The sequence below is a fragment of the Protopterus annectens genome, chromosome 2.part0, assembly GCF_019279795.1.
Source record: "Protopterus annectens isolate FY-2018-M chromosome 2.part0, PAN1.0, whole genome shotgun sequence".
Classification (NCBI taxonomy): Eukaryota; Metazoa; Chordata; order Ceratodontiformes; family Protopteridae; genus Protopterus; species Protopterus annectens.
This window is the reverse complement of record NC_056728.1, coordinates 1901617000-1901689088: the sequence shown is the minus strand read 5'-3', so window position 1 is coordinate 1901689088 and position 72089 is coordinate 1901617000.

Sequence of the window (72089 nt, the reverse complement as noted above, 5' to 3'; positions counted from 1 at the left end):
GATACAGTTTGCTGTGTCCCCTTGGTTAACTTGGGATGTCTGTAGTTTCAGTTGTTGAACAACTTTTTATTTACTGTATATTTGTTTTATTTTTTTGTCTCTCTCTCTCTCTCTCTCTCTCTCTGTCTCCACTACATGGATTGAGCTGCTTTGAATAGATTGCAGCATGGATTTTGTAGGTGATGCACATGATCAAGTGATAGCCTCTGCACCAATCAGTATCCACCACTTGCTACCTGCATGGAGCCTCCTGAGTAGTACTTCCAATAACCACTGTCATGGCAACCCACTACTATATATTACTAAATAATGTGGGTGTGGTCCATTTACCTTTCCTGTATGGAGGACACCCTTCCTGTGTGTGGGCAGCAGTGTTACAGACAGCAGGTAGCAATACCTCTTACAAGAGGACTTGCAGACACAGTCCAACTACATATTTGTATAAGGTTCCAGACCTACAGACACTGTGAGTAGTGTTGTTATATGCATTGTATACTGCTAGAGTACATGGTTTGTGTGTACATACTAGTTTAGCATGGAATGCAGTCTGTCTGCACAGCTCTCAACTGTTGCCTATCCACATGATGGCCAGATGATTGGCTATGTTTTGTCTGTCCACCACACAAGTCTTGTCTCAGATATATCACTGGCATTCTGTCTGTTGAGTGCTATCAGTACATGGCTACATCCATTTGTGTTTCTGACTTCATATTCCTGAATAAGGGTATGTTGCAACCAATCCTGTAATACCAGCAACATTTCTCAGTGTATAACAACAATATTACAAATATGGCCCTGTGTTCCAGCCTCTGTCCTCCACCTATATACCAGGCTTTGTCCATATGTCATGTAGTAAGAGGTTGTTAAGTAGTGGCCTATGATTATGTCATGCTGCCATTCCTGTCATCCTTCCAGTGATGTTGTGGTCCTCACACATATTGTGGGCTATGGTCCATTTATATGTGGGCTACAGCTGGACAAAACATATGTGTCCTTGTACAGTCCAGAGGTCAGTGTATGTAACACTGTTATATGCCCCTGTAAGTCATTCTATGAGGCATGGGTATGCACCATATATAACCTTGGCTGTTACAACATGTGAGAGATATCAGTAGTAAGACACCTTAAGGTATATGGCTGTAAATTTTCATACATTTCATCTTAGGAACATTGGTGGGCTAGTGTTTACTGTCTTACAGCCTGTTCTGTTTGTCAGTATGATAGTGATGTTTTAAGTTAAGCATTGTTATGTAACAGATACATCTTCATTGTGACAACTTAATTCTTTCCCCCTAGGAGTTGGGTACAGAGTGTAATTGGAGGCGGCCGAACTACATCTGCATTACTTACTGTTGATTGATTCTTATCTTCTGGGCCAGTGTGTCTTTACTGTTGTACTACTTGAAGGCTTTGACCTGGACAGCAACATATGTTATGCTTTCGGATTACTGTATAAAATGTTTTGCTTGAGAGTTGCATTACTCAGTTAGTATGTATTTCAAACATCTAACAGCTATATGACATGGCATATGCAACTGAAATAGTACACAAACATTTCTTATGTATGCAAACCCATGTGTGGTGTCGTATCCTTTGACTTCACTGTGGGTATATGTTTCATGCAATAATTGTCTGTTGTATGAGAGAATCAAACAGTGTCCATTTTAAAAGGTGGCAACTGTAGGAATACTGGCTGCTCAATATGCTGTGCACCCTCTAAATATGTATCTTACTATACATATCTATAAGTAGTAATATTTGTATATGTTTGTGTATGTGTATATACATAAATATATATATATATATATATATATATATATATATATATATATATATATATATATATGTATATATATATATATATATATATATATATATATATATATATATATATATATATACACACATGTATCTGCATATATGTGTGTGTGTATATGTATCATTGAAATGTTTACTGCTTCCACATTGTAGATTCCCTATGGTAGACAGACTGCTCTGCATATTATCTTATTGATAGCATTGTGACATTGTACAGGTGGGATGGATTACTGTTAACTTCTTGTGGCTATATTGTGTAGGGACCTGGGTGTGAGACTTGCAAGTGTTGGTATTGTGTTGCAAGGCAGATCTGTTTGGCTGTGGAGGAGGAGATGATATTAGTAATTACAAGAGGTACTTAAATTGTGCCCCCTCAAAATTGCTTATTCTGTGTGTGCATTGCTTAACCCCATGCAAACAGGATTAATCCTGCTTACTGCTGCTTAAAAGTGCTTACTCCCACTTAATCCCACGCTGATTTCTTTAAAAGAAAAGAAAAAGTGGTGATAGAAAAGTAGTGAAAACCAGGCGCAAAGAGGGATAGACAGTAGGGAAAATAGGTAGGGATGTGCAGGACGGGTATAGAGATGGTCCGTAGCTACCCATTTCTTCTACAGCAATAGCTGTGCATGCACACTGATTTGGAGGTAGATTTGGACATTCAAACTCCTGAGAGAGGGGTGAGGACACAATAATATGCTGTGAAGCCAATCAGACCCGATTACATGTGTCCAGTGGACACATGTGGAAAATGGACAGCTATGTATGGGGGGAGACTTTTTTTGGGGAACAGGTTGCCTTTTTTTTAAGGTGAGAGGGATATTGGGGAAGGATATTAGGTATATTGGGGAAGTAGGTTGGGTAGGATGATAGACAAGACAGACAAGACAGCATACAGGGGTGGTATATGACACATGTGGGAGTAAACACCTTGGACGGGTAGGGGCATTTGGAAGTAGGAAGCCCATGATCCCCCAAATGGAAACAGTGGGACTGAGGTCCCCATCCATGGGCAGTCAACACTGCACCTTCATGTCCGCAAAGGTGGCTGTGCTGGGGGCTGGGTAGCAGGGGCAGGTTGACCCTCTAAATGCACCATGCAGCCATCAAGCTGGCGTAGCTGATCTCTGAACTCCCTGTGGAACTCTCTATGCACCAGACCCCGCACCTGATGACACGTGACAGTTTTCTCTTTGCTCCCGCTCCTGGGGGGGAGCCCCATCCCCTGATGAGGTTCCACCCAAAGATGGTGCAGGACCAGTGGACGAGGAGGTCCTGGGGTGAGCCCCAGATGTGCTGGTGCCCAGTGCCATGGCCAGATGAGGTGGGAGAGGTGGGTTCACTGGGACTGGACTTCCCAAATGTGCTATGGTGTTTCAATTGTAAAACATATGTGGGTTACTAATAGTCAACACATTCCAGGATTAGGTACAACAGCATACATAGATATTCCAATTAACCTAAAACTCCAGATATGGAATAGCTGCATAGCAAACAGAACACATGCATATATGGAACCACAGTGGCTATTACAACAGCATGCAGTTTACATTGATGGCAGCATGCCACCAATGTGGGAGTATTTCAACATGGCACATGCATACAAACAAATTTCAATATTTATCAAACAATAAGAAATATGTCCCAACAGTAGATTTAATTGTACACATACACACTGAGTTGTGTATTAAGATTTTTGTTGCAGATATGGTGGGAGGGAGATGTCAATTAACAAGTTGTATATCCCTGTAGTCACTGCTGTAATCTGTACTTTACAGGTATTAAAACACTACCCTATGGCCTTAGTTTGGACAGTGGTTTGTTTGTAGACAATTATATACGTGAACTGTGTTTTACCTGCCGTATACACCTCTTACCTGGTATTCCTGTGGAGGTATTGTTTGTTAACACTACTTGACTGTTTCTACACATATTCCCAGATTCATAGGTTGTTACTAGGCTATCAGCCCTAGGGCCTATACAAGCCTAGCCATAACAATTCCCTGGATATTTCTTCCCACAATATTTACTTCCCTGAACCCCTGTCTAGCAGGGCAACTGACATTGGTTCTAGCAGGGTGACAATCCAGGTTGATGTTATGCACATACCTCTCAATATCTTATTCCACACACTCTGGTCAAGGCTTGACAACATGCAATTGAAACTGAGACATATTTTGACAAATGCCCTCATAAACCTTTGGTGAGTTGCTACAATGACAGGTTTGTTTTTATGAATATTTACAGGTCAGCAGTCAGTTATATGCATTAAATGCTGCCTAAATGTCAGAGATCATCACACTGATTTACCAAGGGGACAAGGTAACAGGCAGTAGATATGGGCCAATTATCTGGACATTCTGAACAAATCTGTACAGTTGAGGAATATGATTCTGCATACAAATTACTACCACTCCCAGGATTCAAACCATGGCTGTGTCTGCTAAAAATAAAACAGTGTACATCACAGTTGAGTGTGCTATTCAGATATTGCTGTGTATCTCTTCACTGATTTCTGTCTATAAGTCTCCTGTTATTTTACAATCTGACCTTGTAATTACAACACTCTTATACAGGGATTCCTAGACAGTTGTATTATGTAGCACAGTGTGGGTGACGGTGATGAGAAATACATTATTGTTCAGAGAAACTGCAACACTAACAATGCCATACAATACCAGAATAAACAGTACCAGTCCAGGATTTCAATCTTTTATTTCCAGGCACAGTTTTCTTATCTGACAGGCCTGTGGAGGGAATATTTGTTAACACTACCTGAATGTTGCCACACATATTACCAGATTTCACGTTATTATTATACACATATGTCTCACTCTGTTACTGCACACAATCTGATCATAGCTTCACAACATGGGGGTAGAGATGGACATACTTTGCATAAATTTTGTTGAGTTGCTAGTGTGACATGTTTGCTATTATAGATATATTTCTGACAGTTATGCAGGGGCGGCCCGTGCTATCGGACTGCTGGACTGCAGCCCCCTCAAAATAAAAAATAGAAAAGAATTTTTTTTTAAATTTCATGAACACGCAGTAGTCCCCAGAGGGGAACACAAGGAGACGTCTGTGCACTACTCACTGGGATTATGTGTCGGGTCCAGACTGCAACAGGACAGTCTCGTCAGGAAGGAGCTTTGCTTGGGATCTCGCAGGTCTTTGGAGTATTGCACAGGCAGGATGTACATTAGCTGGATATATTATGGAGAACAGACAGGTAAGTGTATGGTGCTTTTTATGGTACTTGCTGCACTTTTACAATGTTTATACTGCTGGATTGAATTTGGTGTGTGTGTGTGTGTGTGTGTGTGTAAATGCCCCAGGTGCTCATGGTGGTGTGGTAGGGAATACCTCAGGCTTGAACCCTGTACCCTGTATGCAGGTGTTAAAGACTTGAGTTCCCTACCCACCACCATTTGTAAAAAAACTGCAGATTTTTGCCTCATATTCGATCTGATCTGTTCCTCATAATATCTGTGGTTTGTAAATGTTGCAATGCTTGATATTTGATGGTGTAGTAGTAGCATTGTTGCCTCACAGCTGCAGGTTCTCAGGTTTGATTCTTGGCTGGGGTTCCTTCTTTGTGGGGTCTGTTATCTTCTCCCTGTGTTTGTGTGGGTTTGCTTTTATTTGATGTTGCACTGGTAGCATTGTTGCCTCACAGCGGCAGGTTCTCAGGTTTGATTCTTGGCTGGGGTTCCTTCTTTGTGGGGTCTGTTATATTCTCCCTGTGTTTGTGTGGGTTTGTTTTATTTGATGGTGCACTGGTAGCATTGTTGCCTCACAGCTGCAGGTTCTCGGGTTTGATTCTTGGCTGGGGTTCCTTCTTTGTGGGGTCTGTATCTTCTCCCTGTGTTTGTGTGGGTTTGCTTTTGTGTCCTCCCATGTTACAAAGACATGTCTGCATTATTTCTTCCTGGGCCTCTGCTGAAAATTGTTTTTTTGTTCCAAGTCAGACTGTCCTGATTAAAAAATGTTAAATAAAATTGACAGGCATTTGAATTTCAGACTTAAGGGTTTCTGAATGTTTAACTCCTTGCATATTTGATGGTGCAGTGGTAGTATTGTTGCCTCACAGCTATAGGTTTTCTGGTTTGATTCTTGGTTGGGGTGGCTTCTGTGTGGAGTCAGTGTTTGTGTGGATTTGCTCTGGTGCTCTGCCATTTTACAAAGACGTGTCTGCAGTATTAATCCCTGCATCTCTGCTGAAAATTGTTTTTGTTCTGTCAGCAGTAAAATTGACAGGCATTTGAATTTCAGACTTCAGATTTCTGAATGTTTAATTCCTTGCATATTTGATGGTGCAGTGGTAGCGTTGTTGCCTCACAGCTATAGGTTTTCTGGTTTGATTCTTGGTTGGGGTGCCTTCTGTGTGGAGTCTGCATCTCCTCCCTGTGTTTGTGTGGATTTGCTCTGGTGCCCTGTCATTTTACAAAGACGTGTCTGCAGTATTAATCCCTGGGTCTCTGCTGAAAATTGTTCTTGTTCTGTCAGCAGTAAAACTGACCGGCATTTGAATTTCAAACTTCATGTTCTTCAGAATACATAGTAGCACAAACTTTTTTTCTAGCAATTTTCTAAGTTTATAAGATGAATATTTTAAATTTGTCCCTATTTTGGGACTGTATTCCCCCATTATTGGCTTCGTCCAGGTTTTTGTGCTAAGGTTGACAGCTATGGCAAGAACTGAATTCACTGAATATGTTTGAGGGCTGTATTCCCTCATTACTGGTTTGTCCAGGTGTTTTGTACTAAGAGGTTGACAGCTATGGTGAGAACTGAATTCACTAAATGATAGCCATTTAAGTTTCAGTCTTCCTCTCTTTTACAAAGCAGCTGATGTGGCGAAGTGGTATGTTACTCTGACTGTTTTTTGCTCAGGGACCTTGGCAGTAAAATGTATGGTGGCAACACAACATTTTATTCTAGCAACTTTCCAAGATTATACAAGCAATGTTTAATGTGTCCCTGGTTTTTGGGCTTTTGACCCCCCCCCCCCAAATACATTTTGGCTTTTTCCAGTTTTCTTGAGCTGCGAAGTTGAGATGCAGTTGAGTATTGAGTAGATTTTACAAGGAGCTGAGAGCTGCAGGGGAATAGAAGTTTAGTGCGTTGCCTAGTTAATACTATAGCACAACAGGTTGTGTACTTGCTGTTGATGCAGAAGGCTGTGGGTTCTACTCCCACAAGGAGTGGATGCTGCCATACTGCGAATGTTCTCCTTGGTGAAGATACTAGCTATGAGTCTGTTATCAGTTTGCCATCCATTTCCTCTTGCAATATTATTACTAGCTTATCATTTTTAATGTAATATAGGCAATTTATTCCTGAGGGGCAACAGACACTTTATTTTTCGATGAAACCATGAAATATAAAGGTGATTGCTAGCAGCAACCACTTCATTAGTTACAGATTTCTTTAATGTGGAATTATTTAGATGACTTACTTCAGGGATTGTGCATATTTACTGATAATGGTCTGTAGAATCATGCATATTTACTGATAAAGGTGGACTGTAGAATTGTGCATATTTACTGATAATGGTGGACTGTAGAATTGTGCATATTTACTAATAATGGTGGACTGTGGAATTGTGCATATTTACTAATAATGGTGGACTGTAGAATTGTGTATATTTACTAATAATGGTGGACTGTGGAAGTCTGAGTAGACTTTTTTATGATAAATGTTCTCAACTGGGCAGTTTTGCCATTATGGGTGCATATGGTTTGTTTCATTGCTTACTGAAAAAATGTTCAAAACAAATTTAAAACACCCTCTAACAAGTGTACTGTATTGTACAAGGAATATCATTTTAGTACAGTGAGGAAGGTGTATCAAAGAGCACATGTATGTTTCATATGCAAGGGGCCTATGATTTGAAAACAGCCCAAAATTAATCTTTATCTGCCACTGGCAAAATGTATTTTCTTTGAATGTGGGTTTCAATGCTGTTTCAATGAATGTGAGTTTTAAGGGCAGAGAAGTTTTAATGCTAAGTTTTCATTGTGAGACTGCATTGCTTTGTTTAAAAGATGACTTAGTGTTTGTGCTGTAAAATACAAAATAAAACTTTCAAATGAAGTCCAACTCATCATAGAAGTAAAGCAGTATGCACATTAGTGTTTATAGTAAATGGAGTGAAATAGCCAAGTAATGGTTCATTGGAATGGCTGCAGAGGCTCCATTCAACCATTATTTTGTCAGGGGGGAAGGGCAGCAAACTCAGACAGGCCCAGCTGAACTATACCTCCCAACTGTCCAGATTTTCAAAGAATGAATAGATTTTTGCTTTTTATTTTTGGTTTGTTCTTCATAAAATTTGTAGTTTTCTGGCAAATCATTTAGGAATTAAGTCACTAAATAATAAGTTTCAGACTTCATAACCTTCAGAAAAATGCATGTTAAAGTAAGAGCTGTTCTATCAACTGTCTCATTTTATACAAGAGCAATTGTTAGTACTGTTTATATGTGCCCCCAATATATTTGGCCTTGTTCAGATTTACTGCATTAACAGGTTGAGAGGTACATGCAAATACATTGCTTTATAGAATTAGGCATAGCCAACCTCTCAACTGTCCCCAATTTTTGGCTCAAAATGTTGCTCTTCCCCCTAATAATCCCTCCGCAAAATAGCAATTTTGGAAGAAAACATGGAGGGTTTACAATTAAGAAATAACTGTAATAATCAAAGTTATAGATTACTTGAAATGCATGTAGATTATTTTATTTTGTCAGCTGCTCAATGTAGCAGTACTAATATTAAAGTGTCCCTTCTTTGACAGGTAGCAGCTGTATTGTGTGTCTATTTTATATTTTTGCATCACATTTTTGTCCATTTTTCATAAAATTGTGTTTTTTGGCAAATTAGTGACAAATCACTAAAGACTGAAGTTAGAAAATGACAGACATTTGAGTTTCAGATTTTATACCCTTCAGAAAATTCATACTAATGCAAGACCTATTCTATTATCTTTCTAAGTTTATTAGAGCAATATTTAAAAATTGTCCTTATTTTTGGGCCTTTGTCCCACTTCTGTGTATGGCTTTGTCCAGATTTCTTGCTCTTGAGGTTGAGAGGTATGACAAATGTGTCAGGGCCATCACAGTCAGCCAGAGAGATTTCAAATTGTGACATGCTTGTTGCACCCACTCCCCATGTAGTGACTCTGGATGTGTCCAAGCAAGGCAAGGAGTAGTTGTATCTACCTTGGATGGGGAGGACACACTGCATAAGTACTACAGTGGCTGTTCATCTGTCCTTGATTTTGCAGAATGGTCTGGTTTCTGTCATATTTTTGTACTGTTGATTTATGCTTATTACTCAAAGTGCCTGTTGCTCTGTGTTTAAGTAGCAATGCTTTAATGACCATAAGGTAAGCTTGTCTGAGATCGTAAGATGCAAGTAAGCTTTAATAAGCATACTGTTAAAGAATTGCCAACATTGAAAGCCTTTCTGTTGTTGCCATGCAGAGAATACTTGACTAGATAATGTATAAGCCTTGGGTATTAAAGGACAGGATTCCATTATTTAAAAAGCTCATTACACTTGTTGGAGACTTCCAGTCATCTCTACAGACTTTACCCGTAAACTAAACAGAATGCCAATCATGTGTGGTCCATAACCTGTACAGTAATCCTTTAAGCAATGTATCTTGAGCTTGTTTCTTGTTTGCTTTTCATTTTTACTTTTATCATGTTTTCCCCATGAAACAAGTTGTCAGGCAGCAGGTCTTTTTGGATAAGAAACGTTTTACAAGTGGGGCATCACATAGATTTCTACTTTCAGCATGTTACTTGGTACTTTAATAAAGCCGAATATATTATAATTAGAACTGCAGTGCAAGGAGAAGTGGTTTGAGTTGAGTGCTTCTGGTTTTTCTTATACTTGATTTTGACTGGCATTCCAGTAATGTATTTAAAAAGTAATTTATTTTTTCATGCCTCACAACCTTTTGTTTCCATCTAGATATTAAGTAAGCTGTCATGCAGCCAATGCATTGAAATATTTTTATTCTTCTACACTTATTTTTGTCTTGATTGGACTTTCATAATGATGGTTTGCCATCCAGGGCAGCGTATTTAATTAAAGTTAGTTTTTTGTGGTTTTGTGCATAGCTCCTCCCCTTTCTGGTTGACCACACCCCTCCCCTTGATCCCACCCATTCAGCTGTCTCCTGCAGCCCCTCTGTGATTTGAAGTCACCAGCCGCCACTGCAGTTATGATGTCTGACAATCAGTTGTATGTCATTATTTGCTGCCTAAACTTCTGGGATTATCCCACTGATTTGCCAGGGGAAGCAAGGTGGCAGGCAGGAAATGTAAGCCAATTATCTGAACTTTCCGACAAAATCTGTACATTTGATGGGTATGATTCTGCATACAGCTTACTATCACTACCAGGATTTGGACCATGGCTGTGTGTGCTACAAATAACAACAGTGCATGTCTTAGTTGAGGGTGCTATTTGGATTTTGCTGTGTATCTGTTCATTGTTTTCTAAGTCTCCCTCAGTTGTGCAATATGACCTTGTGATTACTATAGTCATATACAGACATTCCTTCACATGTTATTTATGTAGCACAGTGTGGGTAATAGTGCTTAATATAACAGTACTATTAATAGAATGCAACACTTCATTACCATATGATACAAGAGTAAACACAAGCAATCCAGGAGTAAGACCTTTATTGCCAGGCTGTTACACTTTTATTTACATACAACCTATATGAGACTCTTCCTGCCATATTGTCTGGTTTATTCAGTACATCCCATACACAATACAGGTTTTATACTGGCAATTAACTTTCTACTACTTTTTGATTTATTTCTTATGACAGTACATGCAAGATTATAGCTAACCTGCCTCACGACACAGACTCTGCAGCCTACATACATGGGCTTTATGATTCACAGCCCACTCCGCTGCCACTGTCAAAGACATAAGAGGAATATTTAGCCATACCTATCCATAATATGCATGAGCTGGCAATTATTAAACAGGTAGTAGAATGAGTACTTACACACTGCTGGGACATCACCCTGCCTAGCTTCTTGGATACACTGATCCAAGAGGTCCCTCTTCCTCCGTTTCAGGTCAGCATAGTGATGCCTGACCTGCTCACCAGTTCAAGGGATGCCAGTGACACTGGTGAGGTCACAGGCAAGATGGTCCCAGGCTTCTGTTTTATATTGGGAACCCTGGTACTGGCCCTGCAGCAGTCTCTCTTGATGTTTTTTTACCAGGAGTCCTGCCATGACCTTGGGCTCCTTGATGCCCCAGCACTGCGTGATCCTTCCCTGACACCAGCCATTGTGCCTACAGGAGGAATCTGCAACCAGTTATGAGATGTATTCCCTCCTGTGGCATTTAAATAGGGCCAATTTCCCACACCTTGCCATGATTGGATGGTTTTGAAAATGTTAAGCTATGGGTGAACCTGCTTACCTAAAGTTGTCATTGCTTAAGGGGCATACCAATGGGCAAATCAGTTTTGCTGGGCTACGCATTGCTACACCTGGTAAGCAGAGGTGTGCAATACTTAGTGTTGCTTATTTTTAAATTTGCACACTATTTGCTATTTGGCATTGATTTATCATTCATTACATGTTATATATTTGTTTAGTATCCATGGTTCATGTGTACGTACATTGTATGGGGTACTGTGTTTATCGGGGGATTTCACCACTTTATTACAATGACACCTCACATCTGGACTTAATGCAGTACTCCATTTCAAATATATATGTTATTTAGTTGGTTATACAACATAAAACTGTTTATAGATTCCTTTCACATGCAAATTGTGATTTTGCTATAGTGAGGATCCGTTTGGGTATACCTCCATTTTATGTACAGCTGTGATGGCTTACTGGTTAACTGCTGTGACTATAGTGTACAGGGTCCTGGCTTCAAGACCTGCAAGAGATCTTTATTTTGTTGGTGGGAAAAACAGGGGCTGTTGGATACAGAGTGATTAAGGCACTGTTAAGCAGTTGTAAGTGGGTTTGTGTGACGGTAAGCAATGCTAACTTCTGGTTACATTTTCTTACACTCAGTTAGCTTCTAAATTGCTTCTCTTGTGTAGGCATTGCTTACCCCCATGCAAACAGGCTTAAACTCACTTACTACTGCATAAAGTGCTTACTCCCGCTTAACCCTGCACTAATTTAGAAAGAAAAGAAACATTGGTCTTGGGAAAGTGGTAAATTTGGACACTTTATACATTTTTTACACTATTTGCTGTATGGCATGAATTTATCATTCATTACAAATTATATCTTTGTTTAGTATCCCTGAACCATGTGTATGTATACTGTATGGGGCAGTTGTGTTTATCTGTGGATTTTACCACATTATTACAATGGCACCACACATCTCCACTTAATGTAGTACTCCATTTCACAAATATATGTTATTTAGTCAGTTATACTGCAAAAAAAATCTTCATGAATTACATTCACGTGGAAAATGGAATTTATTACAGTGAGGATCAATTCGGGAATGACTGTTCACAAAGCAAACGCTCTGACCACTACACTATTACAGTACTGCTTCTATTGCATGTATCTTGCTATTTATCTTCTTGTGCTATTTAAGCTAAAGTATGCATAGCTAAGCAATGGGCAAACCCTTGCAGCTACAGTTAAATTTAATCTGTTTGATAAAAAAAAATATCTAGTGTTAATTTCTCTAGAAAGGGGCAGGTTTCACTTATTGCTGTGGATTTCTGCATGCATCTGCACATTTGACAGACATCCTAGCATGTTTCAGTTGCTATGACCTTAGGGTTTTTCTGGGAAGTGGGGCTTTGACCTTTGTAATGGCTGGGGGTGTGCTTTTCTCCTGCAACATGTCATGTTTCTAAACTAACAGTCCCACTTTGGGCATTTGAAGAAGTGGCAACCCCCATACCTCTCAACCTCTTCATGCAAAATATCTGGACAAAGCTTGACAAAATGAGGTACAACTAGGGACATATTTTAAATATTGCTCTTATAAACTTAAGAAAGTTGCTAGAGTAACAGGATTTGTTTTAATATTATTTTTCTGAAGGATTTGGAGTCTGAAACTCAATTGTATGCCATTATTTACTGACTTCAATCTTGAGATCATCCCAGTGATTTGCCAGATAAATGAGGTACAGACCAAATGTATGAGCAAAAAATCTGGACATTCTGTGATGATCTGTACAGTTGAGAGGTATGCAACCCCCTATGAGTGTTTTCGCTCATTGTTATTGCCAAACAGCAATTCTTGACTGCAGGGGCATGTATATTGTGAGAGCTCTGCTCTCAGACACACCCCCTGCACTCGTCCATGCTCTGTGTCCATTTAGAAGCAGAGGCAGCGTGCCTTCATAACTATGCATGGCATGCTGCCTGCACGGAACCTTACTGAATCCTGGGGAATGTCCCTCTCTTCATAACAAGACAAAACAATAAATCCAAGCTACTCCCTTAGGAATAATAAATACAATTAATAAGGCCACATCTCACACTCACTATCTGTGAAACAGCTGTTCTTCCAAAACTGCCACAACAAGGAGCAATGGCATTAAAAAATAAACAGCTGTTACAAATTGTCAAGAAATATATTAAGGCTAAAAATGTATCTAAAACAAAAATGGGTGCATTGGTAAGGGGCGTAAAGAAGATAGCAGGAAGGATGGTAAAAATTATTATTCTCCATTTCTAGATACAATAGAGCACAGGCTACTTGAATTGTGCTACTGTACCTTTTGTGAGTCTCAAACTGTACTTCTATAATAGTCGCCATAAATATGTTTCTGCACAGTTTTAAGTCAGTGACTTTTACTTCCATACTCTTCATACACTTTGGGAAAATGTTCCCTTGTTCTTGAAGAGTTTGTATGAATTCCATACTAATGCTTCACTACAAGCATTAGTGAGACAGGTAGTGGTAAGTTTAATGTTTGAAAGTAAACTCAGAAGCAGTGTCAGGTATGCAACACGTATCGCACTCGGCTTTTGTGAACAAGGCTTTGGGTTATATTTCTGCACCAGACATTTCAGTGCAGCATAAGGAGGATGTCTCAGTCCTGTGTCTATTGTCCTTGGATGAGATGTTAAAGTGGGGGTCCTATCTGCTTTAATTAGTGGTAGCTCAGGTGGAAGTAAAATATCCCACAGCATCTATTGAATAGGGGAAGCTTCTCAATGCTTTGAAAACATTTCCCCTAGTAGTATAAACACCACCATGGGTCTCCGCTAGCCTAGTGGGACTAACCCGGTCAACAAAATGGATGCAAAAAAAAAAAAAGATAGATATCTATGATAGCTTTATCTCACTCTGACATATAGTAAAATGAAACCCAATATGATATTCTGCAAATAAAGAAAACTTAAAATACTGCAACATATCACCTATGCTTTGAGGAATAAAAAGACAGATGGCTTTCTGCAGTGTTGCTGCTAATAGATTAATGGTCAGCAAGTATACCAATTAGGTTAAACAACTAATAAAACAAGACTCAAACTGCTGGTTTAGCTTACCTTCAGTTAATTCTCTGATAAACTGAATTGCCCCCTCTTCCTTGCTGCTTTAATGAGACCATGTGGAATACTGGACTCATCCTTTTCATTTCTAAACCCTGCCCTATGATCTACAATTTTTCCACCTCTCTTAAATCTTGACATATTTTACCTCTTGACTACACATCTAGCAAAAATAAAGATTTATGCTTAACATCTACTATCCTACAGTAGTGAACCAAACATTAAACTGTTAACTTGTAATGCCATTAAGAATATTCAGTTTTTCATCCACCAAATAAGGACACCAAATGAACATCCACCCTTAAATATTATTATCCTGCCATTGTTTCTAAATGCAATCCAGTTCTCAAAAAAAAAAAAAAACTTAACTCTGGTTGTCATAATAAGGTGCTGGAACAAATAAGAGGCAATGATGTTCTAAGTACTAAGGTAATAATTTAATTGATTGTTAGGTGTTTTTCATCTTTGTGTGTGTGTGTTCTTAAAGGATCAAAGAGTTCAAGCAAACATTTAAACAGCTGTAAACTTTTTATACTAAATATCTGAAATGCAAACTATGTAACTCAATCCGATCCTGAACACATACTTCATGCCATGATGCAAACTGATGTTCTTGTCACTGTAAAGCTGGCATTTAGGATGGTTACTCGAAATCATAGTTTTTAATCTAGTGAACCATACACAAATTATTTAAGCAGCGTGTTTTCTTTCATGTTTTTCAACACGTTCACATAACAGAAAGCAAGTAGTGTCCTTGTTTATTAATTAATTGCATTACTAACTTTACTGACCAGGTTGAAGAGCTAGTCCACAAAATGTTTTAGCCATGGCTGGGACCTAACAATCATCAATAAAACTGACATACATTTATTGTGTTAATATATCATATATATGATAGAATGGTCAGGTAATGTCGGACTCACACAACCAATGTCATTCTCACAAACTGAAAAAGAATAAAAAACAGCAAAAAAAAACAACAAAAATCGTAAAATACATTTAATCATCCTTTTGAAGAAGTTTCAACAGCAGGGATGATTCGGGCAAAAGCGGTCAACCATACCTTTGTAACTTTTTTACTATTTTTATTGGCATATAGTTTGTTTTTAACTCTGGATGATTAAACATATCTTACTATTTTTTATCCTGGCCTCTTGGTTGTTCATTTCAACATCTACTGTTAAATCTAATCCATTGGTTGTGAGAATGACATTGATGGTATGAGAGACTGATACTATGTGAGCCTTCCTTTGTTTGCTGTTTGTTTTTAATTTGTGAGAATGACATTAATCACGCGAGTCCAACACAACATAAGCCTTCTGTCATTTCTGGGTCTTTGTCAGCTGCATGGACACATGCTGATTTTGTTTCTTCCTTAAAATATCATTTAGTACAGTGAAAGAAATGAAGTGTACATAAAAAGGGGTACTGAACCTGGATATAGTACAGTCACTGTTTTATGCCTTCTGTGTGTTTAAAACCAAATCAAGACAGTTGCCACAAGAACTTGTTTTCACTGACGCTGTTGCTGGAAGGGAGCTTTATTTTTATGTGGAACTCGGACACATCTCAGACAAATAGAGAATTTGGACAACAGTCTTTCATTCATTTAGCAGATAGTACTGATTTTCAATACCGAGTGAAGGAGTTGAGGAATGGGGTTTCCTTATTACTTTCAGTGTTTTTATCATGGAGTGAGGAGAAGCTGGGCTTGTGTGCTTCATTGGGTGTACTGCTTTAGTGGTACTTAAAGTTAATTTATTATTTGATTACCTGCTTAATCACATAGCTATCAGTCTTTCATCTCCAAAATGAGAAATACTGTCTGTGCTCCACCCCCGACAGCCAGTCAGACACTGATAGCATCAGCATTAACTAAAAACTGTAAATAAATAAAAAAAAAATTGTGATTTCAAGGGGCCACTTTGGAAATCATGGCACCCTGTTATTTTGGCCCCCAAACTGGGAAATTCTGAAGAATTTGGTACAGCTGAGAGGTATGCCCTGATCAAGTGTCTCATTCTCCACCTGTCTAAAATCTGAAGGTTCATTGGAGTAGGTATGCATAGGCCTACTGGCTGTGTCTTATGAAAATACAGGGGATGGCTGAATGTCAACCTCAGTGTCATATTCCACCTCTGTACCACCTGACTGTGTCTCGGTTTGGCCACCATCATCATCAAAGTCTGCCTGACATTGGTGGTAAGAGTCCTACACTTTCACTGTCTGAATCATCTGTGATAATAAGCAACAAATACAGGAAAGAAATTAATGCCTACACTACAATTTAGTATATGCTAATAAACTAACACTGGTGCCACTATCAAAGACAGTACAGTAATGCGCACACACACTCCTGACACCAACCTCACACATATGGAGAAATGCATATTTCTGCCAAATACTCATCAGTACTCAAATAAAAATGTTTGACTTACCATGTGCAGATGAGTCCATACTTGCTTGGGAGGATGGTCCTGGAAGAAGTTAAGCAAAAGGTAAGGACGGCATCATCACAATTCCAATAACACAAGGAACCAATGTTTTCCTTTATATGTCCATTAGCAATACTTTTAACTGAACTTGGCTAACACTTCCACCCAATGCCAATGTGTAATGAACCATAATGTGTTCTTACCTGTATTAATTTATCAACAGCCCCCCTCCAATTTCATTACTTTACTATACAAGAAAATGTTAAAAAATGTACATATGTGAGCTTACCTGGAAGCTCATCCTTTGGCATACTTGTCCTCCCTGAAACAGCAACACCAGCATCAATCACATGCTGTTATGCTCTTTTCACTGAGCTCTTTGGATCCCTGACTTTGGACAAGAACTCTTCATGTGGTGTCAGTGGTGGGTGTGTAGCAGTCCATCCTCCCGTAGCCAGGTGTCCATGGGCCACTACAGGTGATCTCCACTGGGCTGATGAAATCATATCAGTGACCCTATGTCACACCTGATCTGCCTCCCTATGGCATTGATGTCATCTACTATCTGGATCCAAATCTGCATTCTGAAGACATATCCCCACAATACCTCTCAAGCAAAAGGCACCATGTTGCCTTAATGCTTGGACAAATACATCATTCTTAGACTCATTGAAGTGGGTTTGAAGGACTGGGATCATTGGGTGCCATAACCCTAGGGGGTGTAAAGCAAATGAGAAGGACACTGCACATAAATATCACATAAATTAAACTCCTGCTTATATATACATGTATTATTATTTTTTTCATTATTACCCAATGGAGAAACACAGAACTTCAGGTATTAAAAGTGTCCACAGAAAAACTAAGGGAAGCAACTCTGTCAGCATACAAGCAGCTCTGAAATCAAATAAAAAAAACAGCTCAAACTAGACAAAAAACATATCATACATCTATGCAAAACAAATATGAAAGCAATTCCAAAAAGTTCTGGCAGGCAATTAACTTGCTCCTCCACCCACGTAAAGCCACAACCCCAGAACCAATAATCAATAACCAAAGCAAGAGTATTGCCTCACAAATCAACACCTATTTTATAAACACCATCCTCTCCTTAGTTAGAGGAAGCAATTCCAACCCACCATCACTTCCACCTAATGTGGAAACTAACAACAATTCTTTTGACCTCAAACCTGTCCCAACTAGCACTATAAGAACAATGCTGAAAAAAACTGAAACCTTCTTCCTTAGCACCTGACCAACTCCCCAATGAGTACCTCAAACATTCAGCTGATGCCATAGCTCTGCCATCTCTATTCTGGTAAATAGGTCTATAGAAGAACAATATGTCCCAAAATTATGGAAAATATCCTATATTGTCCCTCTACATAAGGGAGGAACATCAACAGAATTAAACAGTTACAGACCCATAGCCATCATTTCCACATGTGTCAAAATTCTGGAAAAACGTATACACACTCAATTACTACAATACCTGCTAACTCACAACCTTATCTCTCCCTCCCAACACATGTTCAGACCTAAACACAACACCACCACAGCCCTAATTAATTTCTCTAACACCATCAACCAACTCAGAAATTCAAACCAGCAAGTAGCATCAATCTTCCTAGGCATGTTAAAAGCATTCAACACTGTCTCCCATCAGAAAATCCTTCAAACCCTTGCCTCACTAAACCTATCAAAGACTTCCCTCTCCTGGTTCCTAAGTTATCTTTCTGACAGACAATAAGCAGTAAGATGGAAATCCAAACTCTCACCACTTCTGCCTGTCTCAGTCAAAGTCCCACAAGGATCCATACTAGCGGCCCTCCTTTTCACCATCTTCTCCAATTATCTAGCCTCATCCATAACACATGTAAAGTAGTTCAGTATGCAGACCAGAATGATACCACAGTACAAGGACAAAATGATTGATTCCAACAATTGGCTAAGCTACTGCTGTCATTCTAAGGGGATCCCATATCTGTCTGCCCGGGACGACATGGTCGACAGACCACAATGCTTAGCCAGAGATGGCCTGCACCTTTCACCCCTGGGATTCTGGATACTGGCTAAGGCTCTTGCCACCCCTATAGTGCCTTTTTTAGGCAAGACTCAAATGCTAAATTCACCACCATAACAGGTACAAGCAAGCAAACACTGACAGTAATGCTACTCAGTGCTAGAAGTCCAAACCTCAAAATGCACTCATTCGAGGCACTCCTTAAAATGGAGAACATCAACATCTGTGGAGTGGCACAGACCTGGATCAAGGCTCCAGAGAGCACCCCTGTATTATGAGACTATAATTCATACCACACCTTTCGGACACCTAACCTTGACAGAAACACTAAAGTCAGAGAGGTGTGTCTATATTCATTAAGGATATCCACACCTCTAGGTTAGTTGCTCAACATAATCCATCCAAAATTATCCAAGTGCAACTAACACTGGGTACGACTGAAATCCAGGTTGTAACTTGTTACAGATCCCCCACCAAGCTCCAGGATTCCCACTCTCTCTTCATTTCTTAAGATACTGGAAAATATTAACGTATAACCATTACCTTAATTATGGTCGATTTCAACTACCCCACAATCAGCTGTGAAAACTACTCATGTACCAACTCATTTGCTCAACTTTTTCTGGAATCCATAAATTCCAGTGCCTTGGATCAGCTTGTCCACACCCCCACCAGGGGCAGCAATATCCTGGAACTGGTCATTACCAATATGGGTAACCGGTGTTCCGTGCCAGAGGTCAACTCCTTGCTGGTCAGATCCGACCACAAGCTAATCACCCTAGACATCCATATCCCACCCCCACCCCCCATTAAGGAAACCACCATCAAAAATTAGTCCAAAGCCAAGTTTATGCTTCTTAAGACAGAAGTGGCAAACTTCACAACACCCATGCAGACAGAAAATAGAGGTATGACTGCTGAATATTACACAAATGCACTGTATAAGCACATTCACGAGTGCATGGATTGTGCCATCCCCAACAGAACCAAGATGATATCCTCCAAAAAAGGAAGCCAATCTGGTGATCCCCTGCCATAAACAAACTCTACAACAGAAAGAAGAAGCTGTTGCAAAAAAGAGTAAAATCCCAATATTGGAGGAACTCCCTGGTCAACCTCAACAAGAAGCTGAGATCCCTCATAAAATCCTCCAAAGCCAGTTATGGAAATAAAATTGCCACTGATTCCAAAGACAACCACAAAGCATTCTACAGCTTTGTTAAGAATCTCAATGGCAACACTCAGATCTGCTCTGAGCTACAGCACAATGGCACTCAATATACAGAACCAACCGATATTGCCAACATCCTGGCAGATAGGTTCAGTGCTAACTTTACCCCCCCCCACCCTCCTCCAAAGGTCCCATCTTAATACTGGAAAAATGCAAAGCCCCTGTAATCATGGAAGAACAAGTAAAGACCATACTCTCCAAAGCCAAGAACACAGCATCCATGGGACCAGACCACATCCCAGGCTGGATACTGCACAAACTACAGAACGAACTGGCACCCCACCTAAGTACCGTGTTCAATCATAGCCTCACCTCAGGCTATGTACCTACTGAATGGTGCACAGCAATGGTTATCCCACTCCACAAAGGGGGTGCCACCATGGACCCCAGAAACTACTGCCCCATTAGCCTGATGACCTTGGTCTGCAAGGTCATGGAACATATCATCTTGGAGCTTATAAATAAAGACATAGGTAACTTCCAAACCCAGGACCCCACTCAGTCTGGGTTTGTAAAAGGTAGATCATGTCTACTAAACCTGACCGACTTCTTTGAAGCAGTCAGTAGAGCCATAGACGAGGGCAAGGTAGTGCACACAGCCTACCTTGACCTCACTTAGGCTTTCAATACCATACCCCACTCTGGAATTTTAGATAAACTCACTAAACTGGACATAAATCCCTATGTCACAAGATGGGTGGCCAACTGGCTCACTGACAGAACCCACACAGTAAATGTAGCCGACTCCAAGTCTGACTTCAGACCAGTGATGAGTGGAGAACCACAGGGTTCGGTCCTGGGTTATCTCCTGTTCGGCATCTACTTATCTGAAATGCAGGCCAACACAGAAGGTCTTTGGCTAACAAAGTTCGCAGATGACTGCAAACTGGGAGCCATAATAGAACTACCTAATGATGTAGACATTCTACAAAAAGGGCATCACAGAGGCAGATGCTTGGTGTCAAAGTCATGGCCTCAAGCTCAATGTCAAGAAGTGCATTGTCATCCCCTTTGGGAAAAACTCGGTACCCATGAACTACCACATAGGCGTTAGCTCACTAAACACTGAAAGTGTGATGAGACCTTAGGACACAGGTGGACAGTAGTCTATCCTTTGATAACCACATCACCACAGTAGTCAGGAAATCCTTCTACATGGCAAACCTTATCACAAAAGGGTTCTCCTCTAGAAAAAAGGAGGTCATTGTTCCTCTCTACTCATCTCTCATCAGACCCATTATAGAGTACAATGCCCTGTTTGGCAAGTATCTCACAAGACACCTACAAGAATTGGAAAGGCCACAGAAATGCCTCACTAAGAGGATTACTGGCCTCAAACAGATGCCATATGCAGACCATCTCAAAAAACTCCAGCTCTACTCCGTCGCATATCACCTACTCAGAGGCAATTTCTGCCTAATATACCAACCTATGTCAAACCCAGAGCTGTTAGACATGTTACACTTAAAAAAATCCCAGTCTCTCTGAACCACATGCTCTAGAGACCTAAACCTTGTCACCACAATAAACAGAACATGCTGGAGGGATAGATTTCTGTCCCAGAGACTTCCCATACTCTGGAACAAACTACCCACTCATGTCAAACAAAGCTCCTCATTGGCCCTCTTTAAGAAAAATCTTGACTGGATAAGAAATAAAAAATTCACCCCAGGGAGCACGTCTGCGGCACTGCTTGACAGGGGCACAGGAAAATAATTTTCTTGGGTGGCAAAAGCCAGGGAACCTTTTTGGCTAGGCTTATATAGGCCCCAGGGCAAATAGCCTAGTACCTACCTATGAACCTATGAACCTATTCAACTTCAATCTGCTCCACAGATATCTTACCAGCCCTCCAAATATTACCCAACAAGCTTTTAATGATATCAAAACATATATAAGTAAATCACAACTAATCCTCAACCCCAAAAAGCACAGTTAATGCAATTTACCAGTAGCAAACAATCACCTACCACCCCTCCTTTCACCATTCTCTCAGCAAACAATACAGTCATCCAACCAGTTGAGCATACAAAACTCCTTGGCATGACTATCGACAACAAACTCAGATTTGACCAACACATAGCCATGACAATTAAGAAAGTTTACGTCAAACTTGGCTCACTGTACAGAAGCAAGCCATTCCTCACTGACAATGCCAGACTTAACCAAATTGGAAAATTGCTACAACAAAATAGCCAGCTTTGCACCCAAGCTTTCCTACCAAACTCACCATTGTATTGCTCTACATAAATTAAATTGGCTTGAGCTACCTAACCTCCATCTCTACCAACTTAAATTCACACACAATACCATCTACCATTCTGACAGTTGCCTATCTCTCAAGGAACTTGTTGTTCCCTACTCATGCCCACAAAGTCTAAGATCTACAGACAGAAACTTTCTCACAGTAAACAAAGCAAGCAACATTCACAGTGAAGCCCTATTTTCAAATCAAACAGCTAAATTTTAGAAGAATAATACAAGGTGAGCTTTGCCTGTCATGTTTGTGCATTGCTTACCTTTTTGCATGCACAGAATAATGGCCCACAAGAGAAGCAGATATTCTTAACTTCAAAAAAGATAAATTTTTACTTGTTTCGCTGACCATTAAGTAATCTTGCTAAGCGGTGTTGCATGACAGTCAACAACACCTGGAGGTCTGGAACACCTGCAGATAAGAGGCAGACAGTAGTCAATTTCAAAATAGATATATGGTTGCACCTTTTGCTTACCATCACGCAAACCTGCTAAGCGTTGTTTAGCGACAGTCAGTAAGCTCCCACAACACCTGCTGGTCCAGAACACTTGTTGACAAGAAGCAGACAATAGATAATTTCAAAACAGATACATTGTATACTGTGTGGTTTAGCACTGTGCAAAAACCCTAAGTGGCCTTGCAAGGTGGTGAGCAGACATACAGAGTGATGAATGTGAAGAAATACAACCACTTCCTAGTTGTTTCTGTGGCAGCAGTTGTAAGTTAAGGGTTATAGTACAGGTCAGCCTAGGTTCTAATCCAGAGAACTGAGGAAAGGTTTTAAACAGCAAAACAAACCACAAAGATGGGAGGAAGTGCCACAATAGTATCCTGGCTGATGAGTGCTGGCGGGAGCCAAAAAGTTCACGAAAACAAGCGGTGAGGTAACCTTGGCAAAAACAGTAAAAAGCCACGCTACTCCGAAGTAGTAAAATCCAATGGTTTAATAGAAACTGTACCACAATCCAAAGACAGAACAGTATGGTGGCGCTAAAACATCGTTTTCGTTCAGGTCCCTGCCTGAACTTCATCAGACTTACGGCAATGCTGCAAACAGTCTCACTTTAAATACTCTATAAGTATTTAAAGTGAGACTGTTTGCAGCATTGCCGTAAGTCTGATGAAGTTCAGGCAGGGACCTGAACGAAAAACGCATGTTTTAGCGTTTCACGATACTGTTCTGTCTTTGGATTGTGGTACAGTTTCTATTAAACCATTGGATTTTACTACTTCGGAGTAGCGTGGCTTTTTACTGTTTTTGCCAAGGTTACCTCACCGCTTGTTTTCGTGAACTTTTTGGCTCCCGCCAGCACTCGCCAGCCAGGATACTATTGTGGCACTTCCTCCCATCTTTGTGGTAGGTTCTAATCCAGCTAAGGCCAAGCTTTTCTTACCAATGTTTCACTTTGCTTTATATAAAAATTAACAGTAAAAAAATGCTTACACATAGGAATAACTATTTATAGCATGTGCAATGAGGATGCACAGGATATCAGAGATATATTACATGTAACCGTGGGAGTCAGTACAATTATGATTCTATAATAACACAATTATTTTCTGAATGTTCATGTCACACACATACATGGTTAAATACTCAACTCTTTAATGTATATGTATAGCTAATGAGCAGGTCTGACAAATAAGGTCTCAGTTGCAAAGAGCACTCCATACAATAATGACTGTAAAAAATACACTTGTAGGTCAACCTTTCCTGTGGCAGTTGGTATATTAATGTTCACAATACAAGTGAGCCAGGATTCTAATCTTGGCATAATGCAGACAGTAGCAAAGTACAAAAAGGATTGCTGCCAAAGCCATGGAGACACAGTAGATAAACAAAAATCACGGGGTGATTATTTATGCTTTAAAAACAAATACACAAGCTAATTATAATATAGACAGCACTCCCCTATGCGCAGGCTATATGGTATGTGACCTGTGTACTTCAGTAGATGGCAGGCAGAACGTCCACCAGCATGTACCCACAGTTGTGACTACTCCATTGTATGTAATACAACTCCTGAGTATGTGCAGGACATGCACATCAAAGGGCATTATAGTTCCATAGTTCTCAACCCTCATCACACCAGTAACCAAGTGCAATGCACCCCTTTTCTAATACCTCCGAACACATCTTCCAGGGATGAGTTACTTAAGCAAAAAGTTATCTTGTTGATTGGGACAGCCCTGGCAATGTGTGCTCTGCAGCTATTTCCCTCCAAACATACATGTTACTGCATTTCTATGGGAATATGTTGGTGGGGGGCACACTTGTCAACTGTACACATTTGCACAGACTGTGCTGACATTTGCTTTACATTTTGGTTCCATTTAGCATAGTATTGTGCCCTGTCTTGGAGACTAGAGGCATATCACTAAAGACCACAGGTTATACTGTAATGGCATACATTTGAGTTTCAGACTTCTTACCCTTTAGAGCCTTACTATAACTGCAAGACCTGCTGTGCTATCACTGTGCAAGTCTGTAGGGGGGTATTTCATCATTGTTGCCATTTGTGGGCCTTTGCCAGACATTTCTTTATGGTTTTCTACAGCTGACTTGTTGGGTGAGGCTGAGGGGTGAGTATGGGACCCCCACACTGACGTCCATGCCTGTGACCTATGACCTCCCCCAGTTAGTTGGCCTCCCACATATACTGCAGTGGGATTTGTCACCTTGGTTACTACTGCATAGTGTGGGGAAGCCAGTATTGGGCAAACATTTTCTGGTGACCTGCATAGCTGTCAGTTGTCTGCTGCTATTCCAGTAGGCCAACCCATTCCCTTGCATGCATGCAGCAATATGATAGATATGCTACCAGAACATACTAATCCATTAATTTATTGTTAAGAATACTGACTTACCTTGTGCCTGCAGCAGTTGTGAGGATGGTGATTGAGGGCTGCCTTTGTAGGATTTCACGCAGTACTCTGCCTATACATGGCAAGGTACAGGTAGTGTGATGTGTGCAGCATCCATTTTACTGTATATGCAAGTCAGAGAGAGGTGTCAGTCCCTGGGTCCCTTCAGTGTCAGTGTGTGTGCTATGTGTTGTCTCTTTACCAAGGCCAGGGCATATTGGGCACTCCTCTGTCTGCCTACCGGAGCTGGCTCAGGGGGCTCCTCCACTGAGTCCCTCTGTGCCTGTGGGGACCTTGGCAATGGTGGAGGGCTGTGTGGCCCTTCCCCATACTGTTCCTGCTGCAGCTGTTTCTGCAGGATCATATTGTGTAGCATGGCACATACTATGAACATGTGTGCAGATGTGGCTGGAGAGTACTGCAAGACTCCACCAGATATGTCAAGGCAGCGGAACCATGACTTGAGCATCCCAAACACATGCTCTATAATGATCCTGGTTTGTGCGTGTACCTCATTATGGCGTTCTTGAGTGGGTGTGTGTACATTTCTGATGGGTGTCATCATCCACAGCTCCAGAGCATAGATAGCCATACAGGATGACCCCCTGGCAAATCCCTGATACAGCTTTGAGGAATGCCAGATGTGGGAGTCGTGATAGCTTCCAGGGCTGCCAGCACACACATTTATGATATTGCCCTGGGCATTGCACATGAACTGGTAGCTGATGAAGTGAAAGCCCTTGCAGTTTAGGTAGACCCTACCCTACTCACCAGGTGGTGCTTTGATGTGGATGTGCATGCAGTCTATGGTACACAGTACCGCTGGTTAGTCTGCTACAGGGTGGAAAAGGTGTATATTGCTGGTCCTCTCCTCATGGGTGCTGTGGAAGTAAATGTGCTCACCAGCATGTAGTAGCATGGCATTTAGGAACTGGTGGAGTACTTGGATGCAGATGCCTGTGAGACCCCCATGATGTTCCTTTTAGGTCTTTGGAAAGTACCTGTAGCTAGTATTCTTAAGGCTACCCATACCTTGGTATCCACTGGGATGGGTTCCCATCTGTTGGATCTGGGTCTGAGGTGAGGCCAGCGCAGCTCAATGAGCTGCTGAAGTATGTTCCTGTCCACCCTGTAGTGCTCTAGTGTCTCCAGATCATGTAGTCCCTGGTAGGTTACCCTGGGTCTGAACACTCTTCTCCTCCTCCTCAGTCTTGGGCAGTTGTCAGCATTATCTTCCGCGCCACCTTCAGCCTCTAGCACATACTGATGTATCAAAGCAACAGCAGTCCCTAGCATTTTGTGTAGAGTAAAAAATATATAACCAGGGCCAAACACGGCTATAGGATAAAACAAATTTAATAAAAGGTACGCACTTTCATGCCTCACACTAGGTACTTCTTCAGACCTCTGAAGAAGTGCCTAGTGTGAGGCATGAAAGCACGTCCCTTTTATTAAAATTTCTTTAATCCTATAACCGTGTTTGGTCCTGGATATATATTTTTTACTCTAAATGAAGGTTTTTGTTTATACAGGACCTTTACTGCCCCTAATATCTTGTCAGTTAAAATTCCCATGAGTGTGTACACCACTGGTGCAGAGTTTGTGGGAAAAAAACAGACTGAAAGGTGTTTGCATAGTTTACACTTTTGCACTGCAGATGCTGCCTGTATGATTGGCTGACAATGATATATTTCCCCTGCCAGCTATGTTATTTGTACTTGACTGCTTTTATTCTGCTATTTCCCTTTTTTCCTTCACATTTCCACCACTTTTAAGGCCTGCGGTGCACCACACAAACCTGCTGCCTAAATGTAAACAGCTCTGCTATTTATTTATTTATTTTTTTTATTTAAGACCCAGTGCATGGCATGCAAACCTGTTTAGCTAAAGTAAACACTTAGAAGCAGAAACGGCCCTCCCCTTGATGTGAACATGCTCTTCATTTCATGGAATAAGTAAATACAGCCTCAGACACACCCCCTTGCTTAGCTGTGCTTAGCTAAGCTCAAATGGAAGCTGTGGAACTCCAATGTGCTTACACCAAGCATGACACACACCCTTTTTATGTCAGCTACTTCTCCTGCTTACATCACTGCCTTATAGCTCCTACACAGTAAGGTGCAGCCAGAGAATTGTCTTCCATTTTGTGATTCATTAAATTTTGCTCATTTGCCTGCCCCACTGCCTTAGTCCCTTGTTACACTACTACACCAGAGCCTTTTCCCTTATCAACCAGTGTTACCTGTTATTGTTTTGATTCTGTATGCCATACACTATCATGGCAAATTGCAGATTTCACTTAAAACCATCTTTTCACATTTTTTTTAAATTTTTGCCATGATCTCATTTGCTCACCACTGCGCTATGCTTAAATGGCCAAAATCGGCCCCAAAACAACCCTTTGATTTTCATATTTTCTCAACTCTTTTCCATGTCAATGGCCATATTTTTGGCTATTGGCATGCCTAATGATTATAATACATGCTTTTCTTTTAGCTTTCATGCCTCTGTTTTAATTTTGCAGAAATATACACATTCAGTAACTAAATACATTTCTGCAATGGACACTGTTCTGGCACGGATGTCTGCCTGCTTACCGAATCACTAATTCATCCCATTTACATGGTTTTCACCAGCAAATGAGGTAATTAGCATTATTCAGTGGTGTCATGGCATGCTAGTGCATGCTCCCAGCCTTGTTTACTGAATCACTCGGTGGCCATATTCCGTGTAGGAGCTACTGCACTATTCTTGCACATAAAAAAAATTTATTGAATCCCAGGGGGAGTTTTTTGCAATTGGGAAGGTCTCCATGCCTGTAGTAACTATGGATCTGTTCTCATTGTTTGCTAGCCATTCCCTATTTATAACTGATATAGTTACAAAATGTTATTGCAATATCACCAGTGCACATTGTTTAATACAATATTGACAATTAGTTCTTCAAGGGCATCAGGCATTGCATTTGTAGATTAGGCACTGAAATTCAAAGCTGTTTGCAGCAGCAACTTCTGCATTAGTAATAGTTTCCTTTAATGTGGAATTCAAATAACTTTTACTTCTGCAGAGATTTTGCACATTGGCTTAAAACATGATATCAGGTGGTTAGTATTTCTATAGCTCTCATAAATACTATTCTATTTAAAATGTGCTGCATATGGCTGTGTCTTATGGCATGATGGTAGTTCTTTATGCAAATTCACGTAGTTTAAAGCTAGCCATAAAATACATAAAATACATGTAATTTTATTTTTGCATGACAATACGGGCTGTACACAGTCAACAAAGAAGCTACAACTGCTGTTGGGGGATTCTCTGTGGATGAAGGCACCTTGTGCTCTTAAGTGATCATTTTAATCTGTCTTTAATCTGGCTTTGCAAGACTCTTTTGTGTGTGTGTGTGTGTGTGTGTGTGTGTGTGTGTGTGTGTGTGTGTGTGTGTGTGTGTGTGTGTGTATAAAGTCAGAATACTTTGGTTATGTGGGTTTGTGTGAAACAAATTTGAAATATGTGACTTGTCAGTATTGTGATTTTTGATATAGACATCTAAAAAGGATACAGTCAACAAAATGCACATATAATTGAGGGGTTTGGGTTATGCTTGTGGATAAAAATAGACTCTGCTGAGCTGAAAAAAGTTAATAATTTGTCTGTCTTTGCAGAAATAGTGTGCATTTGTGTAAAGCAAATTAGAATACTTTTACTGGGGCCATTTTTATCAGAATTGCATGTGATGTGTTCACAGTCTAAAAAAATGACTGTAATCCTTGAGTATAGAATTCAGTGGATTGTAAAGACAGCTGTTTGACTAACCTTTTATGGATGAAAATGAAATTGCTATTTTTATTATGATTGGTTCATATATTTTATTTCATTGTTTATATGCATATTATAGCATGAGATATTTGCCTATAATAGCTGCATTATCAGATCAAAACACAACCCTTTTATACTCAAAATAAATGACATTTAAAAATGTATACATCTTGTCATACTGAGTAAACATCACTGACTATGCAACAAATGACAGACTGATTACCATTTACAACAAAAGCAATACATTTACTTAAAACTTGGTTACCATTTACAATGAGAGCCATGTGTCTACTCTGCAGTCTTATTTTTATATAACATAAGGACAAATACTGTCCTCCTCTAACAAGTACCTTATCTGTCAATGCTGCCCCTTAATCTCTTTGTTCTAGTACCAATGGCAAACCAACCCAGTTCAGTCTAGCACCCCAAGAAAAATTCTTTAACAAACTCACTCCTGTAACTTGGAAACTTGGACTTTACTACCAATAAATCACATAATTAGACAATTTGTTTTTCTTAAAAAGAAAAAAAAACTCACCATTTGTCTCAAACTTATAAGAGTGGGGAGAAGGAATTGGCTTCCTTTGGCAATAACTGTTAAGTAGCACAACTTGGAGGTGCAAATGGGCTTGAAATGCAGTAGTGCAATTCATTTATGAAACTATGAGTATTTCAGTGCTTCATAAATGAGTGCCAATATTGCATTTTCATTTCCAGTATATCGTAGAATTTGCATGAAAATGTATCAAGTGGCTTGTTACATGCTGTAGCAAGCAGCTTGCTATACTTCTAGATGGACAGAAGACTTGTTCAAATTTTTGTCCACATCTCTGAGTCAAGGGGGCACCAAACTGGAGACCTACCCAAGAAGCTAGATCACCTAGTTAGGGAACTGAATGCTGTTCCCTCAGAAATAGATGGCTAGTAATGTAGCATGTTTCTATCTGCCATAAAAAGTACTTCTTTAACGCTCATCTTTTGCACTGTACTCCTCACTAAATGAGCAGTCTTTTGTATGATACCCTTGTGAGCATTGCTTTAAATTGTATAATGATATCTGATCATTTTTTAACATTTAATTGCAGGTTTTTATAACTTTAGCTGTCTACTATCATGCCAACTGTTTGTAATTTAACTTGTTTCATTTGTATTATTTATTGCCTCTTCCATATAGTCCTTGCACATCTTGAGAAGAAATGTGTGTTAGCCCACCCTTCTGATTAATAAACAATGAATAAAAATACATATAAACAGATAAATCCATGGATAGACATTGCCTGTCTCATGAGGCACATGCAAATATCATGCTTAGTTATGAGAAAAATCTTTCTCTTTTGATTATGATTTCTGTTTACCTGGGGCCTTGTTTTCTTGCCTGAATGAGTGAGTGTAAGTCTAAATGTTCTCCCTACAGTATTCCTTTATGTCTTATATTTCTATTTTTTGCCTGAGACATTCCTGTTGTAGGTCTTTTATGGGTCAGTACAATATCATACTTAAGAAATGAGGAGAATTAAAAAAAAAAAAAAGTAGCTGCTTGAAGTGGTTTCCTTTTCTCCTGAACATCAATTATTTTCTTTATAAAATGTTTTCATTTTCTAGTCATCCTCCATTTGCATTCATGATTTACACTTTGTTTGCCTTCCCTTTAGACATCCACATTAACTGAGCCCAAGCTTTTCCATAACAACAGTGCCATAAAATATTTAATACTGTAATGTCCTAAATATATTAGAAATCCTACAAACACAGATGTCCCACACAACTTTAAACCATTTACAGTCACTTCGCTTACTGATCTTTTTTTTTCTTTTACCCTGTTAGAGCTCATACATCTTGTATTCAATAACTGTATCACATACTAACAAAGTCCAACATCATTTAATTTTATAAGTTCTTCTGCTACATACCTTGGACATAGTTGCATGTAATATGCAATTCGCTAATAATATACTTTTTGTTTTTATATTAGGCTACGGAAATGTAAGGATCTATAACCTGCTTGTGTAACACATTACTTCTAAAAGGTATACACTTGTGAAATGTGTTAGAAAGTAAAAGGAAGAATTATATCTTAATCAAATAAATAGTACTCTGCCTTATAATGAAATGTAAAGCACGCGTAAATTCCTACAGATTAGCAACTGGCATTTTATGAACAATAATAAAAACATTAAACGGAAATAACCTGGTGCAGATATTCCATTATGAATCAAATTATAGTGCTTCATATTTCATAACTCAGATTTAAACAATGTTGTGATATTGTAGAGTAAATTCTATACAGTCCAGACATGCAAAATTTCAAAAAGAATCATATTTCTCTCTATATTTTTATTATTTATACCAAAAAGGAAAGAAAAGATGACTAGGTAGCTGTTATACAACTGTCATAGTTCAAATAAAATACTGCCAGAAAATGTGACTTCTGTCAGGTCAAAAAGGAAGAAAACATTGTCAACAAACCTGTAAGTATGCAATTACAATGAAAAGTTCAGCACAGATTTGCACATATTTTATATCAATGCAAAGGGATTATTAAATGGCATTTTGATGCTGATGTGGTAGAGAATCTGTTTCTTCACCCATAAACAATTATTAATGAAGCTTATATGAAAGATCATATACATAAATTACCATCATTATGTTGTTCTTTTAGAGCAATGTCTCTAGATAGCTGTGCTATGATTCTAAGCAGGCTCATTACACAGCCATTTATCTTGTGAAGGCTTTAAAATACAGCTGTTCTGCTGCTTAGTTAGTTGTAAAGCAGCTAATTTATTTACAGATTTATATTTTGAGGGGATAATGAACAAATGCATCTCTCTCTTTAACTCTGCAATGTGTATAATGCTCTCTACAGTTGAAGCATTCTAGTACGGCAGTGACACAGAGAACATTTACCCTGGGATTCATTAGCAATCATGCCTCCTCAGTTTATAGTTATGCAGTCTAGACAGCAGCCAGTGCCACAGATTAACTCATATGACTACTTTGATGGTTTTTTTTTTTTTTTTTTTTGATAGCATCATGTTTCCAAACATGCTCATTGTCTGGGGTTAGTACAAATATATATGGTAATCCACTGCCAGGGAAAATATGTCTCTTAAGTAGAATTTTACATTAAGGGTGCTGTCGCAGACACATTTACACATATCAGTACATACACTGACATTATTTATCCGAAGTTGGTTTCACATCCCCAAGCAATCTGTTTACACAATCTATACAACACAAAATTATCCACAACTAACACAGCAGATCTGTGAGTTGTAAGGGCACTATGCAGTTTTAACATGCTGACCTCATCAGTGGGATGGAGAAAAGATGTTTATAGTAAAAGTGGGATAAGGGGATAGGGGCTTCCTCTCCAATGCTAAAATCTTCTGCTGAGTGGAAAATAATACAGCATGACTGTTCAGGGGCCCATACTTCATTGACATTGAAGTCACAAGTTATGCACTATGAGCTTTGAATCTGCTGCCTATCTAGTCATACAATCTAGAAAACACAGCATTAGCCACAAGTGTCATAAGACACATCTGACTGTGATGGGGAGACAGTGCACTTTAGTCTGGATGACCTCATCACTGTGTGCTGAGAGGAAGTTTGTGTTAATGGCAGGATAAACTGCAGAGGGAGCTGTGTCCAAAGTTAAAGTTTCCTCCTGAGTGGAAGACAATACATCAAATCTACTGTTGAGGTTTAATTCCATGACACTAGCACCACACAACTCCCAGTTTCGCCACTGTCAGAGGTGAGCCATCTACTTAACCAGTTACATAATCTGGAGAACACAGTATTAGCTGAAAGTTCCACAGGAGAAGTCTGACTCTTATGGGGACAGAGTGCACTTTTGACAGGATGGTCTTATCATTGTTGCAGAGAATAAATTTGTGGTAAAAAATGGGACAAGAGGATGGTGGAATACTTGCCTAGGTTAAAATTTACCCCTGACCAGAAGTTGATATGGAATGGGTGTTCAGGAAGCTACATGTACCTGATATTGCAGCCAAACACCAAAGTTCCCCATGGTGAGAATTGAACCTCGTAATTACCTAATTCTACAATCTATATAGCATGGTATTAGTTGGAAATGGTACAGGAGAAGTTTGATCTTTTAACAGGATGACCTCATCTGCGTGTTGCAGAAAGTATGTTTATGTTAAAAGTGGGATAAAGTGCAGAAGGTGATGTGTGCAAAGTTAAATGTATTCTTCTCAGTGGAAGTGGACATAGCACCTTTGACATTGGAGTGTTAATTACTTGTCACTATACCCCCCCACAGGCACATACACATTCACACACACACACACACACACACACACACACACACACACACACACACACACACACGTCTCCCAGAGTGAGAATTGGATGTCCTACCAATCTAGTTATACAGTCTACAGAGCACAGTATTACTCCTAAGTGCCACAGGACATGTCTGACTCTTAAGAGGAGAGAGTGCATTTTTTGACAGGATGACCTCATCAGTGTGTTGTAGAGAAGATGTTTCTGTTAAAAGTAAGATAACTTACAGAGTGAGTTATGTGCAAAGTTAAATATACTTTCTTCAATAGAAGTTAGCACAGCAACTTTGACAGTGAAGTATTTACGTACCTGTTATTATACCCATCCCAAGATGCACGTAAGTTTTCCCCGGTGAGAATTGACCCTCTCACCTATCTAGTTATACAAGCTAAAGAGCACAGCAATAGTTGCAATTGCCACAAGACAAGTCTGACTCTTAAGGAGAGAGATTGCACTTTTTGACAGGAAGACCTCATTATGGGTCCCCATCAGAAGGCTGAAAGCTCATAAGAGTGAATATCAAAAGACGAAACTAAGAACATCAAAAATTCAGGGTTGAATAGTAAAGACTTTGCTTGAGCAGGCTTGCTGTATGGTGAGACTTGAGGTTTTGGTCCTTTTCCCATTGTAATATGATCTCAGAGTTTGTATATGTAATTATCAGGGGGGAGTGGAGGCCACAGCCACTTCCATGGGGATGCAGAGGGACTTGCCTCTGCAAAAATACAGATGCTGTTTTTTTTTTTTTGGATCTTTTGGGTTTTCAATGTTCCTGGATTGGTCTTTTGAAATTAGCTCTTGTGAGCTTTCATCCTTCTGATAGGGGCCAATTTATTAGTTTGTTGCAAAGAGGATGCTTCTGTTAAAAGTGTGATAAAGTGCAAAGGGAGCTGCTTGAACACTTAAAGGTATTTTTCTCACAGGAAGTGGACACATCACCCAGAATATTTCAGCGATATCTACCTATACACACACACACACACACACACACACACACACACACACACACACACACACACACACACACACACACGTATCCAGTGGTAGAGATTGAACCACCTACCTACCTGCACAATCTACAGAGCACAGTATTAGCTGCAAGCACCGCTCGAGAAGTCTGAATTTAGTGATGTGAAAAAGCATCTTTGAAACTGGTAAAAATTCACTGCTTGGAGCAACTGGTACTATGCATCTCAAGTTTTTGTGGCAAATGCATATGTGTGTAACATCACTGTGACTGCCCCATGTAATGACATACTTCTCTACTAAGATATACATACTTACCTTCATGTAGATTGCATTACTGTGCAGGACATGTGCCTGTTTCACAATATGGAGTGTCAGTGGCAATTACAGTTGTAAACCTGTGGATTATCAATCAAGCATTTCTGTCACTTCATTCCAGGATGATTGCACAGTTGTCTTCTAATGCTAGCACAATGTGCATTGACAATACAAACAAAGACTTCCTACATAGGACCATGCACTGCAAAATAATAGTAATGGATTATGTGTGAATAGGTTATAACACAGTTGCAAGTATAACCATTAGAGTGCAGACATACATTAACAGAAGAAATTAATTGAGTAAATAATCTGGAAAACTTTCTTTTTTGAAAATTCAATACAGACATATAGACTTTGTGAAACTAAACAAATGTACTTTTTTTGTACTCTCTGACTGAAGCATAGCTCTTCCAAGCTCAATTGGGCTGCTGATGGCAAAGCAGTATTGCATATATAATCATATCCTGAGGTGTTGAACACAGAATGGAAATTAGCAGTAGTCTATGGTGCTCTGTGTTGACTTTCAAAGAAAGAAGCGTTATACATAGACAACCATTTGTGAATCTGATGGATTAAGAACAGATGTGTTATGGTTATATTTCAGATGTCATTATTTACCATTTGTCATATCAGTTGCAATTAATAAATTCTACAGATATATTATGAAACACATGAGGGATCATGCATGTTATTGCTCGTAGAAACATGGCTTATGGTAACAGTTTTGAATCAAAGAGCTTTACTGGACAATAGAGACGTAATATGAAAAGGTGGACAACTGGTGACAGGAATACACAATATAGACATATTAACACATAAGTTCATGTTTAAATTTCTGCACATATTGCTGTTGTGTTGCAGTTTGCTTTATCAGCATAATTACTCATTCAAGATTTGTATAAGAGAACCTTCATAACAGGGAGCAAGCACATTAGTATAACAGCAGAATAATGGTGTCTTAACAGTTGTGGCCAACATTTACATCTGCAAGAGTCAAACAAAACATTTCAACATTCATCTGGATTCGAACTTTGAGTGGATTGCAAGAAACATCCACAGAGCTGAGTATTATCTGAGTGCACTGAAGTCCTCCTTCACAAAGTTCCCATGTGACAACAGATTGCAGAAAAGGAGAACATACAGTATGTATTTCACTTCATTACCCTCATAACTCCTATAAGCTGTGCATTCAGCTCTTCAGTTTGCTCAGAAGTAACCTGTCTAAATGCAGCTAAGCACAGCAGTGAGAAGGGCACCACAATAATGCGGTCAAAGGTAAGCCCTCACAAGATTTTGCAATAAGCTGTGTACTTCTATTTATCCTCAGCTGCAGCTCTAGTTCAGTGCCAAACATTTCACAAATGCAGAGGAAGAAAACTAATTGACACAGAAGGGAGAACATTCATAGACAGGGGGAGGGGAAGGCAGGGACTAAGTAGCTTATCGCACAAGCAGGATAATGTTGGCTCATTGCAATATATAGGCAACAGTTACATATAAAATAGTGTACTAAAAGCAGTCAGTAACACTTATCTAATACTCAAATTATACCCTTGAAATTATGCAAAAATTTGTCTTTAGATGTGAGCATTCTCTCATAATGTAATAATGAAGCTTCTACTTTAAATACATTAAATAACACAATTGAAGGATTGTGCCACCTTACTGAAGCTGAAGAGTTGAACCGAGACAATGAAATAGAGATAGGTGGAAAGAATAGCAAAATACTTTTGTGAGGCATGTAGGACCATCTGTATAGTGTGTTACTCTTACATATTTCCTCATTATTAAGCTGCCATACTCTATACAATGAAGTGCAGGGAGCAAGAAGACTTAGGAAAGTGCAAGTGATGTTTTGCTGCACTAGTCAAATGGTATGTTAATGAAATGTTGTAGATGGAGATAAATGCATATGTTTGTATTAAATAATATGATACTAATATGAAATGTCATGAAATAATAAATTGACCTATAGCTTTAACAGATCCTGTGATAGCATGCAAAAACATCAGTTGACAAATAGGAGACTCATATCAAGATGTCACATAGGAGCTTGAAGTTCATTACATCCAGCAGCCTAATAACTTTTATAGTAACTGTTTCATAGTACCGCCTTTAGTCTGCTATTATGCTGTATTCTCATAACGTAACAGATTTAAGCACATTTGCTGAAAGGTCACTAGATTATTGCAGCTAAAATTAAAATCTTCAGCTTTTGCAATAGGAAGTTGAATTGCATCCACCGTCACTCAGAACTGGTGTGTTTGCCAACCTTCGCATAAATGGTGAAGACAAAAAAGCAAAGGCTTTTCCAAGGGCCATTTCTGTCCATATGTGCTGTGTCTGATTTTATTTTTTGACCATATTTAATGTGTGAAAATGCGGTTAATTGCGCAATGGTGGAAATAGGGGTGGCAAGCAGGGGGAGGACACAGAGGAAAGAACACAGGAATTTGCTGGAGATTATTTGGAGAGCACCATAGCTATTCACTTGTTCATAAAATAACTGCAGAATTGTGCAAAGAATTTCATGACTTGGAACAGTCACCACACCAGGGATGACTGACAACAACAGAATAATGTTCTGTACCCAACTGGACAAATCAAGTGTGTCAAGATGACGCATACGATGAAGTGTAGAGCTATGTATGGGACAATTTTTTTTCTGGTGCAGGTGCCCCATTTTTTTTTTTTTTTTTGGAGAGGGTGATGAATGTTGGGGAAGGTGTTTAGGAATGATTGCATCAGCTAGATAAGGTAGGTAGTAGGCACAGACTTACAGTACATACTAGACAGAGATGGTGATGGAAACAAATTGTTGGAGGACACCATGATTGGGGATAAGTAGGGAATCTCAAAGGGTGCATCCACATCCAGCTTGAAAACAGTGAGAATCTAGTCCATACCCTTAGAACTGTTAAAAGAGTCTCCTGTGTCAGCTGTCTGGGTCAGTGCCAGAAGTGGTATCATTTTGGCAGTGGAAAAACAGAACCTTCTCAACCCTGCCGATTCAGGTACTGAGGCCTTTCTCTATCATGTCCTCCATAAGACCTGTGCAAAAACACCAGTTTACAAACAGGATCTTAACTGCATAATCATATCTTGAGGTGTTGAACTTAGAATGGTAATTAGCCATACTCTGTGGTGCTTTGTGCTATCATATATTTAACTGCAGATATCTGCATTTTTCTCCATTTGCAACATTGCCAACTCTACTACTACTGCTCCAAGAGGGTATCACTGCACCAGCAGCCAAAGCAGAGCTACCTGATGCAGGCAGAGTGGAAGGGCAGGGGTTGAGGAGGCAACACTGCAGATTGTGACCAAGATATGCTGTCTGTGTTGCCTGTGGTGGTAACATTGGAGCCACCTGTGGAGGTATGGTGGGCCAAACCCCAGTGGACAGTCTACCTCCTTGTGTTATTTATTTACTGATATTGCTTGACTTGTAAAGTCCACTTGTTCAGAAACCCATTTACAGTGGAGCCTCGGGGAGAAAAGCTCCACAAAAATTGTGGTATTTACGTATTATCGCAACCAAATTCCAAGCAGGAGAAATGGCTCAGTTCCAAGCCATTCTCCTGCCAAAATATGTCATGAAACTGTCTTGTGAGGTGTGTGTCACTGAACTGTCATTATGTTTGAGTGAAATACGTCATGGGTCGGATTTACGAAGGCTTGCATGGAGTGTAAGAACAGTGTAAGACAGCAGACAGGCAATATGTCTGCCGAGCGATTCAGCAATAGCCGGTAGGGGCGTGCATGAGAGCTTCTAAAGCTACTCTTGCACGGACAGTGTTATGGTATGCAAATTACCTCATTTGCTGCTGAAAGCTATCAAATGAGGTAAATTTGCGATACAGGAACCCCTAACCTGTCCGTGTAAGAGTAGTGTTATCTGCAGAATTGTACTCCGTTGGTAATGGAGTACCGTTCTGCAAATAGCTAAACGGAGCTATGACAGCTCCAAATAAAGGATGCATCTAGTTAAGGAAGCATGCCAATGGCCAAATATAAGGTCATTGGCATTTGCAAATGTTGTAAATCCTCAAAATCCAATGTTATTTTTTTCCCCGATCGCCGATGTTTAACCGTAGCGCAGCGTCGCGCAAACATGCTGCGCTTTAAATTAAATGAAAAAAAGGGACAAATTTCCACAAATGTGCTTTTACACTAAAAAGCTTGTCCTGCTATGCAGGTGAATGAAAGCTGCAAACAATATGGCCACTGAGTAGTGGTTGCTAAGGGGGGGATGCTCACTGTGAGAGATGTAACCAAGCATTAGTAGGCAATCCTATGCAAATGAGGATAAGGATAGTGAATCCCAACTTTCCCTGGCATGTGAGCCATGTCCCTAGAATGTAAGTGTAGGAGTAGGGTAGTAGTCGAGTAGAAGATAGGTGACATGGGGGGGTATGTCTGAAAGACTGTAAGGTGATTGGAGCACAGTGGCTTGTGTTTGCCCTGAGTTGCTCAGGATTGCAAGAGGCATGTTTACAGTGGTAGTAGCTGAAAACAAGAAACCAAAGGATTACGCCGTGGATATATCAGAAATTTATTGCAAATGGGCACACAGCATGTGCGCGCATGTGCGCGCGTGTAGGCGAGTGAGCACTAGTGTGCGCGCGTGTGTGCTTGTTTGTGCTCCGCTGCCCCTTGTGGAAACAGAAAGGGAAAAAGGAAGGAAAAGAAGTAGTAGGAAGTTAACCAAGGAGAACTAGCAGAGCTGCCAGGTGAAATATATCACAAGCAGCCAATTACACAGGCAGTCGACTAGCCCAGCCCAGCCCAGCCCAGCAATTTAAACTCTGCAAACAGCAGTCTAACCTGTTTTTTCACAAGAACTCTGCAACACTGCAATTTAGAAAGAGTGAAAACTCAAAAAGCTTAAGGCTGACAAAATGTTAGGGGCTGCCATTGCTATTATAAACCAACATGTGCAAGGTGCTGAGGGTGGTGATGTTGTGAATGCTGCTGAGCAACCCACAGTGAGGAGACGGAGAAGAGTGTACAGACCCAGGGTAACCTACCAGGGGCTACATGAGCTGAAGATAGTGGAGCGCTATAGAATGGACAGAGACCTCCTGCAGCAAAATGTTGAGCTGTGCCAGCCACGCCTCACACACAGAACCAAAAGAGGGGAACCAATCCCAGTGGATACCAAGGTATGTGTTGACCTACGAATACTAGCTACAGGTACCTTCCAGAGACCAACTGGTGATATGATGGGGGTTTCACAGGCATCAGCATACAGGGTGCAGCACCAGTTCCTGGATGCCATGTCAGCACATGTCAGTGAGCATGTATATTTCCCCAATTCCAGTGAGGCATTGGCCAGCAATATGTGTCTCTTCCACCAAATAGCGGAATACCCTGAGGTGGTGGGTGCAATAGACTGCATGCACATACACATCAAAGCACCACCCGGTGAGCGGGGTAGTGTCTACATCAACTGCAAGGGCTTCCCCTCCATCACCTGCCAGGTCGTGTGCGATGCCCAGGGCATAATAATGAATGTGTGTGCTGGCTGCCCTGGAAGCTATCATGATTCCCACATCTGGCATCTGATGCAGCTGTACCAGAGATTTGCCATTGGGGACATCCCTGACAGTCACCTAGTGGGAGATGCTGGATATGCACTGGAGCCGTGGCTGATGACACCCATCAGAAATGCACACACACCCGAACAAGAACTCCATAATGAGGCACATGCACAAACAAGAAACATAATTGAGCATGTGTTTGGGATGCTCAAGTCACGGTTCCAGTGCCTGGACACATCCGGTGGAGCCTTGCAGTACTCACTAACTACATGTACCCAAATTGTCATGGTATGTGTCATGCTACACAATATGATCCTGCAAAAACAGCTGCAGCAGGAACAGCATGGGGCAGGGCCAAACAGCACCCCACCATTGCCAAGGCCTGCACAGGCACAGTGGAACAACCTGAGCCTGCCCCAGTAGGCAGAACGAGGCGTGCCAAGTATGCCCTGGCCTTGACAAAGAGGCAACACATAGCACATACACTGACTCAGTAGGAACCCTGGAAATGACACCTCTCTCTGACTCACACATACAATAAAAGGGATGCCTAACTTGACATTACCTGTTTCAAACATGTATAGGGAGTGTATTATGTGCATCTGACATAGGCAGCTCTGCAGCACCACCTGAGCAATATAAAGCAGTGTTAAGCACATTTTACCAGTATTTAGCATATTTAAGCACAATTCCGCAGAGCTGTGCGCCACACAAACTAGCGCAACATTGGGCAATGTTGGGCAAAGTCAGGCAAAGTCAGCTAAACACGCTCACACCTGCTTTACTGTTCCTTAACCAGTAAGGTCTGCCCAGCAGGAAAATAAAAAGAAGTGACAGGGCTCAAACTCAGGATACTGTGCACTATAGTCACAGTACTGAACCACTAAGCCATGGCAGCATTTCACTAGCACAGACACAGCAGGGCAATTGTAGACTAATGCAAACACAAACAAATGCTGTATCATGCCCTCTGAACTTCCCCCCAGGCCTATGCAGACAGATAACAGCAGGCCAGGCAGTGTGATGTGGGTTGGGTAGGCTATGAAGTCACAAACTAATAAATCTGGAATTGGAAGCTAAGTCCTGTAGTACAGTAGTATGCCTCTAGCCAGTATGATAGGCAACAGTACAGACTGAAATGGAGTACCTGACATAGCAGTGCAGGCCTAGCAAATGTGTATAAGTGTCAGGTGAACCCCTCATCCAATGTACACCCACAGTAACAATCAGGTGTGCCCCTTGGGTAGAAATGTACAAATAATAGCTGTCCCCCCTGTATGTAGAAATGTTGATAAGTCTATGCAAAGCAACTCATGGAAGCCCTGCAGGCACAGCGTGCTTCCTGTCGATGTACAACACAAAGGTGAGCCCTGAAGTAAAAACCAACTTGATTTTTCACACACATATAGTATATATGTCCATACTGGGCATGCTCACACACTTCAATAAACGAAGCAAATGTCAGTCAACAACATACTGAAGGTCATACTGGGCATGCTCACACACTTAGGCCATGTCTGAGTACAGCAGTGGGCTACACATATCTGGCAGTTGCAGTTCTCACCCCAGAAACATATCACTATCCACCAATCCTGCCTTGCGCACACAGTGATATGAAAACAGACCCATACAATATATTGGACTCCTGTCATATTCAAACTATGTACTACAAGTACTGCACTTGTTCAGAGAAAGTGAAAATTCAAAGAAGACCAATAAATCTCCGATCAGCATCATCAATAAACAATGAGCACTCCTAACATTATCCAATCCATGTTCTAGCAAAAATATTGTCAAAGAGTCCATAGAGAACCATGAAACTTTATTTTGCAATGTCAGAAAAATATCAATGTAAACACATATATGTTCTGAGTCAGTGCAAACTGTAAATTAATACATGTACATGACTGACACTGCCAACATCTTGTCAGACAGGTTCATACATATTTACTCCCCTCTCACTGACAAAAGGGCCCATTATCATACCTGGAGACTGTGAAAACCCAGAAATCACATATACAATGGTTAAACAGCACTTTCCAAACCTAAAAACATGGCGTCTATGGGATGACATGGCTTCCCTAGCTGTGTCATATGTGAACTCCAAAACAAAAAGACCCTGCACCTGAACAGTCCATTGAGACTCACCCTCTGTATAGGATATGAACCTGTTGAATGCATTACAGCAACATTTGGCACACTCCACAAGTGTTGGTGCACAACAGACCATAGGGACTATTGTCTTATAAGCCTATTAAGCCTGATCTTCAAGGCCATGGTGTCCATCATGATGGAACTCATAAACAGAGCTATTGTGAGCCTACAAACACCCAGCCCTACCAATTTCGGATTGGTCAGGGGCAGAACATGGTTCCCAAACCTGCTAGACTGGTTTCAAGGCAGTCACCCAGGACATATATCAATGAAATGAGCTACACATGTCCCACATAGAGCTTGGAAAGCTCTCCTCCAACATCCCAGACACATGTCGTATCCACAAAATCAACAACCAGAGCATAAATATGTATGTCATCTGATGGATTGCCAACTGGGGCACAGATAGATCACACAAGGTAAGAATTGTGGTCTCCTGTTCAAGCTGGTAACAACCGCTGTCCCCCATGGCTCAGTCCTGGGACCCCTCCTGTCTGGTGTATACTTTTCAGAAATACAGTCAAACACATGAGAGCTATGTTTAGCAAAGTTTGTGGATGACTGCAAAAAAGTTGTCATAATCGATGTGTGGGACAACAGAGATGTCCTTAAAAAGGGTCTCAGTCAGAAATATGTGGAGTAAAAATTATGCCCTCGAGCTACAGTCATACAAATACCACATAGGTGCCAATGCCCTAAATATGGAGGTGATAATATGGGATCTATGGACACATGTAGATAGTCATCTCTACCTCCAGAAACATATTCACAAAGTGGTTAGAAAATCATGCTATGTGTTCCCACAAACTGCCAAGGACTTTGCATGTAGGTCAAAGGAGGTTCCCTCTACTCATCAGTCATCAGACCTGTCAGAGAGTACCACAACACACTTGCGATGAATCTGACTAGGCACCTTCAGCAGCTGGAAAGACCACTGAAGTACCTCAACAAGAGGATTACTGGCCTCAAACAGTTGCTCTATGCAACCAGACTGAATTTAACTCAATCTGTACTCTGTTGCATACTGTCTACTCAGGAGATCTCTGCCCAACAGACAGGTCCATGTCCAATGCAGAACTGATGTACATGCGCTATCTGAAGTAAACACAAGCTCACTGTACCACATGCTCTAGGGATATCATCATCACAACATTAAATAGAACATGTTGCAGGGATACATGACTAACTCACAGATTTCCCTTGCTTTGGAACAGGCTCCCAACCGACATTAAGCCGAGACCCTCACTGACACTCTTCCAGAGGAGTCTTGATGAGTATATGTGAAACTGAACTGTCACACCATGGATCACTTCATCAACTCTACTACACAGAGGCCTATGGAACTAACTCCATGGGTGGTGATAGCTGCACACTGGCCATACTAATATATGCCTTCAGGCAGATAGCCTATCACCTACCTATGTACCTATATATATATATATATATATATATATATATATATATATATATATGTGTGGGGGAACACAGTATAATAAGCCAAAGATGGATGGGCAGAGATGTATGTAAGAGGGTGGCCATGACAGGGAGCCATCCAGGACTGTCCCACCATGCACACATCCCAATGGCACAAAAGACATGAGATGCACATATCTCCCACTGTACATAACAGCCACCAGTATCTGCAAGCATTACAGTGTATGTGGTCCATGTGCCTGCTGTACAACATGACTGCACAATGAAGTACACATCTACTATCTGTAGACATGTACCTGTCACATAGGTCCATAGGCATGTAGTAGACTATCTCCATGAAGGCATATATCAGCCTACGCAAGTTGTGCAGCTTTCACCACACCAGTGGGTAGTCTCCCAAGGCCTAGTTTTAATAGTTAATACCCTAATCCCTTTTCTAGTGTGGCTGCTGATGTGATGCCTGGCATGAACTGTCTGTTTCCCATCCACACAATCAAGGTTCCAATTGAAGAGTGTCAGCGAGGGGTTCTGCCTGATGTACATTGGGACTCTGTTCCACAGTAAGGCAAGTGTCTGGGATGGTACTGTATCCCACCAGCATGTTGTATTCATTGTTCTGATGAGGTTCATATCCCTGGAATGTGTAGAGCGACTCAATGTTGTTATGTGTAGCTGGAGCATGTTCAACGGTCATGTGTTGGACATGGCTCTGTATGCTAGGCAGAGTGTGCCTCTGAGTAGGCAGTACGCAACGAAGAACAGATGTAGTTTTACCAGTTGTGTTGCATAACACAACTGTTTGAGGCCAGTAATCCTCTTGGTGAGGTACCTATGTGGTCTCTACAGCTGCTGGATATGCTAAGTCGAGTACATCCAAAATGGTGCACTGTACTCAATGATGGGTCTGATGATGTAAGAGTAGAGAGCCAACACTACCTCTTTGGATCCTGATGCAAACCCTTTGTTGATTAGGTGGGCCACATAGGATCTCCCAATCACTTTGGCAACATGGTTGTCAAAGGAAAGATGACTATTTACTTGTATCCCCAGATCCCTTATCACCTTGTCATTTTTAAGGGGGTAACACCCATGTGGTAGTTTGTGTGTATTTTGTTTTCAACAAAGAGGATCACTATGCATTCCTCCACAGTGAGCTTGAGGCCATGATTTAGACACCACACATCTGTCTCATAGAGTCCCTTCTGGAGAATATGTCTGTCTTCCGGGGAATCTGTTATGGCAAACACTTTACAATTCCCAGGAAACTTAGTCAACCCCAACTCTCCTGTGTTGGCATGTACATTTGAGAAGTCTATACCAAACAGGAGGGACTCCAGGACTGAACCCTGGGGGACACCAGTCGTTACCGGTGTAGAGTCCGACATGTAGCCAGCAACTTGTAATGTGTGGGATCTATCTGTGAGGCAGTTTGCAATCCATCTTGTGATGTATGGATTCATGGCCAGGTTGGTGAGTTCATCTATGATACCTGACAGGGGAATGGTGTCAAAGGCCTTAGCGAGGCATAGGTAGGCTGTGTGGATCTCATTTCAATCATCCGTAGCCTGGATAACTGTCAAAGAAATCCTCCCAGTTAAGGAGGCATGTTCTGCATTTGACCAAGCCAAACTGTGTGTGCTCAACTGTGTGAAGGTTCCAAATCTATGTATTTTTGACTTCCATTATGATTGGCTCCATTGCCTTGCAGAACACAATTGTCAGGCTCATAGAGCATGGATGCCAAGGAGTTTTCATGACTCCACCCCTGTGGAGTGTGAAGAATGTTGCTGTGCAACATTCTATGGGTACATATCCTGTAGAGAGCATGTAGAGAGATGTGTAGGTATCCTTGATGAATATGGATACATCCTCACCCGGTGTGCTATCATTCAGGTTCTGATGCTGGAAGGTATGAAATGAGATGTATCCTGGTAGTGCTGGTGTGCTGTCTTGAGCCTTGAACTAGGTTACCAATACTGCACAGATATCAATATTCTCCATAATGAGAAGTGCCTCGAGTGCGTGCATCTGCAGGCTGAGACTTCTGGCAATGAGTAGCATTTAGCTCACTTTGTGGTTATTTGTGTTGGTTACGGGATTTGGTTTGTCCTGCGTGATGGGTGTTCCACACCTGATGTCAGCGCCTCATTGGTCCCATCTGACCATAAGCTAATCACCCTACATATCCACATTTTGGACCACACCCCATTAAGGAAACCATGTTAAAAAATTTCTCCAAAGCCAACGTCATGCTTCTTAAGACAGAAGTGCTGAATTGCAGGACACACATGCAGATGGGCAATACAGTTATGACTACTTAATCCTTCACAATTGCACTTCATAAGCACTTACATGACTGCATGCATCGTGCTATCCCAAACAGAACCAAGACGCTAACCTCCAAGAAAAGGAAGCCAATCTAGTGTTCCCCTGCCATAAACAAACTGCACAACAGAAGGAAAATACTGTTGCAAAACTGGGTAAAATCCCATGAGGGGAGGAGCTCCATGGTCCACATCAGTAAGAAGCTGTGATCCATGATAAAATCCTCCAAAGCTAGTTATGAAAACAGAATTGACACTGATTCTAAAGACATCCACAAGGCATTCTATAGCTATGTCAAGAATCTCAATGGCAACACTCAGATCTGCTCTGAGTTACAGCACAATGGCACTAAATATACAGACCCAACTGATATTTCCAACATCCTGGCAGATAGGATCAGTGCTAACTCCCCCCCCCACCCATGAAAGAGCACATCTCCATAACGGAAGACTGCAAAGTTGCTGTCATCATGGCTGCACAGGTAAAAAACAATCTCCAAAGCCAGTAACACATCATCCATGGGACCAGATAACATCCCAGGCTGCGGTCTACACAAACTACAGAACGAACAGGCACCACACCTACGTACCATGTTCAGTCATAGCCTCACCTCAGGCTTTGTGCCTGCTGAATGGTGCACAGTGACAGTTATCCCACTACACAAGGGGGGAGACACCATGGTCCCCAGGATCTAGCGGCCCATTAGCCTGATGAGCCTGCTCTGCAAGGCCATGGAATGTATCATCATATAACTTATAAAAAAAGACATTCATAATCTCCAAACACTGGACCACAACCATGTTGGGTTTGTAAAAGGCAGATCATGTCTCCTAAACCTGATAGACGTCATTGAAGCAGTCACCAGAATGGTAGACAAGGGTAAGGTGGTTCACACAGCCTATGAAGATCTTGCCATGGGTTTCAACACCATCTCCCACTCTGGAATTATAGATAAACCCAATAAACTAGGTATAAATTGCTATGTCACAAGATGGGATGCAAACTGACTAACTGACAGAACACACACTGTAAAAGTAGGAGACTCCAAGTACGACATTAGACCAGAGACAAGTGCAATACCACAGGGTTCAGTCCTGGGTCCTGTCCTGTCTGGAATCTACTTCCCTGAAGTAAACTTTAACATGGAAGGTCTGTGGCTAATGAAGTTTCCAGATGACTGCAAACTAGGAGCCGTAATCAAAACTACTGAAGATGTGGACATCCTACAAAAGGGCCTCACTGAGACAGATGCCTGGTGTCAAAGCCATGGCTTTAAGCTCAATGCCAAAAAGTGCATTGTCATCCCCTTTGGTAAAAACTCTGTAGCCATGAACTACAACATAGGTGGTAGCATACTTAACACTGAAAGTGTAATAAGAGACCTTGGGTCACAGGTGGACAGTGGATACAACTGTGATAATCACATCCCCGCAGTACTCCGGAAATCCTTCTATGTGCACACCTCATCACAAAAGGTGTCTCATGCAGGATAGAAGAGGACATTGTTCCCCTCTACTCATCACTCACTAGATCCATAATAGAGTACAACTCCCCTTTTGCTATGTACCTCACAAGACATCAACAACAACTGGAAAGGCTGCAGAAATACCTCACAAATGTCATTAGCGGCCTGAAATACATGCCATGCACAGACCGTCTCAAAATGCTCCAGCTGTACTCTCTCGCATATCGCCTACTCAGAGGTGATCTCTGCCTAACATACAAAGCTATATCAAACACAGAGCTGTTGGACATGCTCCACATAAAACACTCACAATCCCTCGGATCTTCGGCCCCAAAACCCAGAGTAAAATACAAAAGGAAGTGGTGTATCCATTTACCCTATGGATACCCAAACCTTCAGGTTAGTGGCACAGCATGAGGCCTTGGAGACCATGCAAGTGCAACTAACACTGTGCAAAGCTGCTTATCAGATTGTAGCCTGCTACAGATCACCTACCTTGTCTCAGGAACCTCACCCAGTATTCCTGAGAACAGTGGAAAATACAAATGTCCTACCAAACATCATTATATGAGGAGAGTACAACTACCAAAACACTGACTGGGAGAATTACTTGTGTACAACGTCCTTTGCCCAATGCTTCCCAGAGTTTAAAAACTCAAACGCTGTGGAACAGCTGGTTACCACGCCCACTAGAGGTGAGAACATACTGGACCTGATCATCACCAACATGGGGTACCAGTGTTCCACAACAGAGATAAACCCCTCGCTGGTAATATCAGATAATAAAGTAATCACACTGGACATCCACATCACCCCCCCCCCCCCACAGTCAAGGAAACCACTGTGAAGAAAGTTTCTAAAGCAAACAGCACGCTTCTCAAAACCAAAGTGGAAAGTTCACAAGCACCCTTGCTATAGGATAATGCTATACAATCTGCAGAATCATTTACAAGTGCATTCTATGAGCATCTACAGGGATGCATGTATTGAGACATGCCAAATAAAACCATGATGCACTCCTCCAAACATAGGAAACCAATCTGGTGGTTGTCGCACATAAATGAGCTATACAACAGAAGGAGGGAACAAACACATGATAGAGCAAACTTCACATAAGGAAAGGCATCACTGATCATTATTAGGAAGAAACAATGATCGCTCATAAAATAATCCAAGGACAGTTTCTAAAGACAAATTGCCAAGGAATGTAATAATAACAGTCACAAAGCCTTCGTTAGCTATACCAAACATTTAGGTGGAACTCTCAAAAATGCTGTCAGCTATTGCAAAATAGAAAAAGATACACTGAACCAACTTACATTGCCCACATCCTGGGGGACAAGTTCAGTGCAAACTCCCCCCACATCACCCCCAAAAGGGCCTGTGTCCATCCCAGAAGAATGCAGAGTACCAGACTTCATGGACATGCAGGTAGAAACAGCCCTCTCCAAACCTAAGAACACAGCATCAACGGGACTGGATGTTGTCCCAGGCTGTAACTTACACCAGCCCCAAAAGGAACTACACCCTCACCTACATTCACTGTCCAGACTCAACCTTACCACAGTCTATGTACCCAAGGAATGGCAAACAGCAACAGTCATCCAGCTCCACAAAGGGAGTGCCACAACAGAACCAGGAAACCATTGCCCTATAGGCCTACTCGGCCTGGTCTGCAAAGCTATGGAGCAAATTATCATGGAACCCATAAACAGAGACAATGGGGACCTCCAGACACTGGACTTTACCCAACTTGGCTTTGTTAAAGGTAGATCCTGTCTCCTAATCCTAGTTGACTTATTTGAAACAGTTACCAAGGACATAGATGGAGGTGAATGTAGTCCACACAGCCCACCTGGACCTCACTAAGGCCATTTAACATCATTCCCCACTCTGGCATCATGGATAAGCTTACCAGCTTGAACGTTGCCAGCTATGTCACAGAATGGGTGGCCAACTGGCTCACAGATCAAACACACATGTTCAGAGTTGCGGGTGCCATGTCCAACTCTAAACCAGTCACAAATGGCATCCCACAGGTATTGGTCCTGGGACCCCACCTGTTCAGTAGATACTGCTCAGAGGTACAGGCAAGCATGGGAGGAGTATGGCTGAACAAGTTTGCAGATGACTGATAACTGTGGTCCATAATTGACTCCACGGCTGACACAGACATCCTACAGAAGGGTTATACACAGACAGATACCTGGTGTCAAAACAATGCCCTCAAGCAGAATGCCAAATAATGAATAGTCATCCCCTTTGGATAAAACAAAGTGCACACAAATTACCACATAGGTGGGAATCCAGTATGTAGGGAGAATGTAATTATGGCCCTGGGGGACACAGGTAGACAGTAAACTCTCCTTTGATGATCACATTGCCAAAGTGTCTAAAAATTCCTTCTATGTAGCCCACCTAATGTCACCTAATGTAACCCACTTTGTCTAGTCTGATGATTTCACCATCCTACAAATAAACCTGTGGAACAGAGAGCTCCAAGTAATGTGTATAGAGTTCGTGTAAATGCGTACTGTCCTAGAATCATTAAGTAGTTAGATAGGGGTTTGAATCCTCCACTTGACAACTGTATGAGAGAGAGAGTGTGTGTGTGTGTGTGCATATCTTTGTAGAGAAGCAACCTTTTTGGAGACAACTACAGCACCTTAAATGTGGTATACCCATCTTTGTCAAGTCTGATGATGTCACCATCCTACAAATATACCTGTGGAAAAGAGAACACCCAGTAATGTGTATAGCGTGTTGTGTAAATGCATACTGCTCTAGTATCGTGAGATAGTTAAGTAGGGGTTTGAATCCTGCACTTGACAACTGTATGACAGTGTGTATCTCCTTGTAATGGAGCGACCTTTTTGGAGACAACTACAACACCTTAAATGTGGTATACCCATCTTTGTCAAGTCTGATGATGTCACCATCCTACAAATATACCTGTGGAAAGAAGAGCTCCCAGTAATGTGTATAGTGCATTGTGTAAATGTGTACTGCTCTAGTATCAAAAAGTAGTTAAGTAGGGGTTTGAATACTGCACTTGGTGAGTGCGTGTGTGTGTGCTCTATGTGTGTGACACAGTGGGTTGTGGGTTTTGCTTTTGCTACTGTATGACATATCACAATGACAACAGTATGTGCATTGCATGGCAGGTAGATGTGTGGCAAATTCATATAAGTACATGTGACCTTAATTATTTCAGAGGTGGGAACCCTGCTTTCTCCATGAACACATCTGTTATCTTTGCCAGAGTGTGCTGCTGCTTTCCAGACCATAGGTCACATCTGTATGCTTGTGACAATCCCAGTAACTGCAGTGATCCCTGGCCTAGGTCATCTGTGTCACTCACACTCATTACGGTTTCTATTGAATAGTGTGAGTGAGGGTTTATGCCTGAGGTATATTTCAGACCAGTTAAAATGCAGCAAAGTCTGCCGATGATGGCTATTCATTATAGGTATACAACAACCTTTGTGGATATGCATGCAGACCCCTTATTGCTTATGTGATTCACCAAGGGATTTCAAAATACCTTTGGAAATGGGATTACCAAAGGAGAGATGATGTAACACTTGACTGTATGTACCCATCGGTACCTGTCAACATGTTGGGGGCTACTACCTATGTGGTACTGTAGGGATACTATGTTTTGTAAAGGTGGATGACCATGCTTTAGTTGGCTTATAGTTTTACAGCATGGGTTTGACAACAGGTATCTGTCCATATGATACCCTTGTGGAAGATGTGTGTGTCATCTAGAGAATGCATTATAGGCCACAGTATGCATTCCCAGACATGGACGGACATATCCCTACTGTTTTTGCTTGTACCTAAGTGAGCTATATGGCAATCAGGAGTTGTCCCAGGAATGGGTGCAGGTGAACACCACTGGTTACTGACATAGTATATTTCCTAAAGGGTACAAATGTTACTGTGTGTCCTACATCTGTCTGTCAGTTGTCAAGACATCATCTAACGATTGTTTATGGTCAGGCTGTAGAGGATATGTATACTACCAGAATGCAAGCCAATGACAGATAGTAACAGTATCAATCACAGCACAGTGTCAAACCATGTCATACACACATGTGTACCCAAGTTCCAAAATGTGTGTAGTACAATGCATACTGGCCACCAATAGAGACTATGGAGTGTTAACACTCTGTAATACAGGGCATGTCATCCTGCCCATGTGTCCACTATGCACATACATGCAGACAGTGCACCTCCACCATGTTCACAAAATGTACACCTGCAAACCTGTGCTGCACACATCCCACATGTACTGTCCACTCTCTAACACATGCTGCCAATACTACACACATCAGCCAAGTGGCACGTGAGCAGACAATACACTATTGGGATTAACACTGGTATAAACAATACTACATTGACAATCATAGCTTTAATGCATCATGGCAGCTCAGCTACACCTTCAAGGATAACATTACACTTTACTGCTGACAACATGCTAACATTGCTATACTGCCATAAAATCACCCTGTGCATCAGCACCATGTTAGCCTGTTCCTGCATCAATGGTACAGATGACAGGAGGTGGCACAGGTTTCATCATATGCACAGGGTGTGTTGTTGGTTTGCCAGAGGCCTACCTTGAGCCATACAATTGACATGTATGTGTGTGTGTGTGTGTGTGTGTGTGTGTGTGTGTGTGTGTGTGTGTGTGTGTGTGTGTGTGTGTGTGTGAGGGCCAAGAATACTGGTATGGGCCAATGTTGATGTAATGTGTGCGGGTATGTGTTAGCCCTAGGTGTCTGGTTTATGTGTGTGTGTGTCTGCATGCACACAGTTCCACCATGTGGCTGCCATATACGGGGATTTGTGGGACAGCCACAGACTGTACCTCCCAGCCTTTACAGATCATGGATACAGTACCTGTGCCTGGCAGGGGTGCTACTGACAGTATCAGGTACTGAGCCAGTCTGAGTACTATCCTCAGAGGTAGACATATGTACACTGGACCCAGGTCCCTGCTGGGACTGTCCAGAGCCACGTGCATGTGGTCTTCTAGGATGGTCTATGGACAGCCCACCCATAACATTGCTGGGGCTGGTACTGGCACTACGGGAGCGCTGTGATTTGAGGGACGTCTGTGACGACTTCCAGCTGATGATGTTGCTGGCATACTTCCACGTCGACGTCTCACCCATCCCGCACTGTCCTGACACATGGACATGACATTGTGGAGGACATTTAATGTCTCACCCCAACGTCTATCCATGACCTCAGTGTAATTACGGATGCCACCTGCTAGGTCATGGATACTGTCAGTTAAAGTGGTGTTATGTGCCCTCTGTGCCCTTAGTCCCTGTCTGGTGTACCATTCCATACATGTCTGTGCCTCCATGACAGCCTGGAACATGCATGAGGTTGTAAGACCTGTGGCACGTCTGCCAGGGGCATGATGACCAGCAGTGCTCCAATGAAAACCCCTGGACATCTGTCTATGTGGTACCATTCCAGACCTCTGGGTATGGCTGCTGTGTCCTGATGCATGTGCCATAGGTACCACACTGTCCTGGCCATTGCCGACTGTAAACTGTCCCTCAGCTAAGGGCATTGGTAATGAGAGATGTATTGGCAGTATGACTGTGTGCATGGATGGGGTGGACAGCTGTGTACTGTCGATTGGTGGCCCAACGGCAGACCCTGGCAAACATGCCTGTCCCTCAACACACCTATCCTCATTATCACTATTTGAGCCAGTGACATCAGGTTCCCTGCTGCAGTGAACCAGCCCAACCTCAGCACCTGTGAGAGGAAGACAGGAAACACACTTTACGACATGTACATGATGTCAGAACAGATGCACACATGCACACTTGCACATGTGCACACGTGCACACAAATACACGCCTCACTAAAACAGAGACACACACACACACACACACACACACACACACACACACACACACACCACCAGCAATCCAGAATATACCCAATAGTGGTTGATGGTGGGGTACAGTATCACATGACAAACAGCTATATCACACGTGTCAGCATGCAGGATGTGTGTTGCTCAACAGCATGCAGTGCGAGTGTAGACAGTCCTTGTTAATCGCAGTATACATGGCTTTGATGCATGTGTGTTGTTGTTCAGTGATTGTCCTCACCCTGGAATGCACTGTGTACATGGACACAACATTGCTGTGCAAGTATTACAAGCTCTGCAATGTGCTGTGCACCATCACTCACAGGTATACATACCATGGCTGGATGTTTATCTGTGTGTCACATAGATATCTGTTACTGATTAAAGCATCTGTGTCTTTAGCAGATAATTGTGGACACCGGTTTAGCTCATGAATGCTATGTATACACACAGGATGAGTGGTGCATGTATACCTGATGGAATACCATTGCTCAACATAGCCATTGTACAGTAGTTATGGTGAGTGTAGAACATATTGTGGACATGCCAGTGCCAGCCATTACATGGCATGCTACAACACAACTGCAACATTAAACATCACACATACCCAATGTGTGGCATGTGACCTATACACTCAATAGCATTACAAGACATATATGTGTCACTTTGTGCAAATGGTGATTGCTATGCATATTGTGTATAGGTGCATATGTTTGCACACACACACAACATTGAGGTGTATAGCAATGAATGTTATGTGTAGTACTGTGGTTACTGTAACTGGATGGCGTGTTGTATCATGAGCCATCATCATGCAGCATCATGTGGTCACTCAAGGCTACTTATGTGTGCCAGACTGACACCTATCATGCTGTATCTGAACCGCAGTACCATGGCTACATTCACCATTTCACAGCCAGTTGTTACATGGGTTTGTAAGGTGCCCAATAGGGAGCAATGCCTAACATGAATGTGTTGTATGTTGGAGAGTGTCACACTGCCCCATGATAGGCCTGTACCCCTCAGGTATATTATGTGAGCTGTGTGGATGACATTTGGGATACTGGAGTGTGACCTTACAGTGTGCGTCTGAATATGCCATGTGTAGCATTCTAACATGTACTGCGTATGACGGAGTTGTGTATGTTGTGTGCATGTGTATCGACTGCCTATCCAATGTCCACTATAGTGTAGCCACAATTGTTTGGGATGCTCTGTATATTGCATGTGTTTGAGGCAGCCCCTCACGTTACTGAGATGTGCATAGTCTCACAGCAAACATGTACAGCATGCATTATGCGTAGGTGTGTTACATGTGTACATGGCCTACACCTCACCTATGACATACACATTTTATTAGCAATATTAAATGTAGAACACACTCACCAGCATGGTTCTGCTGCCTTGCTGTCACACCAGAGGGACCTACAAGGATATGAAACAGTTTGTCAGTGGCAACATCTGTGGCATTGCTACTTTGGGTTTGCAATCTTACAGTAGCACAATGGTTGACAGTCACAGGCCTACACATCATGTTCCAAATTATCAGTATTGAACAACACCTGGCTCCACATCTTCTAACTACACAGTACACATCTCACATATGCATGATCTAACAATAGAGGTAACAGTAGTCTACAGATATGCCATCTTACCTGCACGCTCCATGTGAACTTGCTGGGGGGCTCTGGCCTCCATAATGATGCATGTGTGCTGTTATTGTTGTTGGCCGGGAGCCCCCAGGCTCAGAAGCAGCTCCTCCACTCTGGTGAGGGGGGGTGGGTGGCAACCCCACCACCTGTGGCAAGCTGTTGCCTACGGACATCAGACATACACTGCCGGACATGTCTAAGTAAATCACTGCAGTGATGTCGTACCTGCTTATAAGTCTGGTTATGCATGCCTATGTCATTTATCCTATGGACAACATCTTGCCACAGCGCAGTCTGCTCATGCTGGTCCTGGCTGGTTCTTGAAAATAGCAGGGTGTACTGTTGGATGAGACAGTTGGTTAGTATCTCATCCTCTGCACAGCTATAGGCGGGATTGCAATGGTGGGACATGACCCTGGAAGACAATAAAACAATATGCGTGAGCAAGTCATGTGGCACACTTAACATTATACAGTACAGATATCACTGAACTGCCATAAATAGCAACCTATTGTCTGTCAGAGGATACACACTTTCAATACCACATATCAGTGCTCAACCCACAACTGCTTGACAGTGCCTGACATGCTCTATATATTAAAACATTTTCTGCACAGCAAAAAGAGAAACCAGTATGTAAGACTATGCAACAGTACATGGCACACTGTATGGGACACAATGCACCACCTAGCCACAGGAGGTATATATTCAGCTAATGCATAATGAAATATGTAATCCATTTCAATGATTGTAAAGTCCAGTTACAGTATTACCAGTATACCACACTAGTTGTTGATGGAAAACCCCTGCCTACAATATGTGCACATTCGTGAATATAGGAGGCATACTGCTGTACTAGACTATACATGTTGCTAGATACCCACTTATATCCTGTAACACACATATGACTGAGGGCATGTTACAGGCATACCCACACACACATCAGACATGCATACAGGACACAGAGGTATGGCAACCCAGATGAGCTTTACGTGTGTACCATACAGTACTGTGTGTCAGTACTTACAAACCCTTATGCCTGAGGTATGTAATCTGTGAGGACTACAGGGAACACACAAAACAGTGTTTCCAAGCAATGTGGACATACACCATACTGTGCTGTTTAGGCCTACAGCTTCAGGTAGTACTACAGTTCATACAGGGGTTTGATTCACCAGCAGTACCAATCAATGAGCATACATGTACTGCTTTATCCTCCAATGGCACACCCCAGTTAACACAAAGGGACTACGTCAGACCATATGCCATACTGCTTTTTCTGGCTAGCAATAGCATACACATCTTTTGCTGGGATCAGAGCTAGGAAACATAATACCATGACAGAAAAAGTTTCCCACTAAGCTATCCCACATGTACACAACTGTGACACATTCACCATCACACTAAGTCAACCTGACATAGCAATTATTGCAACATGTACATGTGGGTGTGTATTGGTTCATAGGTAGGTTATAGGCTATTGGCCCTAGGGCCTATAGAAGCCTATCCAGACAGTACCCTAGCTTTTGACACCCAAGTAATTTAGTTTCATGTGTCCCTGTCAAGCAGAGTCACAGAGGTGATTCCCAGGGTGTATTTCCTATCTCCCATCCAATCATCAAGACTATTCATGGCGAGTGCTACTGAGGAGCTTTGCTTGCTATTGATAGGTAGTTTGTTCCAGAGTATGGGATGTCCCTGAGATAGGAATCTATCCCTCCGGCATGTTCTGTCTATTGAGGTGACAAGGTTTAGGTCCCTAGAGCGTGTAGCTCATAGGGATAGTGATCTGTTTACGTGGAGCATGTCCAACAGCTCTGGGTTTGACATAGCTTTGTATGTTAGGCAGAGGTCATCTTGGGTTGCCGGTATGCGACACAGTCTAGCTGTGGTTTTGTGAGACGGTCTGCATAAGGCACCTGTTTGAGGACAGAATTACTCTTTGTGAGGTATGTCTGTGGCCTGGTACATACCAGAAGGGGCATTGTACTCTATGATGGGTTTTGTGAGTGATGAGTAGAGGGGAACACTGACCTCTTTTTTCCTGGATGACACAGCTTTTGAAATGAGGTGTGCCATGTAGACAGATTACATGACTAGTGCGGCACTGTGATTATCACGGGTGAGACTACTGTCCACCTGTGTCCCATGGTCTCTTATCACACTTTCGGTGTTAAGTCGACTACCACCTATGTGGTAGTTCATGGGTACAGAGTTTTTAGCAAAAGGGATGCCAATGAATTTTAGACATTGAGCTTGAGGCCATGGCTTTGTCACCAGGCATCTGTCACAGTAAATATGACTCTGTCTCTCCCTCTCTCTCTCTATATATATATATATATATATATATATATATATATATATATATATATATATATATTTATATATATATATATATATATATATATATATAGGCACAACATATACAGTCCACCTTTCATGGTGGGAATATAAATTATGTGAAGTATGTGAGGTATACAGTTATGTAATGATATTGCACAATCTTGTGCGATATGCATTGAAGGTGTTCTCAGCCCATGTGGCTTTAGCAGGCCTCACTGGCTGCAACACTGCAAACCTAACAAATCACACCCACAGCATTTAACCACCACGTCATATACCAGCACTGTATCCTGTCTTGTTTGCCACACACTACTACCTACATACAAATATGTACACAACAACCTTCACCAACATATATATGACCTCCCTTCAGAAACAGTTGCAGTTTGTCCCTTGCTCTATGCACATGTACAGATGCTAATATATCTAACACAGATATATCTCTCCGTATGTGTGTGCCATACACACACAAGTTCCACACTGTTGTAAGTCCCTGGACCTCATGGCTGACCTGTTGGGCCTTGCTGCAACATGAACAGGTGTCACGTGTGAGCACACAGTAATATTAGAGGGTGTATAAATAGCTGCAAATGCTAGATTAGCATACTAGCCTGGTACAGCAGTTAGCAATGCTAACCTACACGTTGATATGACTATCATGCATGTCTTACTCTGTCACATCCATGGTTATATAGCTGTATGCGCTATACCCCCAAACAGCCATTGTCCACACTACTGCACAGATCACAGATGACATGGTTCAGATGTTTGACATTTAATGCTGAGCTACATATATCACAGTTATGTCCCACTGCACACAGCTACACACTGATTTGTCCATGGCAGTAGTTATGCAGGGCATCTGTGCATAGATACGTACTGCTGCCACATATTGATGTTTCAAAGTATGTAGAGTAGTCTTCAAATACATCTACTACATGCCAGTAAATACATATCTGCTACATACCTTTCCTTTTGTATGTGTTCGTAGTTTTCAGTTTGCTGTATCTTTGGCTTTATTTTAATTTTTTTTTTTTCCATTGGTGTGGGTGGAGGTGTGCGTCTCTCACTCTCTCTCTCTCTCTGTCTCTCTCTCTCTCTCTCTCAGCATCTGCAATGGGATGATTGAATGTGTGGCCAGCAAGTACAGCCTGCTTTTATAGGTATCTTTAGAATGTGCATGTGATGGCCTCTGCACCAATTGGTGGCCACCATTTGGTAATTGCATGCAGCCTGCTGTGTGGTAATTGCAGTACTCACTGTCATAGCAACCCAATGCTATAAATTGCTATGTCAGGTAGGCGTAGCCCTTTCAGCTTTCCAAAGTGGGGCCCATGCTTGTTTGCTGTGGACACAGTTGTGTAAGTCAGAAGGTTGGTATAGTTCTTATATCTGAAGCTAGGGGTGTAGCCAGTGATTTAAATGTTGTACTCAGACCTGAATGTTGCCACTTCCACTAAACAGTTGTCAGTGTAGAATTGTACTCACCCCTACAAATGCTAACACAAGATACATGGGTATATGTAGTTTCTTTTCTACTTATACAATTAACTGCCATACAAACATAGTTACTGAGATGTATTCATTTGGCACATGAACTGTTTGTGAACTGCTATACTGTGAATATTACTTTACTCACTTTTGAACAGTTTGTGCTTTTTTAGTGTTGACATTAGCACAGGCTGCACAAGAAAACTGGACAAATTTCAGTACTGAGTATGCCTACCTACATCCTTGGTAGACTCTGAACACACAGGTTTATTGTACATTTGGGTAGGGGTGCAGAAAGACAGAGAGCATTATGTATTAATGTGTGAACTTTATCTTGCTGGACTTAAAGGGTTGCTGTGTACCTGTTAGTTTACAAAGGCAAGTAGTCTGTCTGCGTAGCTCCCAACTGTGGACCTATCCAGATGGTAGCCAGAGGTTAGCCTGTTATTTTTTGTCTGTGCACCACACCGGTCTTTTCAGCACTGGAACAATGGCATTGTCACAGTTGGTTGCTACCAGTACATGGCTACATCCCTTGGTATTTCAGTGTTGTACTCCTACATAAGGGTATGCTTCTGGAACTCCTTCCAAAGCTATTTGCACAGTGTGTAACAGCAGAATAGCTGATATGCCTGTGTGTTTCTGCCTCTGCAAGGCCTCTCAAACACTCAGGTACATATTTGAACAGACTCAGGGAAAAGTAGGTAGAAGTGAGGTACACCTTTACAATATTAGAGACATTAAGTTGAGACTTTGAGAGAACCAGAGCATATGGATTAATACACCTTTTCTGAAGTACAAGCAGTGTCTAACTCTTACTTATTGTCATTATTCATTAAGTGTAATTCACCACCTTTCTGCCTAATGTCAGTAGCTTTCAGAGGGATTCAGAGGGACACAGCTAAAACCTGTCTCAAAATCAGGGACATGCCTGAAAATTAGTCACAGTTGGGAAGTATGGCCTCTGCCCTAATCAGATATGCTAGTGTTTGTCCTGCTATGATACTGTGTGGGGGTTGTAAAGTGCTGCTGTAACATCATTTCCTGCTAGAATGGCTGGTTCTCTTTTCACAGTCATGTAATGCAATTCCACAAGAACTGCTGGTAAAGATCCACAGAGCAGGATTTGTGTTATGGCATTCCTATTTGTCCTTTACATTCACTCATTCTGATGCATGATATATTGATTTCAGCACCAACTTGTTGTATGTTTACCATGGCTCAGTGGTACTTCATGCAGTCTAGTGTGTGTAAAGTCCGGGGTTCGAGACTGACAGAAGTATTTTATTTTGCTGCTGAGCAGAACAAGGGCCCTGACGTACAGAGTGACTAAGGCACTTTTAAGCAGTTGTAAGTGGGTTTGCGTGGGTTTGCGCATGCTTAGCTAAGCACACACAGGCACACACAGGTGCACACTCGTGCAAACCCGCTAACTACTGCTTAAAAGTGCTTACTCCCGCTAAACCCCGCACTCATTTCTTTGAAAGAAAAGAAAATGGGGAGATAGGAAAGTGGTGAAAACAGGGTACAAAGAGGGAAAGACAGTAGGGAAAACAGCTCGGGATGTGCAGGACAGGTGTAGGGAAGGCCCATAGCTGCCCATTTCTTTAACAGCAACAGCTGTGCATATGCAATACATTTGGAGGAAAATATGAAACCTTCAACCTCTGTGAGAGGGGTGAGGACAACAAAGTATGTTGTACTGCCAATTAAATATCAGTTTATGTGTCCAGCGGACATGTGTGCAAAATGGGCAGTTATGTATGGGGCGTAATTTTTTTTGGGGAGCAAAATGCCCTTTTTTTTTTCAGGTGAAAATGGAATGTGGGGTAGGGGAAGTAGGTATATTTGGGGAGGTAGGTTGGGGAGGTAAACAGACAAGACAAACGAGATGCATACAGGGACGGAATATGACACATGTGGTGGGTGAACACCATTGACGGGGAAGGGTGTTTGGAAATCGCAAGCCCATGAGCCCACAGATGGCAACAGTGGAACTGAGATCCCCACCCATGGGCAGTCATCACTGCACCTTCACAGCCCAGAGGGTGACTGCGCTGGGGGCTGCATAGGAGGGGCAGACTCACCCGTGAGTCACGCCACTCGTGCCTCAAGCTGGCGTAGGGGATTAGCGATAGAACACTCGATCTCCCTACGTACCACAGCTCGGACCATTCGGTGGGTGATAGGTGGCCCTCCTTCGCCCAAGCTTGCACAGGGAGGACGATCCCCATCCCCTGCAGTGCTTCCACCTGAAGGTGGCACAGGGCCAATGGAGGAGGAGGTCCCAGGTGGGCACCGGACCTGCTGGTGCCAGGTGCCATCACCAGCTGAGGTGGGAGAGGTGGGTCCGCTGGGATGGGCCTTCCCATACATTCTATGTTTAGGAGGATTTAATGAAAATATGGGTTAATAACAGTCAACAGCATTCCCATTTAGTTATAACAGCATGCAGAAGTGTTCCCATTAACCCAACACACCAGAGTTCCAACAGTTGAACAGCAAGCATGACACATGCATATATGGGACAACAGTGGACATTACAACAGCATGCAGGTCTAATTGATGGCAACAGGCCACCAATATTGTGGTATTTGAACAGGGCACATGCATCAAAATAAATGCAGATATTTATAAACCAATAGGACATATGTCCCAACAAATGTTTTGAGATTAGACATACCCATTGAGGTGTGGAATTGCATTTTTTATGCACATACAGTAGGGTGGAAAATGATAGCTCCATTAACAACTTATATATCCTTCTAGTTTACATTACATTCATATTGACTGCAGTTATATGTCCCCTACATGTATTATTGCACTACACATTTACACATTTGTCCTTAGATCGTGAAATGGGTTTTGCTAGATCTTTATATACATGGGCTGTATCTGACATACAAACTGTCCAGGATGCAGATGTTACTGCTACATATTTTGTGAGTTGCTCAGACACACTACTGCTGAGATGGTACACTGACAGCTCTACTTTCATATAATTATCTAGATATGTGTAGGTGAAATTATCAGTTATATGTTAACAGCTCCCTACATTTCTGCCAGCACAATGACATTTCTGGGGAACACAATACCAAGCTACTCATGTGCCAGATTAACCTGTACATGCTGGGCATGAACCAACAGTTGAGGACTGTGAATATGCTTAAAAGCTACTGGCACTCCCTTCATCCACTTTATATGGGCCTACCCAACTGTGTGTTAATACAACAGTACTATTTCTATAATGCAAGAATACAACAACATATCAAAGAAAATGACACAGACACACTCCAGGAATTATACCTTTATTAAAGAATTAAAATACTTTTCTAGAGGCTCTCTCATTTATTTTATATGACAGTACATGCAGAATAATTATTAGAGAATTAGTATACCTTTATTTACTGTGTTTAAACACATTTTTCAGGCTCTCTCATTTATTTTACATAACAGTACATGCAGAATACTTACTAACCTGTCTGGTGGCACAGCCTTAGCAGCTTATCTGCATAGGCTTGCTGATTCGCAGCACGGACACCTGCAGCTGTGAAGTAATTGAAGTGATATTGAGACATACCTATCCATAGTATACACTAGAATAGCAATTCTTACATACTTAATTCCATAGCTACTTAGTAGTGGGGCATTTGCCATCCCATGGGCCTCCTGGATCCACTGGTCCAGTTGATCCACCTTGCATCTTCTCAGGTCTGCATGGTGGTGTCTAACCTGCTCACCAGTCAGAGGGACACCTGTGGCACTGGTGAATTCATGAGCTAGACCGTCCCAGGCTTCTGCATTGGGTGCCCTGGTACTGGCCCCGCAGGAGTCTATCCTCATGATGGTGGACAAGGAAACAAACCATAACTTTTGACTCCTCAATGCCCCAACATTGCACTCGAAAATGAGAGCCCTCTCCAGCACCGGCCATTGCTGTCTGCAGATGGGAGCTACAACCAGTAATGGATAGTATTCCCGCCTATGGAGCTTAAATACGCATCATTTCCCGCACTTATTTGTGATTGGCCAGTTTTGAAAAAGGCAGCTGAAGGTACACCTGCTTAGCAATGGGTAAACTTACATTGATATGTATGTGTGTGTTGAAAGTGCATACTTCTGTAAAGATGTCATGGCTTAGTGGTTCATGACTGTGATTATGGTGCACAGTATCCAGGGTTCGATGCCTGTCATTGCTTTTTTTTTTCAACGTGGAGCTCCAACATCTAACGCTGTACCGAACACTAGGGACGGGGTAAATAGAGGAGCTGAACATGGAAATGTTATTTCGAAGGATCTTAAAGACATTTTGGCAGCACCGACATTGAGCACTTCATCTCCTACCAATGCCACTGAATTTGGTAGTCTCAACGTGCAGTTCACCCAATTCGAAAGAGCGTTAAAAACATTTAAATCCCTGCAAATGGATAATGCATTTTTGGAAAGGTTGATGGAATTGGGACAGGTCTCGAAAGGTTTCTGTTTGTTTAAACTACTTTTTGGCTTCACTGAAGGGACTGAACTGTTTAATGAACTATTACATCTGTTCGACCGAACAGGTATTGAGTTAATGAAACTTATTATACGTAACAATAATAACAAACTGTCTATTTTGAATGAGCATTTAACTAAACTTGATAAAAGTATTCGACAAGACTTGTTGTTTGATTTTAATAGAAATCGTTTTGATAAGATAATAAAGGACAATGACAAGTTTATCTTAAAAGGGCTGGAAGCTAAAAATCATAAACTAATTAGGGATACAAATGATTATAGGAATAAGAGAGCATATTCACATTTTAAGGACTTTAAAAATATGAAACGTTTGTCCAAACCTGATGGGATGGATAGAGTTGTTAGAGAAGTATTTAACACACATCATACTAATCCGAGTGCACTACACAATCTTGCATCAAATGAGGCTGTGTATGAAAATGGGGAGGGAGCTTTTTTAGAAGAACCGATACTGAGGAGGTCAGAGCGGTTACGGGACCGGTATGGTGGTCAACAGCAGAACCACTAATACCAGAACAGAAACCACAGGACCAACTCATGGTATCGATAGTTGAGGACGATTTTTTACATACACACACTGTGTTTAATGACACATTAAACTGCCCAACAGGGTGTATTATTAGTCCTGTTTATGACAATGACACTTGGAGTAATAATTTTGTACACTGTTTTGGAGGACAATCCTATTTTGATGATTGTTCAAATGAGACACGTAATAATTTTAGTGGATGTGAATGTTCTCTTTTGGTTGATGGAGGTTTTAGTGTGTATAATTTTACAGATTTTAAGTTTGATGCAAGCTATTTAAACCTTTTTAAAAAGGGTTTTAAATTTGTCCCTACTTTTAGATTAGACATTGGTAAAATTCTTATTAATTTAAAACTTTTTACTAGAAAACTTAATTTAAGGATGTTTTTTAAGAATAATAAAGGTACTCAGAATGACAACGACTATTTTACTTTAAAAAGACATAGCACATTTATATCCCCTCAAAACCCTATTATTCAAGTGTTTGAGAGGTTGTGTGATACTCAGATACGCAGAATAGTGAAGAATGAAAAAATAATATCTTATAACTTAACCACAGACGAAAAATTTTGCTTGAAGGAACTAACAACAACAGATAAATATAGGGTTATGAAGCCCGATAAGGGTGGCGGTGTGGTTGTTATGAATAAGGATGATTACTTCAATAAAATGACCATAATGTTAAGTGACAACACCACTTATGAAAAGGTTTTGAAATATGAAATGCACAGGGCCTACATTAAGATGGACTGGATTCTGTATGAATATCTGATGGATGGTGTCATTACTAAGGATGAATACAACTTTTTAAATGTGGAACATCCTATGACTCCATCCATCTTTGGTATTCCGAAAATTCATAAAAGTGTTCACAATCCACCCTTTAGACCAATAGTTTCTGCCAGAGGGTCCAAAACTGAGGCTATGGCTTCCTTTATTGATTTTCATTGTAAAGAAGTATTAATAAAATTGGATCACATAGTCAAAGATTCATGGCATTGCCTGGATAAAATAAGAGATAATTTTGTTGAGATAAACCCTGAAATTTCTATGATTACTATTGATATTGTAAGTCTTTTTACCGTAATTCCCCACAAGTTGGGTATAGAAATGTTTGAGGCAAGCTTATTTAAATTTGGTGCATTTAGTAATGACAAATGCAAATTTTTAAGGGAATTGATGGAATTAGTACTTGAAAATAACTATATTTTTCTAAATGGTGAATATTTTAGGCAAAAAACCGGGGTAGCCATGGAGGCAAGATGTGCCCCTATCTATGCCAATCTTGTCTTAGCCTTTTGGGAGACACAAACAGTGTTTACTTCTTGTTACTGGGATGATATTGTTCTTTATCTGAGGTTCCTGGACGATATCTTGATTTTTTTTGGAAAGGGACAAGAGAAAGATTTTTAGAATTTGAATTATTTCTTAATACTACATCTAGTTTTTTAAGTTTCACTAGCAAGATATATGACAATTATTGTGAGTATCTTGATATATTACTGTATAAAAACAAGGATAGGTTAGAAACTAGTATTTTTCGGAAAAAAACACATTCTAATTCTTTCCTACATTTCGATAGTTGTCACCCTTACTATCAAAAGAAGAATTTAATCAAAGGGCAGATGGTTAGGCTCTAAAGAATTATCAGTGAAGATACGTTTTTTTGTGATGAAATTAAAATATTGTCAAGTATGTTTTTAGATAGAGGATACCCAAAGGATTTGATTGATAAAGTAAGTGCTGAGATACAGATGAAAAGACAGCAAATGTATCAACCTATTATAAAGTTTGGAATTACAAATACTATTTGTGAGAATAGACCAATAATTGGAAATGATACGTTAGTTATTCCTTTTAATGAAATAACTATGAAAATTGTCAATACTGTACGAGAGAGTTGGGCTAGTGTATTTATGAACAATGATGAATATATCGACAGTCTTGGTTTATGGCCTACAATTACTTACAGTAGAGGCATGAATTTAAAAGAATACTATGAAGCAACACATAGTAAGAATATTTACCTAAAGTCCAAGATGGGTAAATGTGGTACATGCCACACATGTAAATATATTAATGACGGACCCTATGTAGTAGTTTGTAACTTTGGAAAAACTATCAGATGCCCAGGGTATTGCAACTGCAATACAAAAATGGTAGTTTACCTTGCTACTTGTTCATCATGCTCAGCCTACTACGTGGGGAAAACCATTAGAAAACTTAAAGATCAAAAAGGAGAACATGTTAGAGACATAAAAAAGAAAAAAGACACTAGTGCCCTTTATACACATAGTGTAAGGTGTGATAATTTTAAAAGGTTCTTATTCTTCGTGATAGATAGAATACCTTATAATAACATTAAAGGAGGTGATGACAAGACATTACTAGAAGTTGAAGAATGTCTATGGCAACTAAGACTTAATGCAAGTATTCATCCAGGTATCAATGACTATATTTCTATAGCCAGTATACTTAGACATAAATCACAATTTATTTAATCACAAATATCTAATGGCCTATTTTAGACAATTAATGGATGTATTTATTTTAATATTTATGTTATTGTTTTTAACTATTTTTTACAATTCTAGAGTTTTTTATTATATGTAATTGTCACACATACAATTTTTTAAGATATTTTACATTGCATTTTAATATTTGTTTTACAAGTCTTGGCATTATAATCGTTGATATAGGCAGTCTTTTTAAAGTAGTTTTTCAGGGATTACAATGAGGTATGCACAAATGATTGTTAAATTAAATTAATTAATTATAATTGTTTTTTATTAGTCATCATTTAACTATTTAATTTATTAATTGCTGCTTCTATTTAAATGGAATTCATTGTGATAGTGTTTGTACTCTGATGATGCCCAGTATATTTTATGGGTGAAAGCGCTTAGTACTCGTTACTGTTTTGTCATATTTTTAACTAGCATTAATAAACCAGTGTTCTACAGTCGAATTGGTTCATCTTGTTTGGTTTTACTGGTTCTAATAGTTTGGATTTCTACATTGCTTTTTATTTCACTACTGGCCAGACCGGCTAGGAGGTGTGGCTATGTTTTACCGACTTTGCTCGACTTTGCCCGACATTGCTCTACACTGCTTTAAGTTGCTCTATGTTGCCCGATGTTGCTCTACATTGCTCTACATTGCCCGACGTTGCGCTGGTTAGCGCGGTGCACAGCTACGCGCACACATGTTCTGTTTGCACTAGTTGGCGCGATGCGCAGCTCCACGCAAAGCTATTGCACTAGTTAAAGCACTGCTAAGCTATGAGCAATTATACTGAAATGTGCTTAATACTGGTAAACTTTGCTTAGCAGTGCTTCACTTTGCTTAAGATGCATTATGTCTGCATTCATCAGTATGCATAACAATTTCACTTTCTTATATATATATATATATAAAATCCATTCACTACTACATAGGCCATTTCAATGCTTTTTACTAAAATTTCATTGGTAAATGGAAGGAACTCTTTTCATATATGGATTTCCAATAGAAAATAAAAAGGGGAGTGGTGGGACTCGAGCCGGGAATGCCTCCTCTTAGTGTGAAGGTTCTACCACTACGCTATTGCTATTTTGCTTAATTTGCATATAAGTTTCTTATTATCCTCTTTGATGTCTTACTGCTAACTGTAGCTAAGCAATGGGCAAACACGCGCAAATACGAGCAAATACGGGCAGCTATATCAGGAATGATAAAAAAATAAAATAAAAGTTTTATATTTTATTATTGTACTGAGGTTTAGAATGCAGGGGAGTGTAGTGTTGGGTATGTACACATTTGAGTGGACTCGCTCATGTCAAGTTGACATTTCCCTATTGTGATACTTGCAGGGGCATGGATTTTTGGACTGCTCGACAGTCTGACACGCCCCCTACACTCGTGCATGTTCCGTGTTATTCTTGGAGTTGAGGCAGCGCGGCCTCATTAATATGCATGGCGGGCTGCTGTCTTATTCTTACACTGGCATTTCCGTGTAAGCCTCCTCTTCTCTTAAACGGAGGATTTGTGAATCCTGGGGCATGTGTATAAACTTCCAGGAGTGTAGTATTACATTAAATTGTAAATGTTAATGTACTGCATGTACCAGTTACAACGGAAAAAGGCACACATGTTTCACTTGTTAGGAAACAGTCTGAAATCCAAGACCTGTAAAATAACAAAAAATAAATACTATATACGAAAAACAACAGGCAGGAATCCACACAATTATTTATTCACCTCTAGCGCTTTGGCAAATGCCTTCATACGATTTTGGAACAAGTGCAAAAAGGAGTGTATTCTGATCAGTTATATAAGAAAAAAATGTTATATAAAGAAAATATTTTTATTTTGAAATATGACACTTTGTCTCCTCGGGGTCTTAATGTTGAGTATAACTGGAGGTTTTTAATTTAGTATGTGTAGTAATTAGTTAATGTAATTGAGTATTTATTGGTTAATTGTTTGATTGATTAGTGTATTTAAATGAGATGCGTTTGTAAAGTTTTATACTCCTTGAAGGCATTTGCCAAAGCGCTAGAGGTGAATAAATAATTGTGTTGAACTCCAAGACCTGTCAGCATTTCAGTCACTCATCGTTTCAATTACCTATTGTACAGTCTTTATAAAGATAGCTCCTTAAATTACTGGCTAGGAGAGTTTGTGCAAGTGCAGCAAACAGTGAGTGGTTTGTTATTTTCCAAGTTCTTTCAGTCAGCGGGTGAACTACATACAAACATTTTGAAGCAGAGTGCATTGTCCCGGTCCCCTTCACAACACACCAAATGACATTTGACAACCTTTATTAAACTTCCATAACATAACTTTCATTACCAAAATTTGTTAAATACAACTGGAAATAGTGTAGTCAATTCTAAATGCAGCATAAACATCTTTGCAGTGTTAATCAGGACAGTGTACCTGCTCATCCTGCCCCAGTAGACAGCACCCATACCTTTGCTCACTTACTTTACTTATAAACATCCTTATAATGTTAACCAGGATACCATACCTACTCATCCTGCCCAGTAAGCAGCATCCATACCAAATATTAATCAGGACAGCATACCTGCTCATCTGACCCAGTAAGCAGCATCCATACCTTTGCTCACTTACTAAACCATTCACTGAATTACCTTCAAACCAGATAAGCAGCGTCCTTACCTTTGCTTACTTATCTATTCAACAAACTCCTTGAAATGCACAACCAGGCACCAGAGGGGGAACAGAAGAGGGCAAGCCTGTCACTCTTCTCTGCCACCAGCCTGCCCAGGCAGTTACCCCTCACCACCAACTTTCATCAACTAGCCACCTTTATAAGGCCAAACATCATTTGGTGTACAATAATTACCAGGACATTACCAGCCCCTGGCAATTACCTAATGCTTACCAAAGCACCACCTGCCACTGGAGCAAAATATTCAACCCCAACCACCAAATTAAAGCAATTGCATATCACCCTTTCCAGACATTTTTTTTTTACTTGCCCAATGACATGCAGAACCATTTAACAATCACCTTGCCAACACAGGCTGCCCATATCAAAAGTAAGGCACCTAAATCACATGATGACTTTAGCAGTCTGATCCCTCTTTACTCTACTAATACCCTTGAATGCCACCAACAATATACCAAACTGAAAATGCCCTATGCTACAGGTCACAACCAGATTATACCAGAATGAAAATATCCTATGCCACCTGGTCAAAACAAAATTAGTGACACACCAACCCCAACCTGCTTGTAGAAATTAAACTACATCAACTATAAACACTACCCAAGTAACCCACTCAAACTGGCCAAATAAACATGTCCTACATATGAAAGAAATCACCACTGCCCCAACTGTAATGTGCCTTAATGACCATTGAATAAAATTACCTAATACCCTATAGCCTTTCCAGCACCCAAAACATCCACAAAACAAAAACCAATACCTTTAAAGTCCAGTTCTATCAGGGAGTTGACTGTTACTCACTCAAGACTCCATCTGTAACATCAATGTACCCACCCAAGTGATCAGGACTTCCACTGAAACCTGCATTCAGATTTAAAACATGCAGCAAAATCATTCTCACTATGATGACCATCTAATGCATGTGATCTATAAGTCTTCCCATACAAATATATCCAATATTCAGTAACTAGTAACTTACCAGCATGGAAGAAAACCCAGGAGTACCCAGCGAAACTCACACAAACACAAGGAGGGCATGCAAGGCCCACAGCACTGGCCAATAATCAAACTGGAGAACCTCTAGCTGTGAAATGACATAAACTGCTGCACCACTGCATCCCATGATATTTAAATATTAAAACTCCTAATTCTACCATGGATTGTACATTATCCTGTAACACAAATCAAACAAGGTCATAAAACATAATACTTATCCTAGAGTTAAACAAAACGTTGGTTGTACTTCTTTCTTCTTCATCAGAATCACTGTGCTTGCCTTTTAACCTATCCATTTCTGATTACTTACCCAATGACCCCACCGCTTATTTGACACCAAAGCATGATCTGCGAGCTCACTGTATCTCACCACTGGAACTCGACACACCATCATCTACAAAGAAAAGGACAAAGGTAAATCCTCTAATAAGTAAGAAGACTCCATCTTATACCCACCTATTCCAAACTACAACCACAGTGTTCCAAGACACCATCTGCAAGAAAGAAAAGACATATAAATCATCCAAAATTCATAACACACATTCCAGGACATCTTCAAGGGCAACCTATCCTGCCAGTCTGGGAAGGAATGCACCACCGCCACCCACCTCTATTATAAAGCAGCCAAAACTGAAGCTATGCTTCCAATGCCCTATCAAATAACCTTGTCCTTCTCTTCTGACCCATTTCACTCCCTCATTCCACAAGATCCTAAGGCTCTCCTAACTCCTTCTCTGTTTCTATACCATATGCTTACTCTAACGCTCTGAATTAACCAGGTGAAATACTAAGAAATCCAACTTAAATCCACAATTCTCATTATACTAACCCCACCAAATTATGAGTCAAAATCTAGCCAATTCTGAGAAACTGTACAGTTGAGAGGCATGCAGAGAGTCTCCAAAGCCCCCTTCCACTGCAATTACAACCTCTCATACAATTAACCAGGTGCACAAAACAGTCCTGTGTAACTTTCCAGTTCCATCTTTAATGATCTACTTCAGCTTCCTAGAAACCACCCAACTATGAAACTGCCCAAGATATAAACCTAACCCAGAACATATTGCTATGCCACCTGCCAAATCCTTTGACAGTTTGGGTAAAGGCCTGCTCTGAGAACAGCCCACTGTGGACTACAAGTGACCTGCGTGGATGCCCTGTACTGCTAACAGTTACTCACACAAGCACCACAGAGCCCTAAATTACTCCAAACAGGGACCACTCATCACCAGGTGCAGAACAAATCCAAACTAAATTAACATTATCAAAACAAATTTACCCAACCCACCCTATTTCATAACCATATCTTCATATTCTAAATCAAAGACAACTTAATACTAGCCAGTGACACCCAACATAACCTGCAATTTCAAACCCCCACCCCATTAATGTCAACAATATAGAAAAGCACTTACAGCAAGCCCACCATACCCTATCCACCATACATCTCTGAACCTGTCCATGCAAAGTTCTGAATCCCAGCATAAATAGAAGAAAGTAGCATAAAAGGAAAACGAAGTGCTTGCAGCCAAATTAGGTTACCACCCTGAACATGACAATAAGTTACCCACACTCCTTCAAGATTTAGGATAGTAAACACCAACTGGCACAAATGCAAGTCCCACACCCCATGAAATTTCAACATCCCACTCCAACTCATTGCAAGCAATCTGGACAAAGTCAGAAATAACAGTGTAACCAAAGCACCAAATTATGGCATTTATAAATATTGCTATGACAAACTGAGCAAATTGGTAGGATAAGTTTGCATTAGCTTCCACTCACTGAAAGTACAATGTCATACACTCAAAGATCTATCAATACTCACCTGAATCCGCCTTCACCACTTTCCAGTAAGAAAAATAAATAAATAAATAAACAAATAAAAAAGAGGGGTTGTGGAGTAATCACTGTTACCAAGCAAATTCTGTCCCTTCCATGACAATCTGTATAATTGAGAGGTATGCCGACGAATGCTCAGG